This window comes from Myxocyprinus asiaticus, chromosome 13 (assembly GCF_019703515.2).
Source record: "Myxocyprinus asiaticus isolate MX2 ecotype Aquarium Trade chromosome 13, UBuf_Myxa_2, whole genome shotgun sequence".
NCBI classification, from domain to species: Eukaryota; Metazoa; Chordata; class Actinopteri; order Cypriniformes; family Catostomidae; genus Myxocyprinus; species Myxocyprinus asiaticus.
This window is the reverse complement of record NC_059356.1, coordinates 30,424,197-30,475,417: the sequence shown is the minus strand read 5'-3', so window position 1 is coordinate 30,475,417 and position 51,221 is coordinate 30,424,197. Positions and strand designations below refer to the sequence as shown.

The 51,221-nt window shown below is 38.7% G+C and overlaps 1 protein-coding gene across 5 annotated transcripts; it reads right to left on the bottom strand.

The window, feature by feature from the left end:
- Positions 1-340: 340 nt before the first annotated feature.
- LOC127449934 (synaptotagmin-C-like) lies at positions 341-50,790 on the bottom strand. Of its 5 annotated transcripts, none has more exons than XM_051713565.1 (13): positions 50,590-50,790; positions 34,470-35,013; positions 33,072-33,500; positions 25,241-25,642; positions 23,483-23,591; positions 22,426-22,608; positions 16,767-16,893; positions 15,502-15,720; positions 12,413-12,533; positions 11,591-11,762; positions 4,783-4,912; positions 3,616-3,706; positions 341-3,354 (listed from the first exon to the last, which is right to left on the bottom strand). In XM_051713565.1, exons 3-12 carry the CDS (start codon positions 33,217-33,219, stop codon positions 3,620-3,622), a joined length of 1,698 nt encoding a protein of 565 aa, XP_051569525.1. In that variant the 5' UTR covers positions 33,220-33,500; positions 34,470-35,013; positions 50,590-50,790; the 3' UTR covers positions 341-3,354; positions 3,616-3,619. The 5 variants fall into 5 exon arrangements, with proteins under 5 accessions (XP_051569525.1, XP_051569523.1, XP_051569522.1 ...); XM_051713563.1 differs by having other exon boundaries at positions 34,635-35,013; XM_051713562.1 differs by having other exon boundaries at positions 33,072-35,013.
- Between the last annotated feature and the right edge of the window lie 431 nt (positions 50,791-51,221).

The window sequence follows — 51,221 nt, the reverse complement described above, 5'->3', positions numbered from 1 at the left end:
CAACCTAAAGTGGGACGGGTCAGGTTAATGGTTTTATGGACAGAACACATGTGACTGTAAGACTGTGTGTTTGCATGCCTATGGAAAAGCAGAAAAATACAAACAAAAGCATGTACAGTACATGAGGACTGCAATGCTCCACACTGCATTTATATCAAGTGGGTCCACTATAAAGAATTTATGACTGTAACTAAATAATTACATACAACTTAATGCACAGCAGGAAGAGGGAAGGGAGTGAGACACAGAAAGCAATGTAGATGGAAAGATCAGGGTGATCCACACCCTACTTACATTATCACAAGAACACAAACAGTTGTATCATGCAAACACATTGTAATGATTTTTCATATATATGTTTTATTTCAGTCATCATAGCTCCAGCCTTAAATTAATCTTCTTAGTCTCCATCATTCACATATTCATCCTCCTGACAGTTTTTGGCAGGATTTATTCCCCTTTTTTTCAGTTTTGTTTTGTTTTTCTTTTTTTTATTCAGCTGAAATGTTCTCACCCTGACTGCATTTCATTTTTATCTTGCTCTAAGTCTCAGCTTAATCTGAACATATAAAAAAGTAAACCTTTCAAAAGAAAATTAAAAAAGCAAACAAACAATCAAAAATATACCCAGAAACTGTAATACCATTTCTAAGAGGATATACAATATTAACAATATTGTTAATCATCCGTGTTGTGATGATACTGAACAGGTTGTTACACGTTTGTCATTAGTAGTGTTAGTATCAAGTTCATCGGCAGATTTTGTGTTGAGCACACTTATTAATTTATCATTGCATCAAGTTGACATCATCCATGTTAATATAAGCATGCAAACACATTTCCTCAGGATCATTTAGAATTGCACTGACATAGAGAAACAGAGGTAAGAGGGGAGACCAACACAGAGAGAAATATGGCCTGAGAAAGGGAAAAGCATTAGGGGAATATCATAAAAGTGAGCGGTGTGGGTTTGTGTTGGAATAATAAAGTGTGGAAGCTGATGAAGGGGTCAGAGGTCACTCTACAGGGAACGTGCCTCCACAGTGTAAGATTAAAGGCAGCAGGAGAAACAGGGCTGCAGACTGGAGCTGGATGGAGACTGTGGGTCGATACCACATCAACGTGTATGACGGGATCAATGGCCTCTTAGAAAACAACAAGAGCTAAAATATGATAACGGACTAAGGACTGAGCACACTGTGTGTGTGTGTGTGTGTGTGTGTGTGTGTGTGTCCATGCCCAATAGCTTGGGCTGATGTGTGATTAATAACAGAAATCGAGAAAATATGAGTTCAGGAGCTGCAGTGGGTAATAATTATACTGATGTAGATTTCAATAACATGAGTGTTTAGTATTCCTGCATTGAGGGATGTGTGCAGTAGAATTTGGCAGTGGCTGTACTGTGGACTGTTCTGCAATATTAATAGCTGCAGTGTTTGTGCAGACCTGGATATCAAGGGTACATGAACTGATCAATATAATGGTGACCAAGAAAAATTAGTGCTTGCATCTGAAGTCAGCCTATAATGTGAGATGTAAACAAGGTCAAATGATAATCAGATAGGGAATTAGACTCTCATGGCACTAAAATGAAACCAAACTTGTCCCCCTCTTTGTCTCTGTTTGCAAGGAATGCTTAAGAGAGAAAAGATAGATGAAGAGAACCAGTTTGCCTTTTTTCTTTTTCTTTGAAAGACAATTAAAAACTTCCAACATTTTATTTCTCAACTGCTGTGGCCACCAGGTTTGTCCCCTCTTACATACATAGCACATTTACAAAAAAGAAGAGCACACCCAACACAAGAACACAGATCAGGCTAGGGACACTTTTCAGTGACGAGTTGGTTAGGGTAACAACAGATACGGGTCACTACCACATTCTACGGAGAACGACCGAAATGCGTGTCTGATAAATTAGACCCTGTCCCTACCAAGTGCAACGGGTCTACACAAAAAATAGTTCCTCTAAGACACAGGACAGGAGACACATTTTGATTGTTCAAAACGAGATTTTCTCTGTGTAGGAGGGAGGAGGGGGCAAAGAGCGAGACGTTGGTGGCAAACACGGGGTAGTACACAGGGTCACAGTGAGATATACCGACACACGGGCATACACGCACACACACACAAACCAACGAGCAAACGCATATTGACACAAAAGGACACAAACACATAGGTACACGGGAAGAAAAGAGAACAGATGTGTGTCTTTCTGAAGTGGGATGAAGCAGAGCACACAACGTACTCTTTTGGAAATTAATCATGTCTAAGAGACCCCCCCCCCCCCAAAAAAAAAATCCAGTGGTATAAAAATAAAATACTATGGCCAAATCTTTTCCCTGTACGATACATTTCCAGGAATTGCACACAAATCCAATGTCCGTCCCAGTTAGGTTCCTCTGGCAATATCTGAAATCAATGATAGCTCCTTAGGAAAGTTCTCAAGGGGATACAGTCTGCCAGTGCGTCCATGTAGGGAAAACAGATTCTTAAACTGTTCCTTTTATATCTGGTAGAAAAACAAAGATGGTTTGAAAAGAAAATGAATTGCTGATCTCAATGAGCTCCAAGCAGAGGGTGATAAAAATGTAAGAGGGACACATTTCAATACCGCACAAGATGATTTGGCCAGTGCATCCGTCCTTATTTCTTCTCCCGATGGGAACAGTAATAAAGTAGTCCTCCTCTCCAGAGAAATAGGAAACAGTTGCTAAGATTCTGCATTGGCAGAGAAGACCAATCCAAATACTTGCAGCTACTTGCCCGAAACACTTTAAAGATATTTTCTATAGCTACACAACAGGCACCCTTACAAACTCGCATACGCACATGCATTCACACGTACACAGAAACATTCATGGTCCATAATTTATCAGGCCTCTCTCCTGATTTATATATATATATATATATATATACAGTATGTTATATATACATACATACATACATACATATATATATATATATATATATATATATATATACTAAAAATGTTTTTAGGCTCACTTTTAAATAACTAAATAAAGATAATCTACTTTTAAACTGGGAATGTTCATCATAGTTCCCCTGAATAAATCATTATATATTTTGTCTTTAACATCATTCCTGAAGCAATACCATCCATGCCAGTTTTTGTTTTGATTCCATGTGTTTGATTGTGTATGTTAGTGTGTGTATGTGTCAGGTCTCGTTTAGTTGGTGTAATCTATATATTGTGTTGGTTGAGTCTGCAGAGGCGACTTAGAGGAAAAGCACACACACAAGCACAGTCTCTCTTCTCCGGTCCTTTCTTGATGAAGAATTATTCACAGGTGAAAAGAAAGAATGTAATTCTGTTGCTAAAAAGAGAATGCTGACCTGAGAATGAGAGAGGGAAAGAGAGATACAGAAAAAAAGCCAGTTAACCATGTAAACAGCAGTAAACACAAGTGGTAACATGTTACATAAGCACAAACAGCGCTAGTGAACAGATGTTGATGCCATGGGCCTGTGCCAGCACAGTACATGAATGAAACCAAACACACTTTGATGCATTCACCCACACAGATCCCTTATCTGAGGATGTAACGCTCAATTTACAGTGTGTGGTGTGTATGTATGTTATGAGAGTATACTCACATCTCTACTCAGAGTGAGGGCTGTCCACCACTATGTGTGGCTTTGGGGAGGCTGTAGCACTCTTTGACACGTATGTTGTTATGGATTTCTCCTGGGGAGGTAATGATCAATAAACATAAATCAATATAAAAAAGGTGATTTTGTAACACTTGTAATCTGTAAATATAATACATATAACAGTATTCTTAATATATTATAAAGGCATTCAAAATTACATTGAAATGCTTTGCATCTTTTCCATAAAAACTCCTCATAGTAACACCTTTAAAGACTAATATAACGTATTAAAACGCACAACAACAAATTATATAACAAATGCAAATAGGTGTTTATCGTATGTTTTTATCCATTTAACTCTTTTATGTCTCTTGTATCACTCTGCAGTCTCTTCTCACATAATTAAATAATTTCCACTTAAATATTGACATTTGATATTATTTATTTGGAAAGTAGCTATGTAACAAGAGGGATAATGTACAGTCAGCCAGTCATTATAGCAAAATAAACCCCTTCAGGGTCAATCAATACCCCTCCGCTTTGCACCTGATCCTAATAACCCTGAAAGGCTGTTTATTTGTGATAATACAGTATAACAAGATATACCAGAATAGTTTTTTTTTTTTTTTTAAACATTTAAATTAAGGCATTATGAATGCATTATAATGCACACACAAAAAACTTTCAAACAATGTTTCTCAATCTTGGTACTGGAGGTCCAGCACTGCACATTTTGGGTGTCCCCCTTATCTAACACTCCTGATTCTACTGATTAGCTCATTATTAGAGACTCAAAGCCCATAAGTGGGTGTGTCCGATAAGCCAAACATTCAAAATGTGCAGCGTTGGTGTCCTCTAGGACCAGGTTTGAGAAAATCTGCTTTAATACATTATATACAGTATATAGGCTTAAAAAAGGGGCTATTAAGGAGATTATTTAGGTTTTCTTTTTTTGTCCTTTCTAAGATATGTAAACCTGCTTAAACAGTGTACATTAATAAGGATGGATAAACATAAGGTGCAAAAACTAAGGTTGAAATCAAGGTTAAAGTCATTTTAATAAGTACTGACAATATCACACAGACCACTTTAATTGATTTTCACATGCCCTCACACACACACACACACACACACACACACACACACACTCCATCCGGTCACGCTGTCTACCTCCACCAGCTGGTGCCAGTGTTCAATAGGTTTGCGGGGATTTGCCAGCATGGCCGTCCAGTGCTCCCTTCCTGGCCCATCAGCATCACTGCCCACACGGCACATCCCGATCACCTCATTATGACCAATACTGAGAGACAGAGAGAGTGTGTGGGAGGGAGACACTGAATTAATGCAGTTAGGCTAAGAAATAAAGCAGAGACCTACAACACAGTGCATCCATTACAACAAATGGACGAGAGAGCGTGAAAGAAAAGTAGAAAAAGAGAGACAGGAGCTCATAAGGAGCGAGAAAGCACAAGAAATAAATAAAGACCTAATCACCATCATATAATTAGAAAGATACAGAGAGGACCTTCTGTGTCATATCCTAACCTGCCCATTTAGACACACACACACACATACACACACAAACACAAACACACACACACACAAACTGAGAGTTTCCATATACAGTCCTTTAATTACACAGACTGAGAAATCACATAATTACACAGACAAACAGAGAGAACAGAAGGAGAGAGAGACAGATGTACATCCCAATTATTGAATAAAAGAGATAAACAAAATGAAGCAGGGACACGAGAGCAGGTTCGATGATTTTAGCGAGAAATTGTGGGACAGATGGGAAGCAGTTTATGATAGAAGTACTGATTACAGAGATAACGAAAGAGAGAGAGAAAATTAGAAAAGAGAGCGATGAGAAAGAGGTGTCATAATCACTTAATTACCCTGAAAAGTACATTTGAAAAGCGTCTAGAGTGAAGATGGAATAACAAGCAAAACAAACACTTTGGAAAGATTATTCCAATTGCAGAAACAATTTAGGAGAACAGTGCAGATTTAAAAGATGGTTGTCATGCCAAAACGCTTAATGTGATTTATCCAAGTAGGACATGATCCTGGATCTACATCCCTGTTGGCCTAGGAACAATATTACTGTTAAATAGCTATTGGCCAGGCCAAATATTGGCAGATACTTGGCCATTTTGACACTTTCATTTTGTGCATGTCATTAAAATGTATATTATATATGGAGTGGGGTGCAAAAGGGCACATCCACACTAACATGTTTTCGAATGTATTGATTTTGCTAAGGTTACGGCTCTCATTCACACAGAAACTAAGTTTTCCTCCATCAAAAAATGGAGCTTTACAAAAATCTCTCTAGAACCGCATATTTTGGAAATTATGACAATGGTAGTGTTAGGAAAACTGCTTCGAAACTAGTTTCCCTACTCATTATGTAAAGTAGTTAAACTGTCAAGCTACTCTTTTAAAAATGTAGTTAGCTACACTACAATGTAAGTTACTAACAAAAACTAGATTGAAGCTATTTAAAGAAGGGAATACTTTCAAATATATAACAATCAATCAGCTGACATTTCATTCTGCTATAAAAAGTTTTAGAATGAATTAAGCATTAGGGTGATAACATTAAATTGCTATTCAATATAAACTAACAAAACAAGAAACACCCTATTTTATATAAACAAGCTAAAATATAAAGAAAAGAGCAGCAATAACTAAATATTTTGCTTCATAAAAGAAGTCACTGACTTCTGGCAAAGGCTACGCAGGGGCTCAAGTGAATTAGTGAGTTATTTATTTCAATTAGTTCATATTCATGAACCATCCAAACAAACTGGACTTCCCAATGCTAAATATAAATGAATCGTTTATTTTAACCAATTCAAGCTGAACTGCCCAAAAGAATCAATTCACTTAAATAATTTCGATTTTCCAGCGCTATATATCAGAAAGAGAGGACGATTTATGTGAGCGCGTTTTGATTATTGCCTCAGCTCCATCGCTGCGTTCGCAATAAAATGTGTCAAATGTAGCATTTTGTTGTGCTATACCGCAAATCGATGGAAAATGTATAGCTTTTTACTGGAAAAGCGACATTATTGTGAAAATAGCTGAGCTATTATCACGCTATTGAAAAAAATAGTTAAGTTAGCATCACTATTTAAAATGAATTACTCCCCAACAGAAGATTTCCGGAAACTAAAAGTTTTCAATCTAAAATGATTAGTGTGGACATGACCTTTGTCCAGTACTGAAAATTCTTCAATATTGCACTCAAATATTTTCAAATAATACAAATATTTTCCTTACAAATTAAATTAGCAGCATAACAATTTGAGAAAAAGGTTACATTTTTACATGAAATTCAGAATTTATTTGTATATGGTTTTCGGTCCCCATTTGCTTTAATAACAGCTTGCACTCTGGCATGAACTCCAAATGTTCTTCAAAACCTGATGATCCATGTTATCCAAGCATGATTTCAGAACGTTCCACAGGATCCAAGAACATGCCATTAAATCTTGTCGTGCAATAACAAATGAGTGCAAGCAGTGTTTATGCCCTGCCTTTATTTTGTAGACTATAGAGCTGTTCAGCTGTGACGTCATTTTGTAGGCGACCCCGGAAGGCTAATTCGCCATGGGTTCACTCTGGATTTTCCTGTGGGCTTTTATAATGAGGTTGTTCAAAGTAAAATAAGGTCTATGGTAAACATTAATTGAAGATCCTTTTTTTGCTCTACAACATACGTAGATAACACACAGTCATACCTCAAATGTGAATTTTGAAGAAGCTGTGTTTAAAAGTTGCTAGATAAGAACTACATAGTACCACAAGCATGTGAGAGTACGTGCCTGACAAAACGGTAAACCATTGTAGTTCTTCTCTAGCAACTTGTTAGCAACATACTTTTAAAAAAAACATGGTGGCTTCAAAATTCATGTTGGGAGTATGACTGTGTGTAATTTATGTTGTAGAACAAAATGTTTAGGTATCTTAAAGTAACATTTAACACAGACCTTATTTTACTCATAAATCCAAAGCCATTATAAAAATCAATAGGAAATTCCTGAGCGAACCCGTGGCTTGAAAATGCTAATTTTCATCTGGGTTTTTGGACTATAACCTGAACAGATCTATAATGCCCAAACAAAGCCAATACAGTTTTATTGAAGACTTTAAACAAGATCATTGTGTAGAAATAAGCCTCTCCATAACTGCTAATAATCAACTACACCTCCTACAACTGGCAATCTGAGTTCACTGTATGGCAGGTCTGTCATCCAGTAGAGTGGCTTAAAAAAAAAAAACTGCACTTATCCGAGGGTGACAGGATCACGTAAGCCTGAGGCAACTTTCCTGAGTTTAGTACAAGCCGTTTACATAAACAAACATGTCTTTATCTCATACAATGAGAACTCTTATTTTGTTTGCTTCTGCAATCACCCACAGCAATGGCCATTTAAATATAGAAATCGTAACACAGTGCAAAATGGGTTGTTTAGCATGTTAGATATATGTAAGAATTGACTATTATCCAGCAGATAGGGCTCCTGAATGGAGCTTTTAGCACAGATGGCATGCAGTAATGCAAAGGGCAATTTATCCAGCGTTATCTACGGCACACAGGCGAGCTGTTTCATTAAGAGGGGATGGTGGATTGCGTGCCATAGAGGGAGAGGTTGAATCATGAGGCGAACTGACAAACAAGCATTGGAGAGCTCGGATGTAAATTTTCTCATTGCTGAAAAAATAGAATAGGATGCATGATTTGTACGCACTTGATTTTTGCAAGGCATATTTTGTTCTGCAAAAAGCACATAAAATATGGGCATAAAAATTGGAGAGGGGATTAGATACACCTAGGAGTACAAGTAAATACACTATAAAAAATGGCAAACTGCAATTGTTACCTTACAGGGCTATTTCTACCTTTAAGATTAGTTTTGATGGTAAACCTAATTATTGATTCAGGGTAATTAAAACATTTGACTTGAATCAAACCAGATAATTTAGATGTTACCATATCAACCACATTTTTAGGTTAACATTTTTACAGTGTAGTATAGGTTTAATACTGTACATCTAGGTATATTTCCTTCTCAAAAAGTAAAATAAATAAATAAATAAAAATACTAATGCACAAGCTATCCATAAATGCGACTCTGAAGGTCTATTGCACTGAAATGCTGCGAGTCTCACACAAACACGCACACGCACGCACGCACGCACGCACACACACACACAGTGTCTCACTACTAGACACTGCTTCCATTAGTATTAGGTCTCTATGTATATTCATGAGGTGTCTATCTTTATGCAAAACGCTGCAGACGTCCACCAGGAAGAGTCACACAGGAGCATATGGCCCTATGTTGAGCAGAGCTAATACTGTATGTGCAACAGGATTCCTTCTTCACAAATTAAAAAACAAACTATCATTATAAGCCATGGAGATTATTAAGTGGATATGAAGACTTTATTAAACTACTTTTTATTTCAATGCTAATTCATTTTCTTTATTGCTAATTTTTCAACAATGTTGTAAAATGTGAGTGAGGTGACTGAGGTCTATTGTGAAAAGTGTATTTGTCTATGTTAATGCATATGTCTTTTTAAGTTCTCCCGCAGACCTAGCTTCATTCTTTTAATGAATGGAAAAACACAACCACCATGAATTCTGCAGGACATGCTATATCCTTTATGCTTGACTATAAGATGAAGTGTGTCATTTCTGCGCCACTAGTGTCACCAAACAGAATTGCAAATATAATGACTGTTCCCCCCATCTTCCGCTGGTCGAACAAACAGATGGTCGCATCCCTAAACTCTGGCCACTGGTTGAGCTAATGTTGCTGTGTCGGGCTGGGGTGCATTTCCCGTACAACGACGTAACTCACTGCTTAGCCACCAAAGTACTATGCTTCATCGGAAAAATTTAGTCATGACTGTTTCCTGAAACCATAGTAACTATGTCGCACATCCATCATTTGAACCACGTTGTTTCAACAACATAGAACTGTCATTAATGACGTTACGCACGGGGTGGAGTAATATCTTCTGTTAATTTAAAATTATAAAAGCTCATTTACACATGCACAAGAAAGCCGTTTAATGCGAGAAAGCAGCTGAAGACAGGAAAACTGTGTGCACTCTGTAATGTGACAGATACATACACTGAAATATTCACACATGCACACTCTTCAAAAACATATTAACGCCACTTACGCATTAACATAAACACATAAAAGCAGGGTTCTCCAACAGAAATCGTGTGTGATAAATCGCTTTCTCTTAACAGCCTTTAATCCCTTAAACAGCTGCATTCGCATTTACATGATGTTTCAGAACGCCACTTTCTGCAAAACCACAGAATATGTTGTTTTCTTAAATGCATGTAAACGTGATAAAGTGTTGACAGAATTAAAGATATATATGGAATAAAAGATAAAGATAAAAGCCTCAATTAAGTCAAATAATGTCCACACAGCAAACTAACAAGGAACTATGCTTCTAACCACAGGTGGAAGGCTGTATGGTTTTGGGTTTACAGTTTTGGGTTTATGGTTTCAGGAAACACCAAATTGTTGAACTGTTGGCAAAGATGGAACTTGCGACCACAGCTGGCTAAAAATGCTTTTGGGAAACGCACCCTGATCGGGATGCCAACAAACAGCAATGTTTTGATGGTGACACAGAGCCACAGTGGTTACATATTTTAGGGAAATCGACTTACGAATGGCTTACATAAAATTGTCTCTGCATATTAAACTACGATAGGAGAAAGTCTTTTGACATCGAAAAAACATCTTTACAAACATCATGAAAACAAAATTGGAGTTTTGTGGCCTATTATCTTCGAAGCTATCTATATGCTAGTGTACTCTCAAAAGTCTTTAAAAATAACTTTTAGAAGATAAATACATGTACAATTTAAAGGCTTCTCTTCTGGAAATAACAGAAAAAATCATTCATGACTCATGATGCACTAAACAGATTTTTGTCTAATCAAATGCTCTATACAATGTGAATGTCATTCCCCCTTCAACTGACTTGCAAATAATTAGGGATGTCCCGATACAACTTTTTTGAGAACGAGTATGAATACCGATACTTCATTTTTGGTACTCGCCGATACCAAGTCCGATACATGTTTTTTTCGCCTTTTTTTTCAACAACAGTTTATTTCAATTTTATCATCAAAATGGTGTTTAAGCTTTAATCAAATGAAAATATAACAATTAATTTTCAATGTAATATTGTATAATTTTTTGTATCAAATTAAGTGCTTGTATATAGAACCACACAGCACAATCCAAAATACAACATTGGAGTAATATTTTGTCATATAAAGTGCTGCATTGCAGAGCATCACAGATCTTACAATTACCATATAATAAAATTACTACTGATTTATTATTATTATTAGTAGTAGTAGTATTACTGTGAATATTACACAACTTTACAGTAGACATAAATTTCTGTCATTATTTTTTTTCTATAAATTTGGCTTTTATTTTTAAGTGTTTCTGTGTTTGTTGTTTTGACCAAGAAGCTCTGACGTTATGACGGCAGCTTCCCACTCTGGAAAAGCCAGTCGCTACATGACTCAAAGTGATTATTAAACTGCAAAAGGCTGCTATTCTATTAAATATGTATGTACTCTGTATGTGCCTTGTGCTACAACGTGAATTTGCACTCTGTTTACTATCATCTGCTACAAACAGAGTGCGCAATGCTCATGACAGTGTTTTCCCTGTATGATCCAAGGAGAAGCTTTAAAAGGTACAATATATGTGAGAAAAGAAAAATTTATGCAATGGAAATAAATATGTCAACACAGGGCAGAAAACTGCATTTGTCAAGCGATTTCATGGGATCTTTAAGACAGAAGTGGACTCTTCCTGTCAAGCATCGCATCATAGCACAGAGCATGATGTATTGCGACATGTGTCTCAGACTCCATCAAACAGGAAAAGAGCAGTCATGGTCTTACCAGTCATAGTCCATGACAGCGATGATTAGAGACACATTCTCAATGTTCTCATTGGGGATATCAAAGACCAGAGCCTCATTATATGTGGGATTGAGTGTATTCTTCTTTATGGAGGTCTTCCTCTTTTTCAGCCTTCGACCCTCACAAACCAGAGATGCCTTTACGTATGGATCTGAGTGAGAATGAGAAAGGCATAGAGATCAAATAAGAGAGAAAATACATGTCAAATACACAGCAACAGCTGTGAATATGCAATGGAAGTGAATGGTGACTGAGGTTAACATTCTGCCTAACATTTCCTTTTGTATTCTACAGATGAAAGGATCTTATGGGTTTGGAACAATAATGCTATGATACCATTAATATTAAAGCTAATAACAGCATCAATCATTATTGTGACGGCAACCAAATGTTACTTTTTCATAACACACTGTGATAGTACGACATAATCATTTCCTATGAGAGGAATCTTTTTTTTTTACATTTTTTAAGCCGTTTTGTGATAATTAAATTAGCCATCACTAATTAAAAATGTCTCTTGTTGTTATGATTGTGATGCTGATGCCTTCATGAAGTGTTTTTGTTTTGACATTCAGCTTTTCAGAGGTGCTATTTGATATTCACAACTATCAGAAGTGATGTTATTATGACCTTTGATGTTATTGCATTAGTCACATGCTGGACGTGTGACATTAAAGTTATTAATGAGCCACGGTCCCATCATGTCTGAATGTAAACAATGTCTGAGGCACTAATGAGGCATTGCTGTTAATTATGAGGGAATTAGAGGATCGGCTGGAGACGGCGGGCGGGCCCGGGCACCTGAGAAGCCTGTGAGGTCCATGGCTTTCAGATTGGTGGCCTTGATGATGGTGATGGTCAGTCGACCAGCTGTTGGCAGGTAACACAGTGAGAAGTTCAGCTCCCCCAGGTCAGCTTTCTCCTGCATATATGGAAAGGTCCAATTGTCAAAGTTCACATTGGAGCTGGAGACAATTACTGAGAGTAAAGGAAAAATAAAAAAAATCTCATAACATTTGTGGAAACCTTTAGGTGATTGCACTCTTTCTTGCAATTTTTCAATAATTAATTTGTCCTTTTCTCCAGACACAAGGATAAACTGAAGGAATGTCTGCAGTCATCAAGACTAAATCAAATATTTTGAAAGGAATGTTCTGTGTTGCATTCCCACAAAAAAAAAAAAAATCATTTTCATCCTTCAATTTGTAAAGACAAGCTAAAATTGTTTACAGTAATAAAAGTCTATGGTGCAAAAAAAAAGAGATTGCACTGGAAAAGCATTAAAGCTGAGGTGTAATTTCTGCACCAATATCACCACCAAACGGAATTGCAAAATTGCAAATTTTCATTAAAAATCCTAGGGGTGTCCTGGCCAAATTCCCCCCATTGGCCCTTCTCAATCATGGCCTCCTAATAATCCCCATCCATTAATTGGCTGTATCACTCTACTCTCTCCTCTCCACCAATAGCTGGTGTGTGGTGAGTGTACAGGTGCACTATGGCTGCCGTCGCATCAACCAGGTGGATGCTGCACACTGGTGGTGGTTGAGGAGATTCCCCCTATACTATGTAAAGCGCTCTGAGTGCCTAGAAAAGCGCTATATAAATGCATGTGCAAGTGCATTTCAGTACACACAATTTTAGTACGTTTTCACAAACTGAGGGACAAGTAACTGATGGCATACCACAGATCTTGCATATAAATTTCTATCATTACACAGTTCTGGATGTTTAATTCAGACCAAAACTATTTCAATGTATTATCTTTGATCTAGCATGTGTTTAAAGAAAAACAGACGGATTCTCCTATCTAAGGGACTCGTTTTGAGATGCTAGGTCTGTTTTTTCCCCTTAAACTCTTTGTCGAGACTTTCATCTTTTTCTCCGGTTCTTGTTCTGCCAGGCAGAATTAATCATCAGCTATAATGAAAAAAGAACAAGGGTGGCAGAGATAAACAAAAAGAACCTCAACATTTCATCAAAAACATCAAGCACCGGAGGTGCATCTCAAAGAACTATAGGAGCTGCCAGTGCTGGTTTTGAGTCCATACACGTGATTTGAACGCGTCATAGCCTTTTCCGTTACACACATCAGGACACCGAAAATGTATTATACCTCAAGCCATTTTATTACCAGCTGAGTAGATAAATAAGTTAATTCCACCTGAGCAGCTGATTGGCTAAAGCCTGAGTGTAAACATTCATATCCATTCACTTCATTCAAGATATGCAAGTCAGAAATATACTTAAATCCAGCATACATCACTGAGCAATGTTTAAGTTTGCCTTGTCACATTGAGGAGTAGATGCTGCCAAATGTATCTTATTTCCTCCATTTGACCTAGCTGTGCTTCTTGCAGAAAATGTAACCTTCCTGTTTAAGCATTCAAAAGCTTGTGTTGTACTCGATTTATTATCTCTACTCTAAAAAGTGTCTCTCTAAAAGGTACGAACACCATTCAAAAACAATTAAAAATGCTGGTGATGATAATTTTTTTTTTCTCCTAAAAACAGCTCCTTTAAGATGCTGTAACATTTTCTGAAGTACTCTGTAAAAAGCTCCTTTGCACAGCTGACCTTCACTAATTTCATGTAATTGTCTCTGGAAGGACAAGAACATGCATCACTGAATCTCCTCACACCTTTGTAACAAACATCCCCAAGGGCACATCATTATTAGCTTAGCATGTAATCATGCATGATTTTCAATTGTGAGTCAACAACTGTATCATGAATATTAAATGAATTTCACCAGTGTACTTAAGTGAGATGCAAGTACCATAAAAGATGCCACCATCATCATAAAATGTGTACTGAACTTGGATAATGTTCTTGGAAAAAGAAAGGTGGCACAAGATCTAGGGGTTAATTCATTAAACCATTGCTCCACTTTTGCGTATGGTTTTTCAGCGGAAAACCTTTATCTAGTTTACAAACCAGACAGTTTAACAAAATGTGCAATGTTCTAAAATAAAGCTGCACCATATTTCAATTAGCCACCTTTCTATTTTAATTATACTTTTTATGGTAACACTTTAACAATAAGTTTCCATTTCTTAACATTAGTAAATGCATTAGGTATCATGAATAATCATTGAACAATATATCTGTTACAGCATTTATTAATCTTAATTAATGTTAGTTAATCAAAATACAATTGTTCATTGTTAGTTCATGTTAGTTCATAGTGCATTAACTAAAGTTAACTAATTCAACTTTTAATTTAAACAATGTAGTTGTATATGTTAAAATTAACATTAACCAAGATTAATTAATGTTGTAAAAGTATTGTTCATTGTTAGTTCACGCTAACTAATGTTGTTAACTAATGTTCACAAATGGAACCTTATTGTAAAATGTTACCCTTTTTATATCTTGCACCTTATTCACAAAACTCAGCACTATTTGGATTACTCAATTAACACTGCGCAATTACTGCCCTCGGAAAGCAGGTGGTAAACTGAACTTTAATAAAAAGAGATGTTTGTGTATATTTTCTCTTGATCATGGCAGCAGTTACTCATCAAATGATGATCAATTGATGGAGGAGAGCATTATAACCGGGCAAATATCCAGACACGCTGTGCACGTGAACGGAGTGGTGGTGTGATGCTGTACAGTCCCAGTAAAGAATGCTGATTGTGGTAGGCTCCTGCATGCTCCATAACCTTAGAACTCAAAACTTGCCTGCAAGATTGGGAATTGTGCGATGCAAATTGCAATAATCACTAAACATTTGGATGTGTTTGTGCTGTCACCGGATTTACACATTTCCTTTAGAGAATCAAGAAAACTAGGCTATCATTGTGCCCAGTTCCTTCTTTGCGAATTCCACGTTTTGTGTTTAAAGTCTAATGGCCATTTAATGTGTATTGCAGACATTATCTCACCGTGGTGCCTTCCACAATGTCTCTCCAAATAGGCTTCTCGCCAGTTCCCTCGCTGAAGTCAAGCAGGTTATCTACCACCACTTGACCTATGAGGTCATGTCTGGAGAAGCGGTCAAAGTCGTAGATGGAGAAGTGGAGCTTGCGTGAATGCAGTTCAGCCAGAGGCACGCCAAACTGGAACGTCTCATTAAAGATAGGGTTGAGAGTTTTTCTGTGCACCTGTGAACCGGAGCCAGGAAAAGACAGAGTGGAAATGAGAGAAAGTGAGGGAAATTAGAGGAAATTAGAAAAGTGGAGGAGCTGAAAGGAGAGTATGTCGAGGGAGCGAACAAGAGGTTAGTTAAAGGAATAGTTTAAACAAAAATGAACATTTTGTAATTTTGGGTTTCCAAACCCATGACATTCTTTCTACCATTAATCACAATTGGTGATTTTTTTTTTTTATTAAGATTCTGGCCAGTCTTTTCCATAAAATGGAAGTGAATGGACTAGTGCTGTCAAGCTGTAAAATAACAAAAAATGCACCATCAATGTGTCATAAAAGTGGTCCTTACAACTCGTGCACTATATTCAAAGTCTTCTGAAGCCAATATTATAGCAATTGAATAAAGAATAGATAAATATTTAAGTGTTATTCACTGATAATCTTCTCCTCCAGTGAGCTGTTAACCGAGAACTGCATCAGTTAGTGAACGATTCATTCAGACCGGTTTTGTAAACTGGATCAAATCGATTCACTGAAAAAAGCCATTTGTTCCTGAATCGAACATTGCTACTTTCAGTGAATAATGACTTAAATTTGGTCTGTTCCTCACACAATTCCTATTGTATGGTTTCAAAAGACTTGGAATATAGCACACATATGGACCAATTTTATGTTGCTTTTATTGTGTTTTTTCTCTTTTGGAACTTGAGTGTCCCAGTCCTTATTCACTTTCATTCTTGGGATAATAGTGGCCAGGATATCCTTCATTCACCTTCTTTGAAAGTCAGTTTTAGAACAAGATGAGGGTGTGCAAATGTTGCTAGATTTAAATTTTTGGGTGAACTATCCCTCTAAAATCAAAAAGACAAGATTTCATTCAAAATGCACAGGCTAATACAGATGTATTTTTAGATGAACTAGGGCAGCAGGGAAAAAATCTGCAGGTAGACTGAGAAATGCATCCAGATCTTAATGAGTCCTTAGAGTCTCTGCCATCTGAACAGTAGATTATTCTAAAAGCAGCATGCTGACTGCAGCTTCAGTAGGGTAAAAAAGTTACCTTGGTCTGATATTTCTTCTTCCGATCAGGCAGTAAGTAGATCTTGACATAAGGATCTGAGAATCCATTGGCATCCTTCGCCGGGAGGTCTAGGGCTTTCAGTATCTTAACTACCAGCTGCTCCGTGCTGCAAGTGAGACATGTCAACATCACCGTAATTCACTTTGAACTATCTGGAACTTTCTGCGCTCGCTTGCCTGGGTGTGAGTCCATTTCAGCATCATCTAACCGGCATTGACAAGAGAGTTGGTTTATGCTGAAACGGGCTGACAACCAGGCCAGCATCAGAACAGCATTGCAGCATTGACTTCAGTGAAATGGTGCCAATGACAAAACTATGTTTAACAGCTCAGAATTCATTGCTAGATGGACAGAGTGATACTTGTGCTGTGCAAGCTAAAAGGATCTTGTATTACATGAATATATGAGATAATATATCACTAATGTGAATATAAAAACATCAATATTTGATGTGTAATGCAATGTCAGTGGTGGTCAAAAAGGCCTCCAATGCTGGACTTTATAAATAATCTAGACCTTATTACAGACCAAACCATAGTTCATTCCATGACTTGATATGCAGTCGGTTTCATGCCAAACACAGCATGACCGTGAACTCCAGAAAGTGCAAGGCTCACCCAGTGCTTGTGTGGATGTAAATAAGAAAGGCGGGCAAATTTCTGTGGTTGCTAATCAAGCCTTGTTAGAATGTGTCTCTCAGCGTTAACGAATGCGTCACCCTTTCATTAAGACACTTAAATAAATCAACAACACTGGGGGAGGGAGAGCCCAACCACAAATCCAATAAGGCCTTCTGCATAGTTTCATTGACTTGTGCATGACATGGAACAAATCACTCACAATCAGGACGGATATAAACATATTAATAATGCAATATCATAATTATCCAATTTGGAGGTTAAATTAAAGTGACAAATCAAATCATTCCATATTGACCAATCATATGCAGCTAAGGATTAAGACATACGTGCTATTAGTAAAATCACATCTGATTAAAAAATAAGATACATGGTGACATTTTATGTTGGAATAAACAGTCATAGATGCATTCAAATTAAAGTGACAAATCTTATCATTCCATATTTTCCAATCATATGCAGCTCAGGATTAAGATGTACTTGCTAATAGTGAATCACATCACATTACAAAATAACATACTTGTTGTCAGTGTAAGTTAGAATAAGCAGTCACAGATGCGTTCTGAGCCATCTAGGCTAAAACACATTATATCAGTTTGGGGGAATTAGAATTGAATCTCATGATGAGTGGCACGCGGCACAACAGCGTACTTTAAATCAGACTGGTCTTTAGAAATGTGCGGTGCTATTAGCACTCAGGGCTATAATTGAAAATGACAGGCTCTATCTTGCCCACATCACAGAGAGCATTTTAAATTAAATGAAAGGTTCCTACCACCGCAGAGTGCAAGGAATTGGCTGCTTAGCATGTCCTTGTTAGGCCCTGCTGGTAGATGCGGGAACTACAATACATGTTGCCAAAAAACAACTATTCAAATATAATATACTATAAACTATACTATAACTAAATAGCAACTGTCACACAGTGCATCTATTTGCACCCCAGTAGTCTGATGAAGCCATAGAAATACACGACAAACTAGACATTAGATGTCGCTGCAGCGGTGTGGGATGTAAAAGAGCCAATCATCTTTTAGATACAGACATCGCCTGTCAATCAACTCGCTAACGCACATGCGCATTAGCTATACAAGCCAGGTTTTAGCGTAATATGTGGTCAACATTCGGTTGAGTGAACCACAATTGATTCATGTATTAATACACACTGCATTAAAAAATCAGTAAACACATTTAGGCAGAGGGATTATAAGACTAGTCTTCCACTGGCCACGACATGATACACAGGGTGAAATACTCACTCAATTCACTGACTTATGCAGCCGAACTGCTCCGTGTTACAGCTCCCCGTAACTATATATATATACACTATATTGCCAAAAGTATTCGCTCACCCAACCAAATAATTGAATTCAGGTGTTCCAATCACTTCCATGGCCACAGGTGTATAAAATGAAGCACCTAGGCATGCAGACTTCTTCTACAAACATTTATGAAAGAATGGGCCGCCCTCAGGAGCTCAGTGAATTCCAGCGTGGTAGTGTGATAGGATGCCACCTGTGCAACAAGTTCAGTCGTGAAATTTCCTCGCTACTAAATATTCCACAGTCAACTGTCAGTGGTATTATAACAAAGTGGAAGCGATTGGGAATGACAGCAACTCCAAGGCCACGTAAAATGACAGAGCGGGGTCAGCGGATGCTGAGGCGCATAGTGCGCAGAGGTCGCCAACTTTCTGCAGAGTCAATCGCTACAGACCTCCAAAGTTCATGTGGCCTTCAGATTAGCTCAAGAACAGTGTGTAGAGAGCTTCATGGAATGGGTTTCCATGGCTGAGCAGCTGCATCCAAGCCATACATCACCAAGTGCAATGCAAAGCGTCGGATGCAGTGGTGTAAAGCATGCCGCCACTGGACTCTAGAGCAGTGGAGACGCGTTCTCTGGAGTGACGAATCACGCTTCTCCATCTGGCAATCTGATGGACGAGTCTGGGTTTGGCGGTTGCCAGGAGAACGGTACTTGTCTGACTGCATTGTGCCAACTGTGAAGTTTGGTGGAGGGGGATTATGGTGTGGGGTTGTTTTTCAGGAGCTGGGCTTGGCCCCTTAGTTCCAGTGATAGGAACTCTGAATGCTTCAGCATACCAAGAGATTTTGGACAATTCCATGCTCCCAACTTTGTGGGAACAGTTTGGGGATGGCCCCTTCCTGTTCCAACATGACTGCGCACCAGTGCACAAAGCAAGGTCCATAAAGACATGGATGAGCGAGTTTGGTGTGGAAGAACTTGACTGGCCTGCACAGAGTCCTGACCTCAACCCGATAGAGCACCTTTGGGATGAATTAGAGTGAAGACTGCGAGCCAGGCCTTCTCGTCCAACATCAGTGTCTGACCTCACAAATGCACTTCTGGAAGAATGGTCAAAAATTCCCATAAACACACTCCTAAACCTTGTGGAAAGCCTTCCCAGAAGAGTTGAAGCTGTTATAGCTGCAAAGGGTGGGCCGACATCATATTAAACCCTATGGATTAAGAATGGGATGTCACTTAAGTTCATATGCGTCTAAAGGCAGATGAGCGAATACTTTTGGCAATATAGTGTGTATATATATATATATATATATATATATATATATATATATATATATATATATATATATATATAAACTCAGCAAAAAAAGAAACATCCTCTCACTTTCAACTGCTTTTATTTTCAGCAAATTTAACCTGTGTAAATATTTGTATGAACATAAAAAGATTCAACAACTAAGACATAAACTGAACAAGTTTCACAGACATGTGACTAACAGAAATGGAATAATGTGTCCCTGAACAAAGGGGGGGTCAAAATCAAAAGTAACAGTCAGTATCTGGTGTGGCCACCAGCTGCATTAAGTACTGCAGTGCATCTCCTCCTCATGGACTGCACCAGATTTGCCAGTTCTTGCTGTGAGATGTTACCCCACTCTTCCACCAAGGCACTTGCAAGTTCCCAGACATTTCTGGTGGGAATGGCCCTAGCCCTTACCCTCCGATCCAACAGGTCCCAGACGTGCTCAATGGGATTGAGATCCGGGCTCTTCGCTGGACATGGCAGAACACTGACATTCCTGTCTTGAAGGAAATCACGCAGAACGAGCAGTATGGCTGGTGGCATTGTCATGCTGGAGGGTCATGTCAGGATGAGCCTGCAGGAAGGGTACCACATGAGGGGGGGAGGATGTCTTACCTGTAATGCACAGCGTTGAGATTGCCTGCAATGACAACAAGCTCAGTCCGATGATGCTGTGACACATGGCCCCAGACCATGACGGACCCTCCACCTCCAAATCGATCCCGCTCCAGAGTACAGGCCTCAGTGTAACGCTCATTCCTTCGATGATAAATGCGAGTCCGACCACCACCACTGGTGAGACAAAACCATGACTCGTCAGTGAAGAGCACTTTTTGCCAGTCCTGTCTGGTCCAGCAAAGGTGGATTTGTGCCCATAGGCGACGTTGTTGCCAGTGATGTCTGGTAAGGACCTGCCTTACAACAGGCCTACAAGCCCTCAGTCCAGCCTCTCTCAGCCTATTGCGGACAGTCTGAGCACTGATGGAGGGATTGTGTGTTCCTGGTGTAACTCGGGCAATTGTTATTACCATCCTGTACCTGTCCCACAGGTGTGATAGTCGGATGTACCGATCCTGTGCAGGTGTTGTTACACGTGGTCTGCCACTGCGAGGACAATCAGCTATCCTTCCTGTCTCCCTGTAGCGCTGTCTTAGGCGTATATATATATATATATATATTTTTTTTTTTTTTTTTTTTTTTTTTAACACACACACACACACACACAAAAAATTAAAATAAAAAAATAAAAAAAATCCAACTCAAACCCTCATAGACAAAAGGGTAGAAATGGCTGTTTTTCCCCAGGCACTGCATGTGTTATTGGCCAACCGCTGTGCAGGTAGAAAGCTGCGTCCCGCTGGATGTGGCTCTGACTGACAGTGTCAACCTGCCCGCTATTCCAAAAATGCTTGTAGCTGTGACATATTCACATCGATGTATTGCAAAAGCAACAGCTCAGCATGAGGTGTGATGATGTCAATTAAACACACACTGGGGGTTGAGAAATAATCTTGGCTGGCCAGCCCTCACACACACACACACTACATACCATTTCCTGTTAAATTTCCTTTAAAGTTAAAGTACACCCAAAAGTAACAATTATTTCATCATTTACTCACCTTTGTGCCAAAAAAACATATAATTTGATTCCTTTCATTGTATGGAGAAAAAATTAAATCAATAAAAAAAGAATGGTACTGATGCTAACATTCAAACTAACACCTCCTTCAGTTGTCCATAGAGGAAAGAAAGTTAAAGGAGAAAAAAAGGGGGTTGGAACAGGAAGGTGAGAAAATTATGACTTTATCCCTTTAAAAATCTCCCCATCTCATATACAAGCATAATCGTGCCATACTCACCTGAGAACTCACAGCAGAGCATCAAAAAGACTGATAATGTATAAACAGGGACAGATCTGTCAAATCATTTATTTGAACTACTCCCTATGTGTAAAGCATGAGGTATCAATCTCCAATCACCCATCTTTCAGATTTCTTTCTCCCTCTTGGCCTCCTCAGTAATTCTGGGCGTAACACAGTGTCGTGTTATTATGTGTTAACAAGCTCTGCTGTTTAAAGTGGCTGGTCATATCTAATTCATGAGTGAATCAGCTTCTCCCTCCTTCATTTCTCAAACATCAGCACTTTCCACCATTCTAATGTCCCTTTGCATGACATCAAAATAAAGGACCTGGCCTGATGTGCATGGGCTGCCCATGGCGGACTTGACTATAACTCAGTGTGCTGACTGCAACTCCCCTGCCTCTTTCTCCGGCTTGCCTTTTCAATTGTGTGCCCTGCCGATGAGATCTATTTATAACCCACTGATGTATTGAGAGGCATGGATCCACACTGTGTGACAATTCCATATGAGAGAGTTTTTTTCCCATGGGGCGAGGAGGTTAATGGTGAGGTTTGAGCAGACTCACTTAAAGGCGTAGCGCAGGAGGAAGCTGATTTTGCCACAGGTATCACCTTGTTTGCCATCCCCCTGGTCTCCCTGGCGCAGCCGATAGAGCTCTGGTTTGATCTGCCCGATGCTGGTCAGCTGCTCACTCTTCTCCTCACCGTGGAAATCAGGGCTGGAGAGCTGGTGAGTAATGGGCTTAGGCCTGGAGAAAAGACCAGAGGGTGAACACACACACGCACACATGCACATGCATACACAAACACCCGTCACAGTGGGTGGTGTGGTGTGGTGTAGTGGTTGAAGCTCATTCTCATTACTGTAATGCAAAAAATATATTATTTCAATTGCCCAGTACACAACATGGCATGGTAGTATTTGTTGAACTGCCTTAAATGTATGGTTATTTAAATAAAAAAATTACTGAAAGTGTATTACAATAGTGAAAACTCAAAAAGTAAATGTCCAGACACATTACAGTAATGTGAATTTGGGGGTAAGATGTGTTTAATTGTCATGAAAGTAATGTCATAATGCAAAAAAAATAAGAAAAAAAAATCATATTGGTTATAAAATAGGCTTAATTTTCTTTAATAAAAATATAATTTCTTGCATCTTTATATTTTGGGGTAAATATGACCTGAAGGTTGCTGGTTCAATTCCCCCAATAAATCAGCCATTACCATTGTGCACTTGAGCAAGACACTTAACAAAAGGTTGCTCTTTGAAGCAAGTTCATGATGCTGTTCTATGGCAACATTACATGAATGTCATGGAAGCAAATTCAACCAACCCTAGAAAATAAATTCTATTCTATTCTATTTAGACCTGCCAAAATATGGAGGATATCCAGTATATTCAAAAGAGACTTGTATATATCAATATATTAAAGCACTATTACATTTTCCTGCAAATTATTATAATAAAAAACTGAAAAAACTTTCATTCAACACACACCCAGTGCACCTAAAACAGCAAACATTCTGCAACACCTAAACCACTTTAACACACACACACACACACACACACACACACACACACCCCACCATAAACAGGTACAAGAAGATAAGGTCACTGACCTGGTGGTGACCTGCTGCTGGGAGTGGGCATTGGGCAGGTCTTTTGCAGCTGAGCCTCCTTCTGTTGCCGGGGGCAACTCAGGAGATGTCTGGCTCAACTTAATATTCGCTGAAAGAGAAGTAGAGAGAAAGCATAAGCCATAGAGAATATCAAAGGAGTATAGTTAAGCACAGTGAAGAGGATGGAGTATAGTGAAAAGAGATCATGCTGTATATATGTCACTGTCTGTAAGTCTTCCAATGACTAAAGCAGTGTTTTTTTCCCATGGTGCACTCTTAGGTGGTACACCACCCAGCCCATTGCATAATATTAATTTACATACAATGGCCCAAAAAAGTATTTCAGTCACAGATCAGACAAAAAAAAAATATCTGAATATCTTTGCATTAGATGCGAGTGGCATTTATTTTTTAAAGAAATACAGCACAAATAAATTTTTCAAGAAGTTTAAGCTTCAAATGATAAAATTAAGACACTTTTTGGTTGTTAAATGTTAGTGGAACATGTCGATAGTTAATGTGACAAACTACACCTGCAGTTACTGTGCTAGGACACTGGTATGAAGATAAGGGGGTAATAACTTAAAGGAACAGGTCACCCAAAAATGAACATTTGCTGATAATTTACTCACCCTCAGGCCATCCAAGATGCATCTGAGTTTCTTTCTTCATCAAAACAGAATTTAAGACTTTTAGGATTTCATTTCAGGCCTCCTCCTCTAAACAATGCAAGTGAATGGACTCCATTTTTTGACAGTCCAAAATGCATATTTAGGGTGCATCAAAATAATCCACACGCCTCCAATCGACAAATAAAGTTCTTCTGAACGCAAACGATTGATTATTTTGAGAAACAAAACAATACTTATATACTTTTTAACTACAAATGTTCGCTTCCGTACATCTCCGTGACGTGCACTCATGAGAGGGATGACGTAAGCTCGTTGGTAAGGTCACACAGAGGAGTCAGGAAGCACGTCATTGTTTACAAGAGAAACTTGTGCCGTTCACAAACCAAAACAGTCCAAAACAATTTCGAAACAATATAAAATAAAATAAAAAATTATTTCCAAATAATAATAATAAAAAAAAAACCAATGTAAACAATGACGCACTTCCTGACTCCTCCTCCACGTGACGCGTGACCTTACCAACGAGCTTACATCATCCCTCTCATGAGCACACGTCACAGAGACGTACGGAAGTGAACATTTGTAGTTAAAAAGTATATAAGTATTGTTTTGTTTCTAAACATAATCAATTGTTTGGGTTTGGTGAGTAAATTATCAGATAATTTTCATTTTTGCGTGAACTATTCCTTTAATAAATAAAATAAAAATAAATAAATACAAAACTTGACACCAGCTGGTTAAAAGTAATTAAAAAATCTGCCATGAAGTTAGCTCTTAGAAAATGTCTAGAATCATTTATTTGCAGATGCCACTTGGCTTGATATTGTGAATTAAGTGTCAAAATCATGACCAAATACTTTTGGGGGCCACTGTAAATAGTACATTTTAAATATTAAAAATATAATTTTATTTAAATAGTCATTTTGTATTTTATTTTCTCTTCCTCATCTATTTACAAAATTAATCTGTGTGCAATCATTGAGAAGAGTAGAAGCTTTAATAGGCTATTGGTATGCAAAGTGGTACTTGATTATTCAATTTAACCAGACATGTACCTGTTCTGAAAAGTTTGAGAACCACTGGAGTAAAGAGTTAGATGAAATTATTGGTGGTAAGTAGTGCTCACCTGCATTGTTGGGATAAGAGTCCATGTCTAGGTAGGAGTGCTCCTGTGTCTCCTGCGGACCCCCAACCACACCCCCCACTACCAGCCCCCCTCCGCCCTCCACTCCCATCAGGTCGGAAAAATGGGGGTGGTGCTGACCATGCTGGGAAAGTGAAGGATATAGCGAGGAAGAGGAGGGAGTGTCCTTCCTCTGCAGGAGAGGAGGGAGGAGCGACGGGCCTCCACCCCCAACCCCACTCAAACCCACACCACCAGGCAGGAGCCCTGACGTCAAGCTCAGACCTCCTCCTTCCTTATCTCTCCATGGCAACCAGCAAAGCTTCCAGGACACGAAGAGTGAGACGGAGAGCAGCACGATGCCACAGAACGTTACAATGACGGAGAGCAGACTCACGGAGATCTCTGAGACAGAGACAAGAAGAGAGAGAAAATTTGAAATAAATTAGTTTGATTTCCTACAACCTTGGGAGGTAACAAGCATGGTTGCATAACCTGGGAATTTTCAGTTGCCTAAAGCAGTGTTTCCCAACCTTTTTTGCAATAAGAACCTCATAGCAGGGTTAGGCTCAGTAAGGCTCAAGTACCCCTTCATCAACACACTAACAGTGTCTCTTTAAGAAAAATGTCAATTCCCTCTGATATATATCAGTGGCGGTTCCGCATTTTGTTTTGGTTGTTAAAATATTAACGAGCCTCAAGGCTTCTTTTATTACAAATAAATGTTTCTTTTTTTGTTTCAACAACAATTGACAGGATATTAAAAGAACCATTATTGATGACAAATGGATTGTGAGGATGATCTTGGGATTTTATGAATGGATATCGAGAACATTCAAATGAAGGTTGCGACTAATTAGAACATCTATATTTTTACCCAGCCCTAATCCCTGTTATTTATTATATTAAGCCATTCATTTTGTTTTATAAGTTCATCATAGCAAAATCCAATTATTTTCGCAAACCCCCTGCAACCTGTTTGCTTACCCATGGTTGGGAATCACTGGCCTCATCACTGGAATCATCATTTTCCAAAGTACTGTATGCTGTAATGGAAAGCATTTTCGATGGAGGAAAACATTGTTCTACTGTGAATGAGAGGTGTACAGTAAACGTAGTAAAATCAATGCTTTTTTTTCTGTGGCAAAAGATTAGTGCGGGCATGGCCTTAGATGCCATGTCACTTTTAAAAATGCATCTTGATACACCTGCATTTTATTCTATTCATGGCACTGTGTCTAACTTGCTTTTAGTGCAAGGACGTGTTCAGTGTGAACAGCCCCTAAGAAAATAAAACAATTTTTTTTGTGAATATATTTTTTGAATTGAGTTTTTCTTACCTCACTGGCAAATTGTTTTGTTTTCAGCATTAATATCTCTACATTCTGTTAGATTTATGTTTAAAACAAGAAAGATTAAATATTTTTGTAGCATTCTATCTGCACCCTTTTTTTTTATTAATTAATTTTTTCATCAACAAATGTTGTGAATTAGCAGAGTATTGTCAACCTTCACAAGTGAATATACCCCTGCAACCACCCAACATATTCTCTGAAAACAATATCTTACATAATTTTGCTTCTAAAGTAAATTCATGTAATTTTAAGAATGTTTTAGAATTTTTTTTTTTTCCTTCTAGAAAACAAGGCAAAAAATACAAATTTAAGAAAATTACTTTTTGCTGTCTGGGAGAAACCGAGGGAGGTGCGGAGAGAGAGAGAGAGAGAGATCAGAGGGACAAAAAGGAAAAGATATGACACATTGTGACTGTAAATTACCACTGGCTCTCCCAACATTCACAAGCCCTTATCTGAATAGAAAGCCAAGAAAAAGATGGATTTATTTCTTCACAGAAGAAGTGGCAACACCAGTGACAATTTCCACAAAGACGTCCTCTAAACTGTGATTAAGCCTTATGACTCTGTCTCTCTCCAAGTATGAGCTTTCAATCAGGGAGCCTTTAATAACTATTTCTAAGGATGTGCGTGACTGAGTCATTTGAGGAAAAATTTGTCTTTGGCAACTCAGTTTCATCACCACAGTGGGGAGAACAGCTCCCCTGCACCAAGCAGGAACAAACAAGTGCCTGCCAATCAAGAAAAACAGAGGGCCTGTCTGTCAGCTTGACTGTTTGTCTGCTCTCAAGAGCTCTATTCAGATCTCACTCCCACATAGTTCCTTGGCTTACCCCTCTCTCACATCACTTCCTCAGAACCAACACCTACCAGCAGCTCTGAAACCCCCAGGGTGGTTTTGCCAAGCTGCTCTGTAATTTCTATTATGCAAGGAGGCCATATCATATGTCTACCTCAGCTCTTTCCTTTTGTGATGCTATCTTTCACAGTTCATTCTTCCATCTTCTTCAATAATTGCTCCTTCTCCCTACCATTCTCTTTTGTTCCATGCATCAAGGGCTCAGGGTTTGGCTGGCTAGTTTTGGCAGTCAACCCCTGTTGGTACAGGTAGATGCCGTAACGACACCAAAAAGCTGGAAAAAAGTCTGTTTTTCCATCGACAGATCGTCAAAAGTAGCTAACATAGTTTTTTTGCAAGCAACATACAAATCACAAATATTACATTATACCATAGTAGATGTTTAACCAGTGCCCAATTTTTGTTGGACGGCTCTTAAGCATGAAATGGACTTATATTTTTCCTGTATGCTGCCTTTGATGTCACAGCTCATGCACACGCAATATAGTCTCTAGTAGAGGGCTTGGGACTCTGTGCTTTCTTGTGGTGCCATCAGCCAATCAACACTGTCAAGATGTTATTAATTAGTCACATGACATTTCCAGCTCAGGTTACTGGCTCAAAACATGTGAAGGCCCATGGGCAAAGATGGCAGCATGCAGGTCATGTATGTTCAAAGTTGTATGTGCCAACCAAGCAGGTGTCATTGAGAAGGGTATTATAGACCTCCTTGCTGTGCATTGTCCCCATCTTGCCCAACCTTCATCTTTTGTCTCTTTTGCCTCTCCTTTGTGATCCTTCTTCTTTCTCTCTCTCTCTGTCTCTCCATAATACTTCTTTCCTTCCACCCTTCTTGTACTCTCTTTTACAGTTTTCCTTCCTTCTATCTCAGTTCTTTTTGTCTGTCTTTGGTGAATAATTCATCAGTGTCTGTATGCCATTAAACACTACTTATTCAAAAGATATGATCAGAGAGTGAGACAGAGGGAGGGGAGAGGGGACTGATCTCTCAGTTTTAAAGAACAAGTTGCAGATCGAAAGAGTGAGATGTTCAAAACTATATTTTAAAAATCAACTGGTTGGTGGGTTGCATTAACAACTAGTCGACCAATCAGTCTTAAGGAAACCCTGTGTAGTTAGGCTGGTTTTGGGTTCACCAGACCCTGATCGGACAGTACTTTTAACTTGACATCTTAAAAACGCAACATTCATGCCACAAGACGCTCAAAAAATAAATAAATAAATAAATAAAAAAATAGAGCAAGTTGTGACGCAACGGCCAAAGACAACATTTTTATAGGATTTTAGCTTGCAAACTGTCTAATGCTGTCAGCACAGTAATTAAAACAGCGTTGTTAAAACGATCAAAAAACTAGTCAACCATCATGACCCATCCCTGATAGAGAATAGAGATAAATACAAGGAGAAAATGGAAGAGAGTAGGACAGAGAAGGAGATCATGAATGCTGGAAAGGGGAAATGGAGAGAGAGCAAGGAGGAAGATTATAAAGGGAGAAAGAGGAATGGAGAGGGGATAGTGATAAAGGATGGTGGGAGGTAGAATGGAAAGAAATAAAATTAAATACAGTAGAGGAGAGAAAGAGATGGGGAAAGAGGGAGGAGCCAGGAAGGAAAAAACAGATTAGTGTACATATGAAGCAGACACATTGGCTGACTGGTCAAGATAACGTGTTCACTCCACACGTCGAAGGTGAGAAAAAGAGATAGCATGAGAGAGGGGTTAATATAGTCCACAAGCGCTCCCTTGTGAGAAAAACAGGCCGGAAAAAAGTGGACAGTGATGGAGAGATGCAGAGAGAAGGATAACTGGCATGAGAGAGGAGGACCTGCAAGAATGAAAGATGTGAAGCCAAACAAACAGACACTGATGGAGAGAGAGAACTAAACAGAGGAGGGGTTTGGGATTAGAAAGGTGAATGTATTGATCAGTTTGCGAAGAAAAAAGACTGTTTGGAGGAAAAATAACTAGGGTGGGAGTCTGATACAAGCTGAACCAGAAGATCAGCTTTCTGAACTGTTGCTAAGCTTCAGTTTTACTTTATATTGTCTCATAGACTTTTCTACACCAACACCATCTCCATAAGATCTCACTCGTATTTGTAGGTATCTGTACATACAGTTAAGTGTGAACTGAAACTGGATTGGATTGACACTGAAACGTACAATATCTTCATATTGGCAGCATCTAAAATGTGGCAAAGGCTTTTATGTTTGTACAACTTAAAAGATGTACAAATCTTTACAAAAACCGTGAAGGCTGGTTGGAACTGAAATTGCCGGAACCCTTTTGTGGGAAACGATACAGGAAAACAAGTTCAATAATCAGACACAATCACTCTCATTTATTAGTAAATGATGTACACACTTTTTCCAAGAAACCTTTTTAATGGCAAATTGAAATAAATGAAATCCAGATGGAATTAATAAAAGTAAATTCATTTGCACTCTTTGTGTATATGAAAATGTACATACGTGTGTTTGAATGACACTTTGCGTATCTACTAATACTGAGATCACATTGAAAGATCTGCTGAAGTGAACAGTCAGTTTAATCTTGGTTCATACTCATCAGCAAACATTAGCAATCACACATTTTCTGTCCCACTGTGACTTAAAATCAAGCAGTGGGGGGTGGAATCAAATATCATGGGTCACTTTTTGGTTTCACCCGGAGTATGTTAAAGAAATGAATGTCTTCTTATCGGATAAAGCAGCAAATCCAAATCGAAATTTTCAACCCTGCTGTACAACTAAACGGTAACAAACCGTGGCTTAAACTGAGACCCAGGGTTAAAAATATAGTATTTTTTTCTGTTTCACCTTGTTACTGTATGCTTGACAGCATGAGTACCCTTCAGCAGTAGCACACATATGGGCCATACTGTAAGTACAGAACAGTTTAAAGGGCCCAAGGCAGCTTCCCTCAGTTTTACACTAATTAATCCTATAGTAAGCTGCCCTTCCTGCTCAGCTATGCATGTCGCTATTGCACAATACATTCAGCAAAACAACATCATGAACTGGGCTTCCCATATCTGGGTTAGTGCTTCTCAGCTTTTGATCATCTATTAAGGGATGCATTGTTTCATGTCCAAGAGTTTTATAAGGAACTCTGTTTAAGTAAAGACCATGTAGAATCATCTGAGGGTTCTTCGATTGGGAATTTTTTTATTTGTGTTGTCTGAAGAAACCATATCAAAAAGGTTCTGTGAGGCATTAAAGCTGAAGTGTGTAATTTCTGCACCTCTAACGTCACTGAACGGAATTGCAAAAATATTGATTGTTCTCCAGCAGCTTTCCCGCACATTACCCCGGTCTTTCATTGGTCAAACAAACAGATAGTCCCATCCCAAACTCACCCCATTGGTCAATTTTGCTGTGTCGGGCTGGTCAGAATGCTGAAACAAATTGATTAATATTTTAAAAACACCACAAAGCCACAGTGTTTACTTTATGGGAAAATCAGCCTTTAAATGGCTTATTTGTAGTTGTCTCTGCATACTAAGCTGAGATAGGAGAAAGTATTTTAACACACTTCAGCTTTAAGATGAAATCTAACTAAATTGTTAAGGTGAAAGGTTTACTCAGCACTTTGAGCAGCTAAAGCTTTCCAGCACAACTTTCATGGTACCCAAAGCTGGATTCAATCCAGCCCCACCCTAATAACTAATGACCAGCATTTAGTCACTGTCAAAAACAGGCCCAGACAGGATCTACACATTTTATAATTTTCTGCACAGACTTTTGGTTAAAATCAGTGGAATTCTCTGAAATGGATACAAATATGATAAGAAATGATAAACAGAGCTTACGGTATACCTGAAGATAAACACATAACCAAATTAGTCAAAATATTTCATAAATGAATGCACAAGGAGAAGGGGATGTGTACAGCTTTGTGAATGATTGCATTTAAAATCTGCCTAAATCTGTGGAGGGCACATATTCCATATGGGCTTGGTCAAAAACATAAAGCAAATATCCAGAGTTCATTCAGTATTGTTGTATTTACTAGAATATATACCTTTGAAAAACATCTTGCATGAATAATTTACCTGACCTCACCATAACATTTCCACTTTGGCAAAGTTCCATGCACTAAAGTCATTCTTGTTTTTCAAGGAATTGTTTGAAAAGTAAAATTATTTTTAGATTTTCAAATAGTTGCAGACAGAACCTTAATATACATCCATACTTTTAGGAAAAAGACAATGAATCGCTTCAACTGACAACCTCCTCTTCCTGGTGTCTATTTGGGTGATTTTAGGGTGCTTAGAACACTGAGAAAGGAGAGCCTGTATTGCTTCATTCCATCCCCTTCTTTTCACAAGAACCTTAGAGCCATTTCAATTACCTGTGGTTGTGCCATTTCATATTAAATAGAATGCAAGTTCATTTCCAATTCAATCACTGGGCACTTGGGAATTTCAACAATAATGACTAAATCTGTAAACAGGACAGCCTCACTCTGAACACAGCAACCCGCCATAACACCTGCGGTGGGCATGAGGTGAATACAAATAAATGGCCAGCCGCAATTATGTGAAAGAGCAGCTTTTACCAGTGCACATCTCTGATATGCTTTCCTGCTCCCATGGCTCAGTGCAATGGGCTGATGAGGGAAATTACCCTTTCAGGCAATTTGACAGTTCCAGGTCAATGTTTTGGTTAGAAGTTGGACATAAAATATACCAATTCTAAATCTGAGTGGGCTTCATAGACCCCATGAAATCAAAATTTGGATGCATTTTTGAAGCTTTTAGTCCATGTCTATTAGCTTTTAGGTCATCCATATGTAATTGTTCTGCAAAGTTGACAAAATGACATTTATGCATTGAAAATTTTGTTTTTCTCTTCAGGGAAAACAGACCAAAAATATTGATGGCTTACAAATTTTTGTCTATTCAAAGGATCTCTGATAGCACCTACCGGTACTTCTGACTAGCAGTAGCAAGTAGCAAATCATGTTCATTGATGTGACGTAAACTAAAAGCTATTGGCTATTTAAAAAAAGAGACAAGCCTTTCGATATGTTCTGCCCATAATTCCTGTTAAATAGGAAATACGTCAACATAGGAAAGCAAACGGGGGACCTGGGTAGCTCAGTGGTAAAGATGCTGGCTACCACCCCTGGAGTTTGCTAGTTTGCTAGTTCGAATACCAAGGCGTGCTGAGTGACTGCAGCCAGGTCTCTTAAGCAACCAAATTGGCCCAGTTGCCAGGGAGGGTAGAGTCACATGGGGTAACCTCCTCGTGATCGCTATAATGTGGTTCGTTCTCGGTGGGGCACGTGGTGAGTTGAGCGTGGTTGCCGCAGTAGATGGTGTGAAGCCTCCACACACGCTATGTCTCCGTGGCAACGCGCTCAACAAGCCACATGATAAGAAGCGTGGGTTGACGGTCTCAGACATGGAGGCAACTGGGATTCGTCCTCCGCCACCTGGACTGAGGTGAATCACTACACGACCACGAGGACTTAAAAAGCACATTGGGAATTGGGCATTCCAAATTGGGAGAAAAAAGGGGAGAATATCCCCCAAAAAATAAAAAACATAGGAAAGCAAACTGTGCTTGTCACGCAATGTCATGGGGTCTTTAATGTTCTGGGCTGTGCTCTTACCTGTATTCATTTGTCTGTTAAGTCCTCTCATCATGTAGCTAAACTCTTGGCAGCTCGCACTCTGGCTGAAGCCTCCAGACCGGAAGCACAGTTCCTCCACCAGCACCAACGCCTTCTTACAAAGGTCGTCTTCCAAGTCCCCCGACATCCTCCAATCCGCATCGCACACTCACCCTGCACTCAACCAATCGCGGCGCAGCCCTCACCACCCACACCAATTGGACGGCGCTTGAGTGGAAAGGGTGAGTCAGGCCACTTTCTACCGTGCGGATCCAATAAGACAGGAGGCCTCGTTTTTGTTCCAGAAGGACAAAGTTCCAGCAAGGAGTGAAGAAGGTTTCTTTATGACCATTAATTGAAAGTTTTAATGGTTGTTAAACCCATTGGTAAATCAGCCACAATCACTCCTCTAAATAATAGCATGGGCTCCTGGGGAAAAACGAGAGAGAAAAAAAAGAGGTACAGAGAGTGAGGGAGGGGGATATAATGCATACATTTATGAAATAAAGTAACAAAGTGAAATGAATTATTGAATTTTGTGTGTGTAGCTCATCAGCAGGCTCAGACGGAATCTGCAAACTGTTTTGGATTTTTCTGAGCTGATTTTTGGGAAAAATAAGTGGAATAGATTTTATTATGGTAAAATATGTTAACAGAGCTGAAACTCTGTTATTGGTAGTTGAAAGCATGGTCAAATTAGCAAAAATATGAAAAAAAAAAAAAAAAAATCAATAGAACTTTGTGAATGCTGGGCATTCTAAGTGGCCGTTCAGACCAAAACACGTTATTCCACTAAAAAAGCTATATGCAGCTCAGCGAACAGAAAGGAACAGAACGCAGGTGTCTCGTGCTTTTAAAAGTTCTTTTTAACTAGACACAGTGTCTAAAAAGTGCAGCACTTAATGGTCAAAAATGTCTGTGTAGTTCATGTTTACATAGGAAAACAATTGAAAAACAGTGTGGACAGACACAAAAATGCATTAGTTGTAAACAGCCCTTAACCTAATCCTATATACATCACTCTGTAAACAGTCTGATATTGCAGTCCTCCAGGGGCATTACTATAGACACTATAAATAATGATTATAGGTGCTATAATCACACTATAAATAAAATACAAATTTTAATGCACTAGGAAATATGGGCATCTGTCAAAACAATGAATATAAACCATGGCACAATGGTACAAAACATACAAGTCTAGCGTGTGTTTACATAAAAAAAAACTATTTGAAAACAGCACAGATGGTTGTAAAATACGTCCAGTATGAACCACCCCTAATTCTTCTTATTTTCGGACTCTTTGCCTTTATTTATAGGACAGTAGAGTGTAGACAGGAAAGTAGGGTTGAAAGAGGGGGAAGCGGGATCGGGACATGACCCAGGCCAGAATCAAACCTGGTTCCCTGTGAGTGAAGAGCTCTTATATGTCCTGAGCATCTGTGCAGCCCACAGCGCTGACAATGGCCCCTAATTCTGTGGAAATCTGGGAAGTTCTCCTCAAAGTTTCTTTGGGCACAGATTCCGTTTGGGGCTGCTTATCAGCCGTTCTTTTGCACATACTTTTTTATAAAGGATGACATTGTCATCCCTGAGTCCTTGTCATGGTGAAGCGGGTGAAGAAGAATTCAATTCAAATAAATGTTGGGAATGTTCCTCAAATGAATAAACAGTCGTACTATATTTAGGTCAGATGTTCAGAAAGCATAGCCTAGATTTGTTGGGCTATAAATCTCAGTTAAAATGATCTGTCAGGGAAGAGGAGAATATGTGTGAGCTCAGTCTTTAAAGCAGCATCAGGGCAGGGCTGAATTTGAGACTTTGTATTTCCAATGGGCTACAGTGGAATGCAGAGCCATTCTTCGTTATTCTTTCAGATGTTAATGTTGATTGTGGTCCACGGCTGTATTTCTGGAATGTTCTACAGTAGCTTTGAAATTGCCTGAAAGAGAGAGAGAGAGAGAGAGAGAGAGAGAGAGAGAGAGAGAGAGAGAGAGAGAGAGAGATAGAGAATGACGCACACATTATTAAAAAAAAACGGCTTTAAAACTATGGCTAAATTATCAAGGTGAGCTCTCAGAGCTCAATAGCATTCAGAGAAGAACTGTTCATTATACATACACTGGCAGCCAAAAGTTTGAAATAATGTACAGATTTTGCTGTTTCGGAAGGAAATTGGTACTTTAATTCACCAAAGTGGCATTCAACTGATCAAAAGTATAGTCAGGACATTATTGATGTAAAAAACAGCACATCACTATTTGAAAAAATATTTTTTCATCAAATCTAGACAGGCCCCATTTCCAGCAGCCATCACTCCAACACCTTATCCTTGAGTACTCATGCTAAATTGCTAATTTGGTACTAGAAAATCACTTGCCATTATATCAAACACAGTTGAAAGCTGTTTGGTTCATTAAATGAAGCTTAACATTGTCTTGAGTTGCCGCAGTATGCAATAGACTGGCATGTCTTAAGGTCAATATTGGGTCAAAAATGGCAAAAAAAGAAACAGCTTTCTCTAGAAACTCATCAGTCAATCATTGTTTTGAGGAATGAAGGCTAAACAATTCCCAAAAAACTGAAGATTTCATACAAAGGTGTACACTACAGTCTTCAAAGACAAAGGACAACTGGCTCTAACAAGGACAGAAAGAGATGTTGAAGGCCAGATATACAACTAAACAGGAGGATAAGTACATCAGAGTCTCTAGTTTGAGAAACAGACACCTCACATGTCCTCAGCTGACAGCTTCATTGAATTCTACCTGCTCAACACCAGTTTCATGTACAACAGTAAAGAGAAGACTTGGATGCAGGCCTTATGGGAAGAATTGCAAAGAAAAAGCCACTTTTGAAACAGAAAATCAAAAAGAAAAGGTTAGAGTGGGCAAAGAAACACAGACATTGGACACCAGATAATTGGAAAAGAGTGTTATGGATCTTAACCCCATTGAGCATTTGTGGGATCAGCTAGACTGTAAGGTGCATGAGAAGTGCCCGACAAGACAGCCACATCTATGGCAAGTGCTACAGGAAGTGTGGCGTGAAATGTCACCTGAGTATCTGGACAAACTGACAGCTAGAATGCCATGGATCTGCAAAGCTGTCATTGCTGCACATGGAGGATTTTTGATGAGAACACTTTGAAGTAGTTCAGGAAGTTCTGAACATTTTTTTCAAATTGTAATAGTAATTTTTCATGTTATTAATGTCCTGACTATACATTGTGATCAGTTGAATGCCGATTTGGTGAATAAAAATACCAATTTCTATCCACAAGAGCAAAATATGTACATTATTCCAAACTTTTGGCCGCCATGTTTCTTCTCAAAGACAAACAGCTTTCCTTGTACAGTGCATCTCAAGGATGTGGTCATCCACAAAACATGTGCATCGTGTGAGGTGTTGTTGAATGATGCAATAGAGATTAAAGGGGTAATAAACCCAAAAAATGAAAATTCTGTTATCATTTACTCACCCTCATGTCATTAGAGGTTGACCGATATAGGATTTTGCCGATATCGATAACTAAGTTGGGAAGACAAGCTGATAACCGATTAATCGGCCGATAGTTTTTAAAATTGATACTGAATGAAAAAACAACACTTAAATTAAAATAATGCTGAACTTTATTACAAAAATAAACAGTACTGACTGAACCATGAAAATAATTTTGTATTTTTAAAATAAAATAAATATATAAATATTAATATATGAACTATATTAATAAATACTAAAGTAAATAAAAGATATACATCCAAACTGAACCAAAGAGTAACACTCCAAATAGCATAAATAAAAATAGATACATCAAAAATGAATTTAAAAAACACTTCAAAAGACACAACAAAATTTGAACTTGTGTGAAACAGGAGAAATGTAACAGGTCCTGTTAAAGAACTACAATGGATCAAAAGTATAATGTGATTCATTTTCTAGTTCTGGCAGTTCTATTTTAATATTTAAAGTTAAGAAGCTTCAAATTATAATGCAGAATGCAGAGTTGGTGTGCATGGTGTCCAGTCAGTCGGCTCCTCCTGGGGTCATAAATTATGCCCACTTCACTAAACACTCTTTCACTTGGCACAGTGGAGGGTGGGGGGCACAGGAATTTCTTGGCCAGTAGTGCAAGTGTTTTAAATCACACTTCATTTTTCTGCCACCACTGCAGAGGCATGTCACTTCTTTCAATGACAGGCTCTGACAAATAGCACTCAAGCTCACTCTCAAAGCTGTACAGCCCCTGAGACACAGCTGTTGCTACAAGGACCCTGGCATACAGTGTGTCCACTAAAGTGGGCTGATGGATACTCTGCTTCTTTACCTCTGGATCTGACTCCTCATTCCGCTCAGGTCTTTCTGGAGAAGGGCTCGGATCTTCTTCTCTGAGCTTGTCATGCCCTTCAGCTTCCTCCTTTAGCTATAGTTTTGCTTTTTGAAGTGTTTCTTCAGAAGCAAAGGCACGGCCCTTATATCTGGGATCAAGAAGAGTTGCTATGACCAGAATTTTTGTTTCCTCTGCCTTGGAGAACCACTTTGTCAGGCTGTCAAGCATGGTCTTGCATAAAGTTTTGATCCCTCCTGAGGATGGACCCTCCACCTGCAGCATCAGCTTCAGAACAGACACACTGGGGACAATGCATGCTGCTGAAGACTCAGAGTGGCTCATCTCCATTGTGACTTCTTCTATGGGAGTCAGAGTGTCAATCAGGTTACCGAAAAATTCCCACTGTGTGGCAGATAAGCAGTTGATATGCCTGTGTTCACCAGAATACACATTCAGTGCCCGCTTCTGTTCATATATTCGCTGTAGCATGTGAAGTGTGGAATTCCAGCAAGTTTGGACTGCTTGGATTATGTTGTGCTTTGGGACACCCAGCTCCTCCCGAATGGCCTTAGCCTCTTTTTGGCCAGTACAGGGTGGACAAAGTGAGTTGCACAGCTTTTCAAAATGCCAATAATGTCCAGAACAGCTCTTTGACTAGACAGGCCATCATTAATAATGAGCTGAAGGGTGTGAGCAGTGCAGTTTAAATCAGGAAGTTCAGCCAGTTTCATACCTTTTACCATGTTTGCTCCCCCATCTCTTAGGACAAGAACTACACGTTCTGTTGCAATATCCCAATCTTCTAACATGTTCAGGAAGGTTTCTTGAATATAACTGGCTGTGTGTGATCCAGTCATGGGCTTGACATTTAACACCACTTGCTTTCTAGACCAGTCCTCGGAGATGAAATGCCCAGTAAGGCTCATCAGGGATTCTGCAGTTCCAGACCAACAGTCAGTTGTGAAGGCAATGAATGGGGCCTAGTCCTTTGTCACTATACTTTTGACTTTTGTCAAAACTCTGCAATATATTTCATCAAGCATTTTTGTTCTGTAAAATGTTTTATCTTTAATCTGGTACCTGGGTTCCATGAGGGAGATGAGCCTTTTAAATCCAAGGTCTGAAACGACTGAAAATGGTTGGTTGTCAGTGGCAATCATTTCAGTGATAGCTGCATCAATCTTGTTAGAACTTGAATCTGTATCCTTCCATCCTGTCTTGCTGTCAAAAAGTTGATACACTGATGGCTGAGAAGGATCTTTCGTGTCCTTTTTTTTTTTTTTTTTGCCTCTTCGCTGACTGCTGAATGGTTGTGCTTGAGATGACTCCACATGTTGGTGGTATTTTTACCTGCAGATGTTGATGCCCCCATTCTGATTATTTTGTCACAGATATTACACTGTGCTGTTCCTGGCGACACTTCAGTAAAATACTCCCACACTGGTACTTTCTTTAAAGCCTTTGCCATCTGAAAATAATTAAAATATTAATAAAATATTACAGGTCAAATGTGTGAAAATGTTATTGGTAAGTAACACTTTACAATAAGGTAAATGCATTAACTAATGTTAAGAGATATATCTTAAAACAATTTTTAAATGTATTTAGTAAATGTTGAAATTAACATCAACTAACAATGAACAGTACGTAAACCGCATTTTACATGCTGTATTTTATATTTTACACTTTTTACATGCCTTAGGGTTTCTCTTCTCATGAAAAGCGTGAGGTAAATGCTCTTTATTACCCTAAAACCAAAACAACGATTGCTTCACTTCTGGTGATAGGGTCTTTAATGTGAAACTAGGGCAAACAAATAAATGAATTGCAATATCTTATTCTTTTTTTTAACACTTCTATAAGATTCAGTGATGTTTTTTGTTTGTATTTTGCGCTGTTACGCTCATTTAAATTCTCCGTGAGAAACTCGTCACACACACACACACACACACACACACACACCGATCACTTGATTATCTAATCAAAATGACAAAAATACGTATTACTGTGAGGATCAAAAATATTAATTAAAATCAGATGCGTTTCTGATTTGTTTATACGATTCTCTTGTCAGCATGAAGATATTTTTCTCAAATCACTCACTACCTTTAAATATACAACCTAGCTGGCTAAAGCATAAACGTGACTGGATATAAACAAATGCAAATAGATGGTAATAAATTGTAACATTCATGACATTTAAACATTTGGGTAGGACTTGCGTGTTTTTTGTCACATTGTTCCAACTGCTTGAGGATAGCTTTAATGTTAGCGTCTTGTCAGATTGTTGGCAAACATACTGTTGTCTCTATTAATGCAGCATCTAGTCAAGAAATTAATTAATTTATAATGATATGACAATGTGTACTGTAGTGTACTGTATACATACCTTTTATTTGTTGGTGTTTTAAATCTGCATTGTTGAGCTCTGTGCAGTGTTCTGCTGCATTCAACGTGCAGTCTCAAGTGTCAAAACAACCACCATGAGGCATCAGTGATAGCTTTTATTTTGCCTCTAGAGGCCGCTCTCATACTGTATAATGACAGCACGCCCTTCCCAGCCGCTCCAGCATCGGACACGACGTGACACAATGGGGAAAAACTATCGGTGTGGATTTTTGCCGATAACCGATAGTTCCAGAAATCATTATCGGTGCTGATTAATCGGCGAAACCGATATATCGGTCGACCTCTACATGTCATTACAAGCTTTTTTCTTTCATGGAACACACAAAAGGAGATATTTAGCAGAATGTCCAATGATCTGCTCTTTTCCATAAAATCTGGATGGGGATCAGGGACAGCTGTGGTCACCATTCACTTTCATTGTATAGAAATTCATATGCGTTTGGATCGACATGAGGATAAGAAAATAATGAGAGTTTATATTTTTGGGTGTGATATCCCTTCAAGGTTCCATGTTGAAGATGTTAAAGGTGCACTCAGTAATTTTTTCCCCATTAAAAAAGTTTGACTCCTAAAGAAACTATTTGTAATTTTGAAACTTATGTATAAAATCAATAACACTCACATGAGATGAGGACTCTAGTCATATCAGTAACCTTATAAAAGCTGTTTTATTCTACATGGGGCAGGGGCGTACTCATAGGGGCTGCCAATTTAAAATCACATGGCCAGCTGAATACTACTTGCTTAATCTCAGTAACCGTCTTGTTATTGGACACTTTCACTCTTGGATTTAATTAAACATGGCAGATTGTGAATAGTGAGTTTCTACATAGTTTTCTGGCATCTGTAACTGAAAGTTATTGATTTTGAATGATACTGCATCCACACCATTAGGTGTCACTGTGAGTCCAAGATGACATGAACAAAACGTTTCTGAGTGCACCTTTAAGACTTTGTGGGAGCTAATATTCACAACTTTTTGTTGTATTATCAACACCAGATCCATTAATGTAGTTCTCTCACCAAAATTGTAATTCCAAGAAAAGCTTTGTTAATGGATTAGAATAAAGGTCAGATCTATAATAAGGAGTATTGCTACCAACACTGTTCTATACACATACTTTAATGTAATATGTTTCCATAAAGACCACAGTAATGATTCTGCAAATACAGATTTTTGGGTGTCTAGTAAATTATAAATGAAATGTAATAATTTCTTGAAATTTTATTTTATGTTTGTGGGATACGAAGTACATAAAATATCGGAGAGCAGGTCAAATCACATGGGTAATTTGTCACAAAGGCCATATCTCAGTAAATATAAGGTTTTGAGATAAAAATCGAATTACACCCATGTGTGTTTTCTCTAGCAGTGGTTTTGTACATTAGTTTCAAACAACTAGTTCAAAGTCATCTTAAATGAAAATAATTATCTCTTTTAATCTTTTTCCTGGACAATAATGGTGCAAATGTTCAATTGCTCTTTTTAGCCAACACTTAATATGTGTGTCTGTCTATATGTGTCTATAGCATTAAAAAATAAACCTACCTTAAGAAATATTAACTGGAATAAAAAAGCGTGGCAACCAGTACTGATCTACAAATATATTAAAATCTCTGTTTTGATACGTGCAGACAGCAAGGAGAAATAAAGATATTGTCACAATTCATCTACAGAGGGGAAGTGTGTATATAATTTGTCAGTGCAGGGTTCAGCATCTATGAGATCTCTTTAGTATTCTTCCTTTGTGCTGTGCTCATTCCGTTTACAAAAACCAGGTCAAAGCTCCACATTTCATTTCCCTTCTCCTTCGCACTGTCTCAGCTCTCATCCAAGTGCTACTATCCACACCTCTCCATCTCTGCTTCATTCCCTCTCTGCATCACCTATAAAGGTGCAAAGCCAGAAAAAGTTGCAAAATCTATCGTTATTTGAATCGATTTACCGATCTCCTCCTTTCATTAGAGTGTGTCTTTCCCTTTTAGCCAGTGAAATCCCTCAAGCAATCAGATCTCTCTCCAATGGGATACCTCCTTATTGAGTGGCACATCCATCTATCTTTCTGATAGAGTATTCTTTCATGCATTTTAGGTCTGCAAAATGTCATTGGTCTTTCATTGTGAGGTGGTTTCTCTCAAGCGAAGTGCTTCTTTCGCATCCATCTTCTCTGCTCCATTCCATCAGTCAATCAGTCAAAGTCTTAAGTACAGCTATAAGTCATTCAGGACAAGATTCAGGTCATGATGTTCACCCACACACACTTGTTCTTTAGCTTTTGCCCTCTCCTCGGAGCTGCCTAATCAGTGTGTCAAAGCGGTCTATCAGTCTGGCTCTCGGGGTCACAACCGGATTTGCTTCAGGACAAAGATTTTACTTTGGACATCAGCACAGTGGGGTTGATACAACATAGTATCAAAAGTGTTTAAAAATGCCAAAAAAAATCATTAAGCCAGTAATTCAGCAAGCAAAACACATTGAGTTTATCATTGCAAGGAAACCCATATTTAATGTAGTCTGGGTCTTATTTTCCTTTACCTTGGGTATTTCGTTCATGATTTTTAGAGGATGAGGGCATGTCACCCATCCTGTCTATGTTGGCCTTTGCCTAATTTGGCTAGCTCCAACAAGTGACAGATGAATTAGTGCTAGGGATGCACGATACTCTTTTTCTCTTCTGATCCGATATCGAAAACATCAGTATCGGCCGATACCGATCCTGATCTGATACCAGTGTGTTTTTTTTGCATGATCAGTTTAGAATATCTTTACATTATTGTGTGGAACTAATTGGGAGTACTCTTTAATATGTAAAGAAACACAAACCTCTAACTAAATATTATTTATATATATATATAAATGTACAGCTTAAGAAAAACTGTATTGTTAACTAGTATACTGAATAATGTAGCAGCAAAATTAACAGTAATTCCATGTAAGTCATTTTTTTTTTTTTTTTTTTTTTTTGTATCTGGACTTTAAAGGATTCAGATCTCTTTTTTGTTCAATTTAGTTGTAACTCACTTTTCATTCACACAGTTATTTTTTGGAACCCATTCAACTTAAATATTATAATATTTGATAATAATGATAATAATAATATATTATAATAGTAATATAGTAATATATCTCAATCGTGGACCTTTTGTCACAGATCCACCGGTCTCTCTCTTTCTTCCTCACTGCCATCACAGTGCTCACTCTCCCCTGAGTTCTGATTACACGCACCTGCATATCATTAGTGGCTAATCAAGGACTGCATATATTATCCGCTTTCACACACACTCTTTTTCTGTTCTCATCGATAGTAACTCTGAGACTCCAGACCTTTCTACTATGTCAAACATACCTGTGTCTTCATTATTGCCAGCATATATCATAAGACTGTTGTGAGTTATCGGTTCATTGTGTCTATACACTGTCTGGATATTACTCACCTGCTGTTCGCCACTCTGCTCAACTGGATTTACTCACAATGTTTACATCACTGTTTCAATCATCTGTTCAATAAACCCTGCTACTGAGTTCATTTCTCTGCCTCTGTGAGTCTTTCCGTGACACCTCTAACTTTTAAACCCTCATGCTTTTATTTTGATATTCTGAACTCTCCAGGAAATCCTGTATGTGTCTGTTTGTAGGCAAGTTCACAGTTTAATTCGCTTATCAAATTCTGGTAAAATGCACCTCTGGTGCTGTTCTAAATGCATATTATAAGTGGACTGAACTTTTGAGCATCTATATCTGAGATGTTCATCAGTAGCGCTCAAATATTGCACACGGCTGTGAAGGCTAAAAATAGCTGCGGGTGTGTGTGTAAACAGAGCAGCGGCATTCAATAACGCGCAGGTGCCGAGTGCATTTTATATATTTACTTATTAAACGCAGCCTTTTGTGATTCACGGAGCATTTTGAGCACGTGCACGTCTTCAAGTGGCTTTGAATAAAATGTGTGAGTCATATGAACTACTTGTGTTTTAACGGTTCTTTTATGTAATTTTTTGAGCTTGACAGTAACGAACATGACTAACACACAGTATCGGATTTGGATCAGCTCGTCGGAGCTATACCCGATCCGTTTAAAAATGTCAGTATCAGAGCCGATACCGATCCAGATACTGGATCGGTGCATCCCTAATTTGCACCAAAATATAGTAGAGTTTGATTGGATGCATGACCATTAATGTCAATAACAAAAGATAGAGGAAATGTTTTCTCCCTAAAAGTTCTTCTTTAAAAGTTGATAAGCCTATTTATTTTGCTACTGTTACTATATTGTTAGTCGTATTCTTTGCATTTAGCATCAAGCATTGGCACAATCAGAACAGACCTGCAACACAGCAGTTCAAAAACACTGATCTTAAGGACTTCTGAACAGACTGCGGTCCATTTATCTGTCCATCTCAGATCTTCAGTCCATTGTAAAAATGAGCCGCAGATTAGCCCATGAAAAAGCCCTTCCCTCTCAAACCCCTGACTGTTCTCTTCAATGCCGCTTGCCCTGTAAATCTGTCTGAGTTTGACTTAAAAAACGTTGAAAGATGGCCGTCTGGCACCAAACTACATTGTCACTGTCCAGAAAATCCCAGGTCGATTCAGAACGAAGTTAGAGAGCAAGGAGGGGAGACAGCGCGAGCGGGAGAGAAAATAGAAAGCTATGAAAAAATGAAAAGGGAAGAAGCTGAAAGAGAGACAGACATAAACTGTAAGACTTGAAAAGAAAGGGAAAGAAAGAGAGAGCAATAGTCTGGTTACACCATATAGCTTGTAGCCTTGGATTCCAGACAGAGAAGAAAAGTGTATTCTTGATGATACTGTAAATGTCTGGAGGATGGACATTTACAAGTGATATACTGTAATAAAGTGCAGCAATGATCTGGGGCATTATGGTATGTATGTCTGAAAACCAGCAGGAAATGTGCCTCATAGAAAAATGTGGTGCTATTAAAATCTATGCAAGTGACACCGACATGAAACGCTCAGACACTCAAGACAACAGAACATGAAACCCATCTCAGACATTCCATTGACTGCTGTCTGGGTTGGAATCAATATCTCCAGGAAAAGCAATACACCACAACAAGGACCCCAGCAACCTGCACGCTCACTGTCCAATCATGGGCAAGCCACATGGAATTGCCACAGTCCAATCGTGTCATAAAGTCCACAAAGCCAGCGAACCCTGTCCAATCACACGCTAGAGATGAGAACAACAATAATAAATGATTATGTGGATATGTAACTGAGCCCAAACAAGCAGAAAGGTCAATGTTCAGTGACATCAATAAAAACTGACATAATTGCATGGTCATTAGATCCTGTACAGAAACATTTGAAGGTTGCAATTTTGTTTGGTGTCAAGACAATTCAGACAATACCCACACTACCAATTTCAAATGGAAAGCAGACAGACCAGATCAGGTAGCTGTGTTATTGAATGGCACACAACAGTAAGTAATACCAACATAGAAACAAAACCAAAGAGATGATTTTGTCTCAAAAAATCATTAGGCACTGACAAAAAAAAGGCAATTTACATTCAAATGAAAAAGCATTTAGAAATGTACCTGTCCAGTTCAATCAAAAAATTAATATAATCAGATAATAGTGTCAATGCACAATCACCTCACAGACAAAACAATCCATCGTAACATCTAATATGACAAATTATCTTATTTATAGGTGATATAATCTTTACAGTGTTAAAATACTTTCTTCTTTACTAGCTTAATATGCAGAGACAACTGTAGGCCATCTATAGGTCGATTTCCCCGAACAATGTGTTGGTTTCAAAATATTTATCTGTTTGTGTATCCAGCCTGACATAGCTACACTGGCTCAAACAATAGACAAACAATTTGGCAACGTCACCACCAGACAGAAGTGGTGGCAAAAAATACCAGTGTGAACAGTAAACCAAACCTGTAGTTAGCTGACTGAACAATAAACCAAACCTGTAGTTAGCTGACCCAACAGTCATCAAAAAGTTAGCTGTTACATTTAAGTTGTCTGGTTAAGCTTTGTTGCCTGTCAAAAACACAATGGCAAAAACCAAGGCAGTGGTTTCAAACCATTAAAGGGATAGTTCTCCCAAAAATTAAAATTCTCTCATCATTTACTCACCCTCATGCCATCCCAAATGTATCTTTCTTCAGCAGAACACAGATTTTTAGAAAAATATCTCAGCTCTGTTGGTTCATATAATGCAAGTGAATGGTGATCAGACCTTTGTAGCTCCAAAAATCACATTAAGGACACATAAAAGTAATCCATATGACTCCAGCGTTTAAAGTCATATGGATTACTTCTATGTTTCCTTTATGTGATTTTTGGAGCTACAAAGGTCTGATCACCATTCACTTGTATTGTATGGACCTACACAGCTGAGATGTTCTTCTAAAAATCTTTGTTTGTGTTCTGCTGAAAAAGAAAGTCATACAAATCTGGGATGGCATGAGGGTGAGTAAATGATGAGAGAATTTTCATTTTTGGGTGAACTATTCCTTTAACAGAGCTTGACTGGACTAACGAGATCATTTCCAACTCATAGCTTTGCAGTGAACATTTCTGGGGGCATGACTTTCTGTTTGCCCAACCAATAGAAGATGAGGAGAGTGTTCAGGAAACCTTTTTTTGTTGTTGTTGCAAAGAATCATTATTTTTGCAATTCTGTTTGGTTCTGCTAGAGGCACAGAAATCGAACACTTCACCAGTAATACAACAGGTCATATTAATCTCTAAATAACAAGCAGCACCCAACACCAATGTAGGCTGGCATACGGTAGTTAACTGAAAATGATAATATCGCTAACTGTTCATACATTAGACACCTGGCTTTCACTGCATATGGAACTGTCAGGTGTTTTGAGTAGATATCTGTCAGGGGGCTGTCCATCAGCAGCACAGATCAGCAGTAGTCACTCAGGTCATTGCCTGTTTCTACAGCAGAGTGCAGATGGGTTTGAGGTCCGGAACTGAGCTGAGCCCTGAGGTCAAATTATTCAAGCCAATGAAGAATGATGCAATTAGTTTTTGTGCCACAGGAAACGTCCACTGCCCTATTTAGATTGACAAGTTTGCAGTTGCTGGAAGTATGGATTTAGCTGTTTGAAAGTAGGGTCTTCCTCTCACAAATTATGTCATTATTTTCTCACCCTCATGTTATTCGAAACCTGTGTCACCCCATTTTTTTCTTGCTTGAAACACAAAAGGAATTATCTTTAAGATTGTCCAAGCATCTCTTTTCTGTACAATGAAAATTAATAGTCATCGGCTGTCTCCAGTCACCAATCAACTTTTATTGTATGGAAGAGTGCAGCTTAAATATCTCCTTGGTGTTTCACATAAGAAAGAAAGTCATTTGGAACGACATGAGGGTGAGTAAAAGGGTGAAATATCCCTATAAGATTGTAAAGATTGTTGGTTAGAATAAAGACACACCAAGGGAGAAATATTGTTCACAAACACACCAACCACACACATTGTGGAACATTTTAATGAGACTTTATAGCTTAACTTGCAAATAAAATTCTTCTATTTTTGTTCAGCAGTCTGCTTTAACACTGTACACTGTACCTCTGAACCATTCTCCACTTTCTCCACCATACATCTAGTGTTCAAATATACATATAGAAATATAATCAAACACATTCCCATTGCTGTGCAGTGCTACATTTTTAATAGTGTGTCAATTTAAAATTCATCAGCAAAATATTATTTTCTACAGCTTATTAGCAGAGGCTGTTTACGCATCTTGGGGGCCGTTAGGATATTTTAAGACTTTCAAACACAGTTTTTTTAGGCAAACATGGGGCGTTCACATTACGCATGTACTGGGATATTTTTTTAGTTTCCACAATTGCCTGCCTCCTTTTGAAATTACACGGCCTTCCCTCTTTATTCAGGGAAACCTGTCTCATAACTTCCCGTATTCCCCTGAAATTGATAGATGTGACAGACTAATTGTGTAAGAAACATTACGGCTAATCCTTTTCTTCTCTACTGAGGCTACGAATTTGAACACTTCTATTGACAAGGGATGTAAATCCATTAAGTATATCCAATAGGATATTTGAGTAATGTCTTTATGAAGACGTTGTGGTATTCTTTCTCTCCTTTTTCACATTCTGTTCTTTTCTCTCACTCGCTGTATTACCTTTATGCCTGTGGTCTTATCTGCAATGTCATCGGGAGGCTAATCTGCTTTTGTTTTCTGTAAGAGTGTTACTTTTTTTGTTTTTACCTGTCAGAAGATAACAGTAATTTTCTTTACCCCTTTGGCTACAAAGGCAACTGTGTGTTTCAGACTTCCTGCAAAGTGGGAATGAATGAATAAATGATAACAATGCTGTTTTAGTAGACTGATTTCTCCTTGCAATTTATCCTCATCTCCCTCCCTCCAATACCATCACTCTCTTTCTTCTTTTGTCGTCTGGTACTATTCCACTCCCTTAAAGGGTTAGTTCACCCACAAATGTAAATTCTTTCATTTACTCATCCTGATGCCATCCCAGATGTATATGATTTTTTTTCTTCTGCAGAACACAAATGAAGATTTCAAGAAGAATATTTCAGCTCTGTAGGTCCATACAATGCAAGTGAATGGTGACCAAGATTTTAAAGCTCCAAAAAGCACATAAAAGCAGCATAAAAGTAATCCATACGACTCTAGTGGTTTAACCAATGTCTTCTGAAGGGATCTAAAAAACAAAATATTCACTATAAATCTGTTTCACTGACATCAGCAGTCTCACCATTTACTGCTCTGTGCATGTGTCAAGCACTAGGAAGTGCAATCGAGCTTGAAATGAAGATCGTGCCAAGAGACTGCAATGGCAAGATTGCACCCAAAACCGATTAGATTGCTTCAGAAGATATGGATTACTTTCATGCTGTCTTTATGTGCTTTTTGGAGCTTCAAGGTTTTGGTCACCATTCACTTGCATTGCATGGACCTACAAAAAACTGTTCCTTTAAAGGGATAGTTCACTCAAAAGTGAAACTTCTGTTCCAAACCTGTATGACTTTCTTTCTTCCGTGGAACACAAAAGAAGATATTAGGTAGAATGTTAGTCTCATTCACCATTTGCTTTCTATTAATCTTTTTCCCATAAAAGTTGAAGACTGAGGCTGCCTAGCATCTCCTTTTGTGTTCACGGAAGATAGAAAGTCATCCAGGTTCACAACAACATGAGGGTGAGTAAATAATGACAGAATTTTCATTTTTAGGCGAACTAACCCTTTAAATCTCATGCACTGGAGAGGAAGCCAAGCAAAAACGGCCTTCAGCATGGTCCCAACCTAAGCTTACCAACACTCATCCACATCACTGCATCATCTCTCCTCATCTCCTCGTATCTGCCATTATGCTGTGAGTTCCTGGACACTCTCCCTGTACTCTCCTGAGTTCAGCGCATTCATTGGCCACTAAACACACATCTCAAATGCACTTGCCAAGGGCTGCTGTCATTTACACAACCAGACCTCCACTGGCGGTCAAAGTGGTATTACATACTGTACGAGTGAGTGGTAACATTGTTTATGAGTGTCGAAAGAGTTTAGTAATGGTCAGCTGGCTTTGCCTTGCAACATTATAAACCCCAGATAAACAGCCAAACCTTTTCAGGTGCACACATACTGGATTTATATGGCAGTATGCACTTGGAAAGTGTACAAGCACATGCACATGGCTATTACAGTGCCGGTTTGCTGAATGGTATACACTCTCATTCTCTGCCTCTTACTTCCTCTTCTTCTGCTTGCTGTCCCGGTCCTCGGAGTACCTAAATTATTTATAACATCACACTGGAACACACAGCCAAAGAAAGCCAGAGGAAGATACTGGAGAAGTACTGTGCCAGCCCTTAGATTCAGCTCCCACACAGATAGATAGAGTATAGAGGGAAGCTCTCCACAGCCCGGCAGCCAGGCAACGTCATCGGCCGCTCTGTCACGTCGTGGGGGGAATTAATCGCCCCCTCATATGGCTTTTACGGATGCCTTTATATGCCTTTCGGTGAGTGACTGAGAGGATTCCAGTGACGGTTCCATATGGATGTATTAAAATGTGCATAATTATGGTCCTGTGCCTGATAGAAGCCGTGTAAGCCTGCCTTTGAAGACTGTGGGGTGGGGTGGGGTTTACAGGGTAAGGAACACTGATAAGTGCTTGAAGAGATGAGAAGCAGCTTCATATAGCCTATACATTTCAGATCCTTTCCTCTTGAATTACATATGCATGTGCAGATTGTGCATGTAGAGCAGAAAATAGGGAAATTGAGAACATAATTACATAAGTGACAGACTCTCAGGAGCTCCTTCATAAGGTTCTATATACATTGTTGCATACAGTACAGACACACTCGTACGTGCACAAATGAAATTGCGCGGTCACGATTCCGAGCACTGTAGTAATAAAACATTCATGCATGATTTTGCAGTAGATAATGAAGGTTTTTGAAGTAACTGGAAATCCCACACTGAGAGGCTTTTGCACGACGATACAGTACAGACGGGCAAACCTTCACCACACATAAGCGCACACAAATAGATTTATATTATGGATAACATGAATACAACAATCCGTAGAGTCTTTATGTTTTTAAAGGGATACAGACCTCGAACAGAACGACTGTTTCCATCAAATATGTACTCTCTCTTTCGAGCGAAATATGCATGCGATATAAACATGCAATATTAATTTTTCTCATGCGACGCGTTATAACAGCAACATCATAACATCCCCCCAGCAAACCCAAAGAGAGATAAAGGCTGGAATACTGCACCTGGGACAAACGGATGCCAAAGGGTAGACCTCTTCCTCCTCTCTTTCTGTGTTTTCGCCTGTCTTCACAGCCTCGTTTTTTCTCTATATTTCACTCTCTGTTCTCCCTCCCCTCTCCCTCCTTTGCCTTGTGCACGGAATACTAAACTAGCCTCGTCTCCGCTCGCGAGCTGAAGCGCGCGTGCAGCGCTAAACACTTACTGATATATGGAGAGAGAGAGAGAGAGATAGAGAGAGAGAGAGAGAGAGAGAGAGAGAGAGAGAGAGAGAGAGAGAGAGAGAGAGTGGACGGGCCAAGGTTGGGCCGGTCAAGGGAGGGTTGAGCCAGGATTGGTGTGTGCCGTCGGTCGGCCCGTCACGGGAAGCGCTCAACAATGATGCCCAGAGAAATGCAGAGTATTGTCTTAATAATATGGGTGTTATATAAATTAGACTGACAGGACAATCTCCTATATAGTATTTCAGATGGGATTACGTTGGCTGTAACATACAATATTTACAGCCAGGGGCAGCAGAAAGCTGAATTAGTTTACAGCATTACAGCCTGTTCACACTGAACACTAAAAAAAATAAATCAAATAAAAATAGATGCAGCGCAACGAACAGAATCCAGGTGTCTCAAGACATGTTTTT

Excerpts from the sequence above, each read along its gene's own strand:
- LOC127449934 (XM_051713562.1), bottom strand. The coding sequence starts at position 33,219 with ATGTCGGGGGACTTGGAAGACGACCTTTGTAAGAAGGCGTTGGTGCTG. Across the intron at positions 22,609-23,482 it reads CAGCAGCAGGTCACCACCAG|GCCTAAGCCCATTACTCACC; the intron begins GTCAGTGACCTT and ends TCTTTTCTCCAG. Across the intron at positions 16,894-22,425 it reads CTCCTGCGCTACGCCTTTAA|CACGGAGCAGCTGGTAGTTA; the intron begins GTGAGTCTGCTC and ends TCTCACTTGCAG.